Source organism: Zalophus californianus, chromosome 1, assembly GCF_009762305.2.
Source record: "Zalophus californianus isolate mZalCal1 chromosome 1, mZalCal1.pri.v2, whole genome shotgun sequence".
Lineage (NCBI taxonomy): Eukaryota > Metazoa > Chordata > Mammalia > Carnivora > Otariidae > Zalophus > Zalophus californianus.
Window position 1 is genome coordinate 83,805,424 of NC_045595.1, and position 72,089 is coordinate 83,877,512.

The following is a 72,089-nucleotide window of genomic DNA, read 5'->3' on the forward strand; positions in this document are numbered from 1 at the left end:
GCCACATGAAGAAGGTAAAATAGCCCATAAATAGTCACGGAATGACGAAAATGATAACAATATTTCATACTTTGTACTAGGAATTAATGTGGAATAATATTCAATTCAATAGAATAATTCTGGCAGGGTGTTATTCAAGCAAAAGTGAAACAATTTTAATATTTTGGCTTCTGATCTTCCTACTCTATTGAAAGCTCTATGGCTGTTAGAATTCAGATTTTTATTGCCCATGATGCTGGCCCAGTATTAGCGCTCCCGTAATAAGTCAGGATTCCTTTATACGCAACATTCCATGCTCCTTATATAGATCAGAAGTTTTCAATTAAACTCCTATTTAATTTTTCTCTTCCCTTTAGAATACTAAAAGGGATATTGTTTTCTGATTCTTCTTAATTGTTCTCCTTTTTCTGATCCAAATCAATTGAAACATCATAACAGCCTCAAAATTAATTACAAGATTTCCCCTCTGCTTGGATAGATATGTACACATCTCAGAATATGACGGCTGCTTTCATATTACTAATTACTCACAGCATCCTTTGATGGTTGTGTGTCTGCACTGGCCCAGGTGAAACAGCTCACCTTTACTTAGGAGTTGTTTTGTTTTTTTAAAAAGGGGGGGAAAAGGACAATGAAAAGGCGTTGATGATTTGGGTTTTCTGTGACTGAACAGAATCTACCCAGCCTTTTGTCTTACTGGCTCAATTTGTGCTTTTTCTTTTCTTTTCTTTTCTTTTAAATCAGGTTTGCATAAAGAGAAGCCAAACATTTTACTCTAGAGCATAATTTTTGTCTGGAGGGGTAAGTTGAACAGGTTCCATCCAAAATGGGAGATAAGACCTGCCCTTTAATATCCCTAAAATCTATAATAAGGGAAAACTAGAGTCACTAGAAACTTCAAAAACCCCTCCTCATTGTTTTACCTTTTTTCCCAAATGAAGTGCAAAATCCATGAAAAATGAACTTTAAAAAGAAAACATTTTAGAGCATTTGGATCAATTTAGAATTTTGTGTCAATTTGTTTCAATGAGACAGAATGTGGCAATGATATTAACAAAGGAGAAAAAAATATCTTGAGAAGTATGTTACAAACAAAAAAAGTCTTTTTTTTTTTTTTTTTTTTTTTTATTGCCCCTACAGTAAGTGTTGCAGGGCTGTCTCAGAGGGCTGAGCAGTTTGGGCACTGCACAACTCCATTGGAAACCTTCCATAGATAGGTCTGCTCACGCAAGTCCCCCTGGGAGGATGTGTGACATGCCGCTCAGACATTTGTCCAAATGGGAAGTTGTTGTGTGTTTTTTAATGAGGAATTTTAAGATGAGTAAACCAATTAGTTTTTTTTCCCCTCAGAGCGGGAAAACCATTCTTTGTAGCCTCACATTACCTAGTTCTAGGTACTCTGTAAATATTTGTTGAAAAAATAAATGAATGAAAAAAAGCTACCATATCTTTTATTTTCCTCTCTTTAGCCTCTTTTCCCAGTTCTGTAATCACTTTCCAATAAAACATTTGAACATAAAAGGAAGTGAGAGAAAGTAAAAAATTAGAAGACGTGGTGCCAGGTATAACGTGGTATGACCCCATTTTTAAATCTGAATTATCCTTCTCAAGTTTAAGTCCTTTTCTGGGAAGAGGGGAAAAAGAGTCCTTGGCAAACTGGAACACATGGTATTGATTAGTTGTCTATTAATTACGAAGTTAGTTAAACCCCAAAGAATTCCTAAGCCAATCGGAAGGGTTATTTTAGTCTTCAAATAAATCCTTACCCCACTATCACCTTGTGCTCAAACCGGAAGCTCTACAATGTCCTATCAGTTCATTAACGCCTAATTTTCTAATAACTGGAATGTCATTTTCCAATTCAAAATTATAAGACAGAATTTGAACATACATACGCTTTGGAAAAGCAACATTGATTTATATTTATTCTTCCAATAGCTGATATTAGATTACTCCCTAAGAATCTTGCATAAAAAATAGGAGGGAAAGAGATAAGGCAATAGGTACCTGACATGAAGGGATGTTGGAAGAGAAGGAAGAAAAAGATTTTTAAAAATGAATCTGGAACATTAAAAATAGCCTTTGTTTGCAGACTTTCTATTTTGCCTGCATTCATCTCTGTATCACAGAAAGAACTCAAACCTGAAAGAAGGCCATACACACACCAAGAAAAAAAATAAAATAAACTTAATTAGAAATGAACCATTGGTATTCTATTTCTGCCAAGTGTTTGGGTGGTTTCCCATAGTACACAGCTGTATCATTGCTATGAAATTGCTAAGTGTAGAAGGAACCCACCATTATCTATCCCACAATAATACACTCCTTTACAATTCTCCCCAAAATGGGCACAAATATCCTTTGGGTGTGATGACCTTCCAGTTTATCAATCAGACCTATAAACACATTCTTCAGCCCTCCAAATCAACATTTGTGCTCACTCCCGAAACTTACTGATCAGCCAAGGGAAAGAATTAATTAAAACTAGCCCAATAGATGCACATCATTCTTAATTGTCAATTAGCAATATGGTTCATAAGCCTGGGATAGAAAATCTATTTGTAACCACTGATGGCTGAGTTATAAAACTTTGTTGTTGTTGTCATCTTGAACTTAAATTTTGGAAAAGGACTGAGAAAGACAACAAAACAAAGGATAATTTAAAACTTTCACCTCCTTAAAAGGACTTTTTAGTGTTGCATCCATATATTTAAAATGACTATGTTTAAAAAAATTTTTAAATAATAAAATGACTATGTTATGGTTCATGCTACAAATAACAGGGGTTCAACAGCCAGAACCACTGATTATTCCTCTGAGCCATGCAATCTTAAGAACCTATCATTTGAATACATCCCCAAATAACAGAACCTCTTGGTTCCTTCTATTTCAAGTGTGATCTATGAACTAGCAGATCTGCACCACCTAGAAGCTTTTTAAAAATGCAGATTCTTGGCACCTGGGTGGCTCAGTCATTAAGCGTCTGCCTTCGGCTTGGGTCATGATCCCAGGGTCCTGGGATTGAGCCCCGCATCAGGCTCCCTGCTCAGCGAGGAAACTGCTTCTCCCTCTCCCACTTCCCCTGCTTGTGTTCCCTCTCTCACTGTCTCTCTCTGTCAAATAAATAAACAAAATTTTTAAAAAAAATGCAGATTCTTCAGGCCACACCCTGTTGGACAATCTAGATTTTGTCAAGAAGGATGAAGAAAAACAGGGATGATGCCGTACTTCCTGAAAGAGAACCGGCCAGTAACAGTAAGTTTTCCTCTGTTGAGTGTCTACCATGTGCCAAGCACTCTAGTAGACGTGTTAATTTTTTAAAAAATTCTATTTATTTGGAGGAAATTGCCACATTCCATTTTTTTTGCCTGTTTGAACTCTACTGGATTGCCTACTGTGTTCCTTTGATGAGAATGGGGCATTTAAGCCCTTCTGTGGGGTACCCGGCATGCCTGCTCCTTCAGCTTTGTCCCGATCACTAAGGCCCATTTTCCACATGTTTATATAATTTCTTATCCATAACGCTCTCCACTTCTAGTGCTAGTCATGTGCAATGTGCTGAGAGAAGTGCACACTACAAAATGGTACTTGTAATATCAAGCACTTTCCAAAGAGTATGATATTTGCATTAGGTCATTAAATATATTCCCTCCTGTCAGAGAATGCTTTTGTTCTCTGCTCTCCTCTAACTTGGTTCATCTCTCACAAGTGAAAATATCCTTATCTCCACTAACCCATTCTTACATAATCTTCAACTTGCATCAGTTATTATTCTTATGGGAGAATAATATCACTCTACATGAACAGAGAAAAATCCCAAGCAAAATATATTACAAATGTATTTGTCTATAGGAGTGTTCCTTTTAAACATGTTGGGTTCAAGCCTTAGAATTCTTTCATTGTTTATAGGCACAAAACTAGGATTCCTTCTAGAATCTGGATGCTCAAAACTGCAAATTAAAAGGCGTGCTCTGAGTGTAGCTGGATATCTTCCACCATGCTACTTTAAAGAATATATTCAAGAGAAGGTGAAGGCAGGTGGTACATTTTTAACTGGCAGCTGAACATTTGCTTGGCTTAAAGCCAAATGAAATAACATAATCCTAACTGACTGGTACACTTCTCCTTGATCCCTTTAAATTCCTCTTTCTCAAATTCTTCATGACATTTAAATACCCTTAGAATTAATCAATATTATAAAACAATGAGATGGTTATAAATGAAGACAGCTAGTAGCAATAACCATTATAAAATGGTTATTTTTTCCTGAGTATTTAGAATGTTCTTTGACTTTATGTGGATTATCAATTCCCACAAAAACTCTGTAAGAGATGTAATCTTACTCCCATTGAATAGATGAAGAAAGTAAGGCTGAGAGGAGTGAAGTGACTTGCCCATGTTCCCAGAGGTAATCAGAGGGAAGACAAGATTCAAGTTCGAGTGTGTTTGTTTTGTTCCATAGCCCATGTTCTCCTCACTGTAGTCCCCGAAAATCATGTTGCCTAGATTCCCTTACCTTTTTCCTTTCCTTGTGTCTTTAAGGGAAGGCTACCTAAAACTTTCCCAGGTTCTCTTGCTGGGAAGAAATGCCAACAAGAATGCTACTGGGAAGTGACTATTTTCAACTCCGCCGTTGGAAGAACGGTGCCCACGTGGCTAGGGCTCAATCAATGTTAAGTAATAACAGTTCAAACCCAGTAATGATGAAGCAGGAAGCGCCTCCCTCTTTATACTTTTAATGACTTCATAGGGTTCTTTCTTGTTAATTGTTTAATCACAAATTTCAGTTATTGCTATTTACATGCTCTTTTTCAACTTTTGAATACAGACTTATTTCTATTTTGCCAAGCTTTCAGAAACACCAAATTAGAAACAAGCCTATTGTCTTCCACACAATTTCTGCACTGTGAAGAATGAAAACGCCACCCGCGTGCCAGCGTGCCTAATAGGGGAAAAGAAAGAAAGGAAAAGAATCGATTGTAAGTTGCCTAAGGAATGCCACCTTTAGATCCAGTGCGCCCACGGTCGAGAGTCACTCTTTCCATAATGGAAAACACCCCTCATACCATCTTCAGGATGCTCACGGACAAATCAAAAAGGCTTAGCTTTATACAGGTAGAAAATCCAGCAGAAGTAAAGGGGTCATTGACTGAAAGTAAAACTGACCAGCTTTTGTCTTGGGATGAGTGAGTGACTTGCTCTTTATAGGAATAAACAGATTTATTCTCTCAGTCTCAATCAGTAAAATTAGAGATTAAAAAAAATAAAAATTTCACCTTGCCCTAGAGAATTAAGAGAAAGATACGTACATGAAGTTTGAGCTTGGCGTTGTCCCTTTTTCATGATAAACCACCTGTACAAGCAACGGTACACTAAGCATTAGGCTGCCCCTATGCCCTCAGACATTTGGACGCAAAGTTTACCTCCAACATCACTGAGTACTTGAACCATCATCTATACTGAGACATGTATGTCCTTCTCACAAAACCTTTCTAATGTTTTGTGAAATTCATACACTAAGCTGACAAATCAAACTTCGCTATTGTTACAACCAACCCTGAAAATTAGCAATGACATTTGGACTTGTGACAAAGAAAGCCTTAAAAGAAAACTTGGGAAAATCCAACAGAAAGCCTTGACTGTGTATTGGCCAAGGTGATTCCATTTGTTTCTGAGGATGCCTCTGTGCTCTTAAAGTTAGCCACATGTGAAGAGTAAAGGGATTACAGGTCAGTAAAAAGAGAAAAGATATGAATCAGAGTCATGCCATTGGTCAGGCCCCCTGACAGATTTTATGTGGCTTATACAGTGCCTCTTAAAATTTGTGTGTGGGTTTTTTTTTTGGTCCATATTTAAAAGATGGAAAATGTTAAATAAAATCCAGATTCTTAGGTTTCCTTTCAATAACAGAAGATCTGGGCACCCGAGTGGCTCAGTCATTAAGCATCTGCCTTTGGCTCAGGTCTTGATCCCAGGATCCTGGGATCCAGCCCCGCATCAGGCTCTGTGCTCGGCAGGAACCCTTCTTCTCCCTCTCCCACTCCCCCTGTTTGGGATCCTGCTCTCTCTGTCAACTAAATAAATAAAATCTTTATTTAAAAAATAAAAATAAATAAATAAATAACAAGATCTGGAAATGTAAGCACATTGCTTCCACAGGACAGTAAGTGGCTGGGCTGAGAAATGGTTGCCCCTGTCCCCCCTTTCATAGATAAGGCCTGTGTTCAGTTTGCCACGAGTCCCTTGTTACTGACACGCAACCTGGTTGATTCATTTGCATGATCTGTCTGATTCCTGTAAGCATTTAAGCATTTATAACCTTTGTTGTAAACACTGGTGAGGGAATACAAGTAGTGTGTATCTGAGGGCTTTTCTACCTAAAGATTTTAGGGTATTTACTTGTATATGCAAAAACAGTGATAAACTAAAAAGCTCCCATCTTCAGAATTAAATGACATGGTTTTCATTTCACTTCTACCCTTAATTAGCTGAGTGCTCTACAACAAATTATTTTAACCTCTTGGACTTGGATTTCTTCATTAGTAAAATAAAGGTATTGTATTAAGTTACTTATAGGATCCCTTGCATGTTGAGAAGGCTGTCTTCTGTGGCTAAACCATAGGTGCCAGGGAGTCAACCTGATATATAAGTTACCTGTTAGCAGGCGAGTGAGGGTGCTTGTGCAAAAACATCCTAATGACACCCCTGTATGTGGTGAAGGGAAAGTGAAATTTTAATTTCCTCTGAATAGTAAAATTCTAAGGGAAAAGAATAGAGAGGTCGTAGTTCCTTTCTAATACCACAGAAAAATGAGAGAATTAATTCAATCTTACTCAAAAGAGAATTTAATATAAAAATAATAATAATTTTGTATAAAAGAGATCCACCTGTTCTGGGTTGAATTGTGCCCCCCTACCTCTGGAAAAAAAAAAAGTGTAATAATTTCAGCCCCGGAATCTCAGAATATGACCTTTTTTGAAAATGGAGTGTTTACAGAGGTAGTCAAGTTAACGTGAGGTAATTAACGGTGGGCCTTAATCCAATATGACTTATACAAAGGGGGAATTTGGCCAAGACACAGAAACACATGTACAGATGTAAAGAAACAGGGAGAAGACTATCTGCAAACCAAAGAACGTCCAAAGCTACTTACTAGAAGCTAAGAGAGAGTCATGGAACAAATTCTCTCTCACAGCCCTCAGAAGTACTCAACCCTGCCTTGGTCTTGGACTTCCAGCTTCCTAAACTGTGAGACAATACATATCTGTTGTTTAAGCCCCCCAGTTTGTGGTACTTTGTTACAGCAGCCCTAGCAAACTAATATATCATCTTACATCCATTTGCCCCCAGCTGGCTGGAGGCACAGCCTTGTTCCTGGGGACAAAAGGACCCAGGGAAGAAAGAAAGTAAAGAAGAAATGCTAATAGAAATGGTAATAATATCCTTGTGACCTCTGCAGGGACAAAATGCAGATCACCTTGGCTCTTTGATTCTTAATCTCCACGTTATAAATAGGGGTCAGTGTGCTAGTTCTTAACTGACTTTTCTGAATCTTAAAACCGCTTCCTAAACTGGATCCAAGACCAGTTACATAATGTATAGGATCCAGTGCAAAATAAAAATTCAGGGTCTCTTGTGAGAAAATTATTAAGAATTTCAAGATGGTGACAGCAGAGCATAAACTATACAGGCTGGACTGGGACTACACAGGCTGCATACCCATGAAGTGCAGCCCTTATGGGTCCCACCAGATGTTTGAGAAGGCCACTGATGTCTTCACTCCCCTTTCTTCGCTGGGTAACTCTGCAGTGTATCTTGTCTCTTTGTGGAGCATTTTTGACTTGTTCACAGTGAGTCGAGCCCAAATTTTCTAGAAACTTCTCATCATCTCTTTCCATAAGTACATTTATTTGCCAAATGTGCTAAATCCATTCAATGTCCCAGCTACTATGCTGGCTCTTGAAAAGTCACATGGACCTTGTCTGAAATCATGTATAATTTAGTGGCAGAAATAACTACAACCTAAGGAAGTATGTAATAAGTGAGAAAAAGGAGATACAAGCATTGCTCTCTAGTCATTCAAAGAAAAAGACTTTACTTCTAGGTAGGTTGCTTTTAGAAAAGGCAACATTGGGAGGACCCATACAAGAATAAATTGGGTTTTGCTAGGCACTTATGAAGACAATCCAGGTAGAAGAGCTAGTATATGCAAAAGCAGAGAGACGGGATCCAAAGAAATTTATTTGAAGAATATGGGCACTTTGGTATAAGGTGGAAACAGAAGGAGCTATTTGGGGGTGAGCTTGGGGAAATGGGTTGGGAGTAGATCAGGAGGACTTCCTCTATTTAGGAGGCTAATGGTGCAGGAGAGCCGACTTAATTATGTTGAATAGCCAAAAGTAAGCACTAAGTTGAGATTAATTGAGCTTCAAATTAATTTTATGTTTGACAATAGATGGTACCATCCTTGCAGATGTATGTAAATCTATCTTACTAAATATCATTGGGCACTAGTAACTATTTTATTCCCATGGGGGAAAAAATCTTTATAGAAAATCTTGGGCCCACACAAGCAGAGGCCCTCTTTGGGTCCTTCTGATAAGCTGGTACCAACATTTATACTGGGACATATCATATGGATTGCAATTATTTGTCTTCAAGTACACCTTCCCCACCAGACAATGAGTTCCTCCAATTCAGCAACTGCATCTTATAATTCTTTCTATTCTGGCATCTGTCATAATGCCTCATATATGGTGAGTGTTTAGTAAATATTTGTCAGATGACTAAACACAGATTGCCGCTAAATGTGGTTGCCTCCATCTAAATACCACCCTCCTGGTGCGCCGGGGTGGCTCAGTCAGTTGGGCATCTGCCTTAGACTCGGGTCATGATCCCGGAGTCCTAAGAATGGGCTCCCTGCTCAGCAGGGGGTCTGCTTCTCCCTTTGCCTTTCTCCCCCGCTTATACTCTCTCTCTCCTCAAATAAATAAAATCTTAAAAAAAAATCTTCCCTCCTATCTACTCATAAATGAGGGGTATTAAATAAGAACTTGGAGTGAAAAAAGACTCTCATCCAGTCCTATTTGTGAACAAGGGCTAATTGTTCTACTTTCAAGTAGACCCTGTTCTCCATACCTATTTTGCTTTGCTTTCCAGTCTGGTTTCATCATCCCTCAGTGTCCTTGATCTCATGGTACCTGGTTGCTGAGTTACGTGGTACCGTTGTTTTCTTACATTTGGCAATGGACTAACTGTCTCCTGGCAGAGCCACCCCTCCTGAGATAAAGATGAGAAACTTCAGGTGTGTTTAGCTAGATCAATGGCAGCCAAAGTGTGAGTATAACATCCGCTTCCTGTGCAAAATGGCTCCCTGGTGGTCAGTTCAAAGACTCAACATTGGAAAGCAGTAAGGTAACATGTGGCAAGGGCAATCCAATCCTTATCCTGCCACCTCAGGAGTTTCTCTGCTGGTTAACTCTATAAAGTACTTTTAATGTGTCCTCATGCCATCCTCTCTTATTTGTGGTTTATGTGTTTGTTTGTTTCTAAGAGAGTATTTGATGGTGATTTCACGACTCACTTCAGAGTGTGGAGGTGAGAAGAAAATTCCTCTGCTAGATGGCTTCTGTTGTTTGGTTGTTGAAGGGAAGACCCTATGACATAAAGGCTACTAACTGTTTATATTGATAAAAAAAAAAAAAAAAAAAACAACCTGCCTGCAACACAGGCTGGTAGGTGGGGAGGTTTTAGACGGCATCATGATGTGAAATACTATGTGAGACACTTACCATGACGTCCCAGGACCCAGTGGTGTTCCCACAGCTGCATCCTCGGCCACAAAGCACTTTACAGGGAACAATTTTAAATCACTTTGATTTTAAAACAATTTGAAATCACAGCGAACCTCAGAACAGAGTTTTTATCATTTTTTTAAATGTGTATGGTGTAGCCCATGAGTTTTAGCAGTAGCGAGAATAAAAGACGCACTCACCTTTGTAAAGATTGTGAGGCAGACTAAACTGGAGTGAAGAGGGAAGTCTTGGGCTCACTGGATCTGGATCCTAGCAAGGGGTTCACTTTCCAGACTTCAGTTTCACCAACAATAAAATAAGATGATAAAAATGACTACCTCACAGGCAGCTCAACAAAACAGCATTCTTTGTTTTTGTTTTCAAGATTTTATTCATTTATTTGACAGAGAGAGACACAGCGAGAGAGGGAACACAAGCAGGGGGAGTGGGAGAGGGAGAAGCAGGCTCCCCGCTGAGCAGGGAGCCCGATGCGGGGCTCGATCCCAGGACCCTGGGATCCTGACCTGAGCCGAAGGCAGACTCTTAACGACTGAGCCACCAGGTGCCCTGACAAAACAGCATTCTTAATAAATTAGTTGATGCTGTAGCACCTATTAATTACTTGAATTATTATCATAATTTGCACTGGTTGTGGAGCCAGGATCTTAAGTGGTTTGAATCCTATTTCGCTAAACATCTAATCATCTAGCCTCAGGCAGAACTTCTCTTTGCCTCAGTTTCCACAACTATAAAATTGGCTACTGTGTCCTCATAGGACCAGTGTGAATATGAGATATCTATGTAAAATATTCAGCAGAGTGTCTGGTATGTAGTAAGCACTTAATAAATGTAAATTGCAATTTTTATTATTCCATTGTTGCTAAGATTATGCAAAATGCAGCATCCATTTTCTCTGGGAAAAAGAAAATAGCCCACTGTAGCCATTTTTGAAGATCATTCTGAGGACCAAGAAACAAAGAGCTGACAATTAGATGATATGTAAGGTGCAAAACTTTAAAAAGAAGTTACATTCTTGGGTGCCTGGGTGGCTCAGTTGGTTAAGCAACTGCCTTCGGCTCAGGTCATGATCCTGGAGTCCCAGGATCGAATCCCGCATCGGGCTCCCTGCTCAGCAGGGAGTCTGCTTCTCCCTCTGACCTTCTTCCCTCTCATGCTCTCTCTCTACCATATTCTCTCTCTCAATAAATAAAAATCTTCAAAAAAAAAAAAAAGAAGTTACATTCTTTTTTCAAAAAAATCAACTATTTCTTTTGAGATAACAGTACAGATAGTACAGAGTTGTCATATACCCCCTCCCCCACTTTCACATTTTACACAACCATGGTACAATGATCAAAAGTAGGAAATTAACATTGGTACTATGCCATTAACTGAATGACAGATTTTATTCACATTTCACCAGTTTCCCATTAATGTCCTTTTTCCGTTCCAAGCTCAAATCCAAGACTTCACATTGTATTTAGTTGTTGCATCTCTCCCAATCTGTGACAGTTTCTCAGTTTATTGCTCTCTTCCATGACCTTGACCTTTCAAAAAATTCTGGTCAGATAATTTGTAGACTGTCTCTGAATTGGGATTTGTCTGATGTTTTCTCATATTAACTGAGATGATAAAATTTGGGGAAGAATACCAGAGGTGAGGGGCCTTCTCAGTGCATCTTATATGGAGGTACATGATATCAATATGTTTTGTTATTGGTGATATTAACCGTGATGACTTGGTTAAGATAGTTTTCTGTCAGGTTTCTCCATTGTGGGTTACCATTTTCCCTTTCCCTACTCCATTAATGAGAAGTGAGTCACTATGTCCATGCCTCCACCAAGAGGGAGAAGAAATAAGCTCCACTTTTTGGAGGGAGATATATCCAAGAATTCATGGACGTATGATTACAACCAGCACAGCAATTAATAAATACTTTGGTGACATAATCTGTGGTGAGGCAAAAGTTTCTCCTTAAACTTTTGCCCACTAATTTTAGCATTCATCAGTATATCTTGCCTGCAGCAATTTTTACTACAATGTTCTTGTGGTAATTTTCTCTTTCCCTCATCTTGTCTATATTTATTAATTGGAATTTTTCTGTAAGGAAGAAGTGGCTTATCTTACTTATATAAGCATGGACTCACCAATATGTATTTTATTGTTTGGGCTATAAACCCATACTATATTTATTTTTGTTTTTCAAATTATTGTAGCTTTGACCATTGGGAGATCTTTAAGTTTGCTGATTCCTGTATCCTTTTGACTTTTTTTCCTCACTTCCTTACTTCTTGAAACCATAAGATGCTCTGGTCTCATCTTATATTTTCCCTACCTCCGGTCTTTCTTTATGGAGATCTTTTACTGGAGAATGGTATTTAGAAACCAAGTTCTGGGTGCTAAGTACATTGCTTGCTACTAGAGTATCCCTGCCACTAGGCCCTCTCAGGGAATCTATGTATGCATACCAACCAATGAATAAACACACACACACACGTTTATGTATCTACACTTACGTTTGTATCTAACTGTAAACATGTTAAAATAAACATTTTAATAAACAATTTTAATAAATTAAAATTAAAACATGTTTACTAGTAAACAATTTAATATTTTAAAAAAATAAAAATTAACATTTTAATAATTAAAATAAACATTTTAATATGATATCTCTGAATCTCATCTACAACCACAGGGTTCTTTCTAGCCTTCCCCCTGCTTATCCGTAAACTTCTTTCTCTGGCAATGAGAAATCTGGCATTTGTTTTCTACAACGTATATGTTTATTTGCTCAATCCTCATATACATGTCGCATAGTTTCAGAATTGGGGCTGACCCATACCCTTGTGAGAAACCAGTTTATCAACTAGAGTAAATAGTTTGTGCACAGTTTTGGTCTTTAGCCTGAAAGCATCTAGCTTAAATGTGGTTTTCCAAAGCCACATAGGTCAGCTCCTTTCTTCCTCACCACTTTTAATAATTATATCATACACTTGTTCGTCGCAGTCTGTATTCCTTCTTGGCTCTCACTGTCATCCTGGTTTTTTTTTTAATTTGCATAAGTAAAATTCATCCTCTGCGATGTACAGTTCTATGCATTTTGACAAATGCATAGACTCACACACCTACCATCACAATACCATTCAGAACATCACTCCCCCAAATTCCCTCATGCTCTCCTTTGTAGCCAACCCCTCCCCTACTCCCCCACTGCTGATCTGCTTTCCATTTCTATCATTTTGCCTTTTCCAGAATGTCATGTAAATGGAATCATACAACGTATGGACTTCTGTATCTGGCTTCTTTAATTTAAGAATATGTGTTTAAAATTCATTCGTGTTGTTGCATAAATCAGTAGTTCATTTCTTTCCAGTGCTGAGTAGTATTCCACTTTATAGATACACTACAGCTTATTTATCCATTCTTCTGTTGAAGGACATCTGGGCTGTTTCCAGTTTTTAGCAATGATATATAAAGCTGTTATAAACGTGCACGTACATGTTTCAGCGTGATGGTAAGTTTTCAGTTCACTTGGTTAAATACCTAAAGTAGGATTGGTAACTTATATGCCAAGTGCATACTTAACATTATAAGAAAGTGCCGAACTGTTTTCCAAAGTAACTATACCATTTCACATTCCACTGGAACTAGAGTTCCAGTCGCTCTGCATCAGCATTTGGAATCGCCAGTTTTGCTGCTTTTAGCTATTTTAATGTTATGGTGTCTTATTGTGATCCTTATTTGCATTTCTCTAAAACTACTGATGTTGAACATAGTATCATATGCGTATTTGCCTCCTCTATGTCCTCTTTGGTAAAGGGTCACTTCGGATCTTTGTGTTTTTTTAAAAATGGGTTGTTTGTTTTTGTATTGTAGAGTTTCTAGACTTCTTTATCATTCTGGATACTAGTGTCCTATGAGAGATGTAGTTCGCAAATATTTTACTTCAGTCTATGGCCTTTTTCTCATTCTCTTAACAATGTCCTTCACAAAGTAAGAACTTACTATTTTGATAAACTACAGTTTATCATTTTTCCCCCTTTTTTTTTAGTCTGTACTTCTGATTGCATAACTGAGAACCTTGCAAATCCAAGGTCACATTAATTTTCTTCCAGACGCTTTATAGTGTTGTATCTTACATTTAAGTCAATGATCCATTTTGTGTTATTTTTGCATAATGTTTGAGGTATGTGTCAAACTTCCTTTTTTTTTGCATGTGGATCTCGGGCTTTTTCCTCACCATTTGTGGAAAAGACCATCTTCTCTCCATTAAATTGCCTTTGAGTATTTGTCCGAAAGTTGGTTGACTCTACTTATGTGAGTCTATCTCTAAACTTCATATTTAGTTCCCTGGTCTACGTGTTTGTCTTTTTGCCAGTAACACACCGTCTGTGTCCTATCTGAGTCTGGTTCTGGTAATTGCCTTGATGATGACTCACCTTTGCATATGTCTCACGATTTTTGAAAGTTGCTTACCTAGTAAATACTGAGGTAAGTATGTTTTGTGCTTGGAGACGGGCATACCTTTCCTTCTGCTCGGCCTCTGGTGTCTGAGGTTTGTGTGCCTATTCGGGAGTTGGCTGGGTACAAGATTTGTTATTGCTATGGTTATGCTCATCGTACCTCAAACTTCAAATTCACCTAGGGACACCTTCTCTTCAGGCTGGGGCTGGCTTGCCAAAGGTTATTTCCTTGGTGTCCACTTCCTTCCTGGATCTGGGTCTGCTCGTTGTGTAGCCCTCCAGGGAGAATCTGGCTCTTGCAGCTGTCCCAGGTTTATTAGAGTTATCGTTGCCTGACATTTGTCAACCTGGTGCTGAGGGGTAGAAGACAGACAGCTCTGATGACTGATGCTCTCATTACTCCTCAGCTGCAGGCAGGCCCAGGGTCCCTGGGTCTGGAGGGGTGAGGGTGGTTCACACATTCTCCTGCCCTGCCCCTCCCCCAGCTCTGCTCCTGGCCTTACCTGCATGCCTCACCCCCAGAGGCAGAAGGGTTTTTCTTTTCTCTTGCTTCGGTGGCAATGAGTTTTCCCTAGTACATTAAATTCCCACTTGTTGCTGCCTTACTACAGATAGAGGTACCTTTTTTTTTCTCTAAGGAGGTGGTTCTGGGGCAAGTTTTTGCTGAAGCTTCTGCTCCCTTCTCCCAGGCAACACCCTGAAGGAAGTTTTGAATAGTAGAGCAATGAGAACAATGAGAAGACGATCAGTGACACGATCAAGTTTACCTTTAAAAAGCACAGGGAGAGGGGCACCTGGGTGGCTCAGTCAGTTGGGCATCTGTCTTCAGCTCAGGTCCATGATCCTGGAGTCCCAGAATCGAGTTCCACATCGGGCTCCCTGCCCGGTGGGGAGTCTGCTTCTCCCTCTGACCCTGCCCCCTCTCATGCTCTCTCTCTCTCATTGTCTCGCTCTCAAATAAATAAATAAATAAATAACAATCTTTAAAAAAAAAAAAAGCACAGGGAGACTGGTTTGGAGCAGAGCAGAATGTGAGAAGACCAGTTACAGAGCTCTTGAAATTGTACAATATAGCAGGGTACAAGGAACATCCATTAATATCTTAAGAGCTGGCACCAGAATTCCTCTTAGGGAAGAAACTATCTTTGTTTAGGAAAATCCCTTAACAGGCCGTTTAGGTGTGAAAAGACCCCCAGGCAAGGAGTAAAGAACAAAAGCTCAGCGGAATTCCTCACTGGAATAAAATGAAGTAAATGTGAGCTTGTTTTGCTGAGATTGATGAGAAGGGAGAAAGGAGCTGGAAAGCAGATCAACAGCCTGATTACAGAGCACCTTGCAGGGAGGTGTGATCACTGAAATACCGGGGGGAGGGGGTTATCGAAATTACACGTATGTATAAGGATAGCTAAAATGCTAATATAAAATTATCGTGCTTCTGTGAGGTAGATGCCCTCTATTGCCCTGAATCATCAATAAAGTCAGGCGCATACAGCAAAAGGAATGTTTTAAGGAAGCTTGATGTGGGTGGGGTGTGGGGAGTCTCAGGACCAAGGATAGACGCTGAGTCCCGTGGCTTCACGGATTAAGTTCACTCCAGCAATAGTCCAAGAAGGAGGTCCAGAGAAGCCAGGTTCAAGGAAAGTAAGAACTCCTTGCCTGAGACAAATATGACAACTTAAGTGCCCTAAAGGGAGCACTGGACTTTTTACAAGTCAAAGATCTAGGTGTTTGAGGCAAGGTGATCTCAGCAAACCCTCTGTCCATAGTCAGAAGTTCATTCCCACAGCCAGGAATAGGTTAATGCTCAGGAATCAAGTATATAACTGGGGTGCCTGTTGTGTACATTTTCTCATTTAAAATAATTTTTAAAGAGATATTGATTTGTAATATAATTACTACATTGATAAAGGCACAGCAAACCGAGTGTGTCAAAATAAGTTGCTTTGGTCTTCAACTTATACCATCAAAAGAAAGCAACAGAGTTGAGTTAACTTATTCAAACCACTTAGAATTATTTAAGAATGTCATTATACATCTGCAAAAGAGAAAAGACAGTTGAGGTTCCTATCAGAAAATGTTATTCAGGGAGAAGATAAAATATAGTTTATGAATTATTATATTTAAAATGGAATCAGTCTACTTCAGAAGGAAAATCGGGCATTTTCATGATGACCTGGACGAAAGTAGAGATAGCAAACGAGAAGACTCTCCTCCAGGTAAACGGGGACTGTAGCAACACCTTGAACCACTACTCCAAATATGAGTCCTACAAAGACACTTAAGTCCCACTGTACATAACATATCGCTAGCAAAAGGCAAATTGGGCATGAAATGCCAATTATTTTACACCTGAGACACAAAAGCAAGACATATTACAAACAAGTGTATTTTGGGAGATTCTTTCAAAACAGTTAATCACTAACTTTGGCTCATAGTCTGTTGTATGAACTTCAGTACCAAACAAGAGGCAGTTGGAGTTACTGTCAACAACAGAAGCACTACATAAGAAAGTCAAAATTTTTAAAGAAAACCTCCTGTACATTTATATTGTAGGAATATGTCTTATAAACAAGGGAGAAAATGTCACAAAAACTCCAGGTATTATTCTTGGAAATATTCACATTCACATTGTCTTTTTTTTTTTTTTTTTGTCTCCAAAATATCTCATGCCCTTTACTGAAACTAACACAGAGAAATTATTCTCCTCTGAAGTCCCTTGAATTTGGTCCATAATGGGGATACAACTCTAATATCAATCCAAGTACATTTGAAAGTGAGGGTTTTTTGAGTTAATCCAAATAGGCTTAATACTCTCTTGATTTAGTTCCCCTAGAACCAGACTCTGATGTAAGGAGTTGAGTGCAAGTAGACTATTTGGAACATGATCCCAGAAAACTCTAGTAAGTGTAGGGGGAAGTGAGACCAAAAAAAAAAAAAAAAGAGAGAGAGAGAGAGAGAGAGAGACAGGGGTGCCTGGGTGGCTCAGTCGGTTAAGGTCTGGCTCTTGATTTTGGCTCAGATCATGATTTCCACGGTGTGGAGCCTGCTCAAGATTCTCTCCCTCCTTCTCCTGCTGCCCCTCGCCCCCCTCAAAAAAACCAAAAGAGAGATAGAAGTCAGTAAAATGTGCACTTCAAGGAGATAATCACTGTGGACGACTGAGAATGCTCCTGGGGATCTGTGGAAAACTAGTCTGGAATATACCTCAGACTTATCCCAACTGAGGGGCCTCAGGAGTCAGACACTATCTGCTAACTCCTTGTTGTGTACCTGTTGAGAGCTGCTTCTAGGGACATGAAGTCTCCAATTTGCCCTGTGTCTGGGCCACCCATCCTCCAGGGACCAGAGGAAGGGCCCTCCAGAGAGAGCTCAAAGTGCTTACATAAGCAGCTTTGGGATCTTGTAGAGGGAAATACGGTGAGGATGTGTGTAGGGCACCCACAGCATTTGTAATGGCACTCAGCATTGCTCACAAATTAACAAATCAGAGAACCATAGAATGAAAGAGCTGTCAAAACAGTCAGGGATTGGGTCCTTTCTACAGGTGCTTCTGATACCTTGTACCTGTTACTGGTCTCTGCACTTCTGCAGTAAGCACTGAAGTTTTTTCAGGAAGGGAGAAAAGGAAAAACCCTAAGCGTGTTGTTGGTGTTCCCAGCAAATTCATGCAGTCGTGCATTAGGAAATGAGAAAAGAGGGTGGACAGATAGTGACCTGTGATACAAAGGGCAGTCCTTGGCCCCAGGGACTCAGGCCATGACTCAGTGTCTCATGGGAAGAAAATGAAGAGCGTCAGGAGACAATGAATACCTATTTGCTGCTTATATGAGAAACTGGGCCACCATGAGAACGGGAGCCTTCTTGGCTTTTCTGGCAAGAGCACAGTGTGATCCCGAGGCCGTGAGGACCACTGAAAACCTAGCCCAACTTGGACAAGTCTGAGATCTGAGAGCTGGGACACAGCCCCCTCGGTACAAGCATCCATGATTTTTTTGCTAGAGGGGAAGTATCAGCCTCCGTGGGCTTTATCAGGGTATCTCTCCCAAACAGCTCCATTGGTGACATAGCTCTAAGGGACATAGAGTTTAACCTGTGCAAGAAATGTTCATGGACACCTGGGATACTATCAACAGCTCTTGGAAATAAATAGAAAAGTCTCGGAGAGGTAGTAAGGTTACACTGGAGCTGGGTAGAGAAATGTCAGTGATGGAGTGAGGAATGGATAAGGCTCAGGTATTGGCTGAGGAATGTACTAAGACTTCCGGATGGACCAGGGTTAGCGGGAAGTTCGTGGATGAGAGAATCAGGACATGAGTGGTGGACCCAGTGCGGCTCTGGAATGGATATGGAGCAAGGATTTATTTCTTCAGCAAATGTTGATTGAGCTTTTAGTACTTGTCAGGCACTATTCCATGTACTGGAGATACATTGCACCAGATAGAAATTTCCTATTTTTATGTGGAGTTTAAAGTTTAACGCAGTGGTGGTGTTATGTGTGCATGATACTAGACAGTTTTTGCTACCTTTTTAAAGACATCTTTTTATTATCAAATAATAATTATCTTTTAAATTTCTTCTCTTTGGATCAGGAAGTATGGATATGGCATATAGAAGTGCCCCAGGATGAAAACAGCTATGTCAGAATTTAATATGCACAATGTCTTGAATAGTGTAAGCTTTTTTCGGTAATTCTGTTCCTCTTGCAAGTGATTGGCTAAGGCAATGGCATGTGATACAACCCTGGCCAATGAGACTCTAAGGGATATCGGCTAAGGAGCTTTTAAAAGGGATGCCTAGGGGCTCAGTTTGTTAAGTGCCTGCCTTCGGCTCAGGTCATGACCCCAGGGTCCCGGGATCGAGTCCTGCATCGGGCTCCTTGCTCAGCAAGGAGTCTGCTTCTCCCTCTGCCTGCTACTCCCTCTGCTTGTGCTCTCTCTCTCTCTCTCTGACCAATAAATAAAATCTTAAAAAAAAAAAAAAGGAGCCCCTGGGGAAAAAAAAGTTTTCCTCATTGACCAAGAAGACACTTAAGGAGAAATTGCCTCTTATCTGTCTCTCTTCATGGTTGTGTAAGGATGTAGCATCTAAGACCACAGAGACCATCTTGTTTCCTTGAAGAAACAAACCTGGGGGGTGGGGGAATGCCAGCCCATTGAAGGTAGGGGAATGGACAGATAGAAAGAACCTGGGTCATTAGTACCATCTCTGGGCCACTGATTTAATAAATCCTGGAAATGTCTGTTTCCAATGCTCCTGTTTTCAAGCCTACAAATTCTTCTCATTATTGAATCCACTTTTAATAGCATATTCTGTTACTTGCAGCCAAAAGCATGCTATCTGATGGACTCAGTAAGTTTACCAAAGCATCAATCATGAATACCATTTAAACATTGGTACCAAATGTTCAAAACTGCCTGGGTTGCATCGCTGACAACAAAAGTGTTGTTTCTGGACCTAAAGTCAATACACTTATTCCAAAGCGTTCTGTAGACTGACTTTACTTGCTTTGTTCTCATTGCTCTTGAAATAAAGCCCTTAATTTTTGCTCTATACAGCTAAAAAGTATATATTGGATATGCTAAATATACCAATTGATATACTTTTAGTAATGCAGAAGAATAAAAGTAACTCAAGCCCAAATATTATAGTAAAGAGTTATCAGAATTCCTTAGAAATTTCTGAGGAATTTGCCCTTGGTTAATATTTGTTTAGCATCCAAGACACTTTATCCTTCATCATATACTTTAAAGGTGCAGAGAATACCCTCTCCATGGATCTGCCATGCCTCTCCTTCAGCACCCCTCCCTCTGAATGGCTAGCCACTTACTCCATGAAAAAAATTATCTGCCACAGTCACTTAATGTAGGAAGCAACATGAGACAGTAAGAAAACTTCCAATTATACTCTGACCTAACCTCTCTTACGATGTCTTTATATTCCCATAAATCAAAGCAGGTAAACCCTTAACACCGCCTTTGAAAAGTTATATATATATATATAAAAAAAAGAAAAAGGAGCGAAATAACCAGTTTTCCTCACAGTCAGATTTTACTGTTACATTGTGAAGACCTTTCAAGATTTTTCCAATATAAGCTATGTCAGGAGAAATCTCAAAAATATATCATACGATCTGAATTGTGGATGACAAATGGCCTGGGTTTCCCATCATTCCAATGTTGTCAATTTGGCCTTCCTCCTCATTGACTCAGGACAGACAGTGGGACTCCAGACTCAGGCCTGCATTAAGTATCACATCCAGTAAATGAATTTATTTCTTTTACCAATATCATTGCATCAGGGAGACTTGGGGGGAACACTGGCTTGGGAGAACGTTCCTGGTAGATGCAGACAGTTCTATTTCCTTCCTGTAGTCCCAATAAAGATGGGGGGAGGTGAGGGGGAAGAAAGAAAAGAAAATCAGAGTGATGAAGATAGGAAGGGTGCAACTTGATCTCAGTTTTGTCATTCCCGTCCATGTTTCACACAAATTCACCACATGGTGAAATCCAAAGCTTGCTCAGAAGAGTGGGACAGTGTGGAGCCACAGAGTCCTCCCCCTCCACCTGCACGCCTTTTTCAGAACCACAAAGTTCACAGGTGATACGAAGGGAGGTGTCTCTGATACTAGCTGCCAACCCCCCGATGCAATTTATTCCCTTCCTGAAAGCTTCCATCCTCAGATGTGGCAATCACACCTCCTCACCTTCCTCCTCCAAGAGCTTTGTTAACTTTCCTGATTTGTTTTTCCCCGCTTCAATAATCCAAAGCCTGCTACTGCCTAGTACCTCGCGGAAGAACAGATGCAGTTGGGTGCACCTGGGGACAGCTGCGGTCTGGACTCCGGGCCCCCATCAATTATCACCCCCCCTTACACTCACCCTCCCCTCCATCACGTTGCCACCTGTGCTTCATGTGTTCCTGAGATTCCCTGGGAAAAAAATGCAGTGAGTGGCATTCGGGAGGCTCTCCGATTCCCACATAGTGTGTAGCCTTCCCTTCTTCTAGCCCTCTTTTTCAATGTGCTAATTGTAAATTCAGCTACAAAGAAATGCCTCCAGAAAGCACAGGCTTCAAGCTCAACCCAGACAAAGGTGTAGCGATTGCCAGAACTCAAATACTATCGGCTTTCAGTCTGAGGCTCAGGCTTTGAAATTACTGCAGGCTCCCAATTCCCCTTGTCTTCAAGGACAGAACCGGGCCCAAGCAGGCGGCACCCACTGTGAGTCTGAGGGCCACCCAGCAGCGTGAGGGTTTTCACTGTATTACAATTATTAAAACACCTGTGCTAAATAACCTGATCCAGTCTGAAGTGTTCCTGAATCTCCCAAATCACTCATTTCTTAACTAGGCTGGCTTATTGATTGCATTTAGGTTGGCACTAGAAAATCGAGGTCAAGCCAGGTTCAAAATCTCTTGAAGTCCTCTCTCACCTGCATTCCGAGGCATGCTACATCTGCGTTGAAACTTCTCATTCCCGTATTCTCCTGCAATCCTGGTGAAAACCAACCCAGATTTCAATGGCACTAAAAAAGGCAACCACGGACAGCCTGAAGAAAGCAGCTCAGGGATGAAAAGGTGCCGTTTCTTTGGATTAAGAGTGGAGTGGAAGGAGTTTTTCCTACCAACATGAGATGATTTGGGGAATGAGAATTCCGGGGTGAACCCTGCAGAAATGACAGAGATGCAGTTTCAAGGGAATGAATTCCCTCCTGCTTCTCAAGATGTACTGAGTGTCCGTGTCATATGCCTAAGCTATTTTAAAGCAGCTGGTCACTTACATTGAAAATCACACAGATGGATGAAAAGTTCTCACAGGATTAAGAAATGTCTTTAAAATAATCACGGCCACATGTGCTCTGTGGCCATCAGCAAGGCTAGGACTTTGGCCTCTTTGTCCATGAGCCCACGGACTCTAACTGTTCGAGGAGACTTCTGGCGCTAGCAGTGTTTCTGCTTCCTTCAAATGCAATTTCTTCTTTGGCCAGGGCTTCTTTCCTAAACGGTAGGGCTCAGTTCAGGTATTGGCAAGTGTTTCAGGAAATGATGGAAAGAAGCCCTACACAGGTTCAAAGAAAACTCAATTCTTATATAATCTCAGAAACATAGTATGGAAAGACCCTGGGTTCCGCTCATTCCAGGGCTCTGCAGGAACGCTAGTATGGTTCTGAGGCCAGCCTGTAGCTGTGCCCACACTTGAACTTCTCAGGCACCCCTCGACTTCTTGTCAAACTAGACCAAGCCAGACTGAGTCCATAAAAGCAGCCCTTGACTCGTCGCCATACCAACGTAACCTAGGAAGATACAAGCGGATGTCATTAATGCTTTGACAATCTCTCGCACAACGTCTAACATTTCATCAGCGTTTACTATGTTCGGGGAACTATGCTAAGGTATTTTATATGATATATCCTATTTATTCCTCACAGCAAGCTGGTATGGAAGGCACTATTGATGTCCCCATTCTATAAATGAAGAAGCTGAAATATAGGGTGTGTGAGTAACTTGCTCAAGGCCACAGAGCTGGTAAATATTGGAACCAGAAAAGGACCCACACTTCCTAATTCCAAAGCCTATACTCTTAACTGCTACACAATGTATCCAAAAGCAAAATAGTCACTATGCACACACATGCACACACACAAAACCTGTTTAACCTCATAAATAATATTAGAAGTGTAAAAGTAACAGTGGGACACCCTTTTCTTTTTCAAAATATTTACAATGATAATATCTGGTCAGGGGTGGGGGAGGTAGGGAAAGTGCTGTGGGACACAATTAGGTACCAACTACCTGGAAGGTAATTTGGCAATGATGTCAAATGTCCGGGGATTTCACCTACTATTCCAATTGGTAAATTTATTCCCAAGTCTTTATCCTAAGGAAATAATTTAGACAAGTGTGAAAAGATGAATGCTCAGTGATTTCTCATAGCATCATTGGCAATAAAATGGGAACTAGCCACGGTGTCCCATCACAGGGAGTTGGCTGCACAAGCTGTGGTATATCCATATAGTGGAACACTGGCAGTTATCCAAAATTGTGATTCCAATGTGTATCAAGGGATATGGAAATACGGTTAAGGTATATTATTGAACAAAAAGATAAAAAGTTGTAGACACCATATAATCTCATTTGGGCAAAAATTAACACACCTGCTTGGACTTTTGATGAAAAGCATTTCTTATTCCCATTATTTTAACTCTGATTATCTTTGGTGAGTGGAATTGTGTGCAAGTGTCTTTCGCTTATTTTTGTCTCTGGACCAATAATGTATTATTTGTATAATCAAAACATTTTGAAAAGCTATTGATAATTGTGATAACAGGATTAAATTGATTTTATAGATCAGCAAATCTCAACCACATTGTATAGGCAGATGTGAAATAACTTATGAAAGGTCAGCATTTTCTTATGACAAGCAATACTGAACTAAAATTAGCAAAAACTTTGTGAATTCAAATTATCTCTTTAATCATGCCTCTTTTACCCCCTTGGGTTCCAACATACTGTTTTGAGTAGAGGTGGGTAGGAGGGGGCGGGATTGCCACTAACCTGGAGAATTGCATGCCGTCCACAGCTCATGTTATCCGTATCCAGTAGACAGCCATCTCCAACCTACAAATTGATAGGGTTGGGGGATGATGCATAGCGACAATGTGTGGCCTTGGTAAGGGTGGGATCAAAGTCTAGCTAATGTCTGCGTGTGAATGACTGTTCATCATGTGGCCTCTGCAGGGGGAAAAAAGAAAAAGGTTGAGAACAAAAGCCACAGACTAATCAGACTATTCCCAAAGTCTAATATTCAAAGTCCTTACATGCCAAACTACTTCAATCCTTAACATTTCAAATTATACTCACAAGTTAGAAGGTTCTGAATGTAACTCTTTCCTCCCTTTTGCCTCTTTCTTCATCCATTCTTATGAGGCTCTCCCGAGATGACACCACAATGCTCCCAGGGCCGAGGATGTGGGTCCAAGCTTTTGGTGTATCAACCAGTGTGGGCTCTGTTCCATGGACACATGTCGAACTCCTGCCATTCTTCTCAAAACATATGCACAGTTTGGCCAAAGGAGCCCAAAAGAAATTACGTAGCTGAATCTTTTGCCAGTGTGGCAAAAATCAAAGCACATGGTCTATGAAAGATAGGTCGTTGACAGTCTTCTGGACTGCAGAAACAAGAGTATGTAGTGTTAAATCATCCTGCAACCAGCACACTTGCTATTTGTTTATCGCTTCATCCAACAAATGTGTGAACTGATAGTCAAAGGCACACTCTTTGACAAGAACAAATATGCAGAAAATATAAGAGCCCAAATGAGTAATTGTTTCCACCACTTACAATAGGATTAAGCATTTGTCAGATAAGGAAAATACCACAGCTCAATTGGGAGCATGGGTGACATTTCAAATATAAAATATTTGGAATGCGTGTCCATATCTGATAAACATCACAATCTATTTCCATGTTATTATATCAATTTTGTCTCTATAGAAATCTCAAAGCTTCTGTTTTTAAACACTATGCAGATATAAATATTTACATTTGTTTGTGATACATGTGTGTACTGTGCATGTATTTGAGTGTATATACACATCACATATCATCCGTATCATAATGTGCTATAATTCACACTAAAGTTAAGCCTGCCTGAAGTGATTTTGCATACCAAACCATATTTTATCACTTCAATAAAAATATTTAGTGAGCACTTTGTATGTGCAAGGTTTTGTGCTAAGTGCTAGCTAGGGACACAAAAGTGAAAAATAAATTCAATATGTATGCTTTCAAGGAGCTTATGATTTGTCAGGTAGTTGGAAAGACGAGGAAACAAACAACTATTAGGTAAACTTAGCCAAGTGATAATGATAGAGATGCAAACAAAGTGTCATGGGTATTTCAAAAATTGTATATAAATACAGAAGTAAAGTTCAGCCATTGTCAAGCGTTTTCCATAAAAAGCCAGAGAGTAAACAAATTCGGCTTCATGGGCTATACAGTCAATGTCACCACTGCTGAAACCTGACATTATAGACAAAAGAATCCATAGACAATTTGTCAATCAATGGGCATGGCTGCCTTCCCATAAGACTCTCTGTATGGACACTGGGATTTGAATTTCATATAACTTTAACATACTGCAAAATATTCTTTTTCTTTTTATTGCTCTTTTCAACCATTTAAAAACGTAGCAACCATCCTTAGCTCACAAGCAGTCCAGAAACAGGAGGTAGGCTAGATTTGGCTTGAGGGCCAGGGTTTGCTAACTCCTGATATAGACATAGACCTCGCTGAAGAGCTCAAGATCACAACCAACTGGGGTGTGAAAAGAAAGAACTTGGGGGAAAAGCTTCATGGAGTAAAGGGCTGTGATATGTACCATGAAGACAGGAACCGTTTAGAAGAGATGGCAGTAGGAAGGGAAAGGTAAGGAATGGGAGAAGAAAAGCAATTCACGGTAACTAGAATGCCTTGCTAAGGAGTTTGAGTAGGTCCTGAGGAAGCAGGGAAATATTTCAAATAAGGGCAAAAGGATTGCAGCTGCTACTCAGATAGCGGAAGGTGGGAGGTTTGGTGAAAAAAGGGATGGAACTACTGCAGTCATCCAGCTGAGTGATCACAAAGCCTTGACCTTCCAAAGGGGTCATGGGACCAGGGAGGGGAGGAGGGATTCGGGATTCAGTGACGAAGCCAGCAAGATCTGGTGGCGGTTGCCTATATGTGTGAGATAAGCGCAGGAAGAAAGCTAACTCCATGGTCAAGGTCTGGGGAAGGTGGAAAAGCTGATGCTGTGACAGAAGGACTAGTTGCAGGGAGATTTTAGGAAGGATGATGAAGCTCAAGGCAAGTGAGGCAGGACGGGCAAGCACACAAAGGAGTCCATATTCTACTGGTTTCTGGAAATGGTCTCCACAGACAGCCTATCTTCTCTAAGCGGCAGGCCATTGCTATTATATCATGAATAGTTGCAATGATTTCAAATCAGTGTTCAGCATTACCTGCCAGCAAGATATTTTTGGATACTATCAAAATCTGGGCTCAGAGGGTTGTCATTTACCTTATAGTCCTTGGCAGAGAACAGGTTAAGAGCCACTGCTATCACCTACTTCCAAACACAAAAGCTGAATGTCTCATGTTAGCAAAAACACCTGAATAACTGAAGGTTGAACTGTGTTCCCACCTTACCTCTGTAACTGCCTGTTAGCTATAAATTTGGACCTCAGAAGGAATTTTAGACTTCAGATACAGTTTGGGAATTGTTAGCATACAGAACCAGGCCATTCAATAGAACATTCTACAGTGAGGAAATTGTGCTACATCTTGCTGTCCAATACGGCAGCCGTGAACCCATGTGGTTAGTGAATACTTGAAATGTGGCTACTTGTGAATACTTGAAGTGTGACTGAGGAACTGAATTTTAAATTTATTTCATTTAAATTTAAGGAACCTCCAGAAACCAATATTGTACTGTATGTTAACTAAGTAAAATTTAAATTAAAAATATATAAAATAAAATGAAAAAAATATAAGGAAGCATATGTAGCCCACGGTTACCCTATTGGCCAGTGCAGATATAGATGACAATTGGAGCTGAGGGAGTGGGTGAGTAGGAACAGCATATCCAGAATATCAGAAATAAGGGACATTTTAGAGTGGGAGGAGGCAGAAGGTGGGTAGAGATTAGCTAAAGGAAAGCTAAGGAGGAAAAACCTTTGAGGAAGAGTGGTCAACAGTTTCAGCAGAGAACATGTAACAAACATGAGGAGATGCACAGACAAAAACATCTCCATGGACGGTAGATATAAGGTGACCATGGGGACCTTTGATACCTACAGGAGCGTGAGAGAGGCAGAATCAAACTCAGTGGGTTTGGGAATGAACTGGTGACTAAAATTAACATAATAACAGTAATAACAGCAACAGCCATGGCATCATGCACCAGAACTACTTCGGAAAGAAAATAAATAAAAAGACAACCTTTTCAAAATCATGTGTGGCTTAACTCAGTTATTGGAAAGACCAGACTGGGAAGGACATTGAAATGACTGTCTTCCCTGACTTCTAGGATGCCTTCAATTATAAGGTGCACCATCAATATAGTAACAGCTTTCTGTGCAGGGGGGAAGAGGGAGCCACCACTTAATATACACACATCAATTCTTTTTTTTTTTTTAAGATTTTATTTATTTATTTCAGAGAGAGACAACGTGAGAGAAGGAACACAAGCAGGGGGAGTGGGAGAGGGAGAAACAGGCTTCCTGTGGATCAGGGAGCCTGATGTGGGACTCAATCCCAGGACCCTGGGACCATGACCTGAGCCGAAGGCTCAGTCAGCTTAACTGGCTGAGCCACCCAGGCACCGCCCCACACCAATTGTAATAGCCAGGCTTTCTAGACTCAAGGGAACATAGTATATAACACACAAAGGTAAAAGGTCTTCCTTAAAAACGCAATGGCTTTCCTTCTCCACTGGAGAAGGAAACCTTAGCTTTGTGGAGAGGTTCCAATCAGTACCGTCACAGATTCTCAGAGAATTCTGGCTATGCATTCTTGCACAAATGGTAACTAGAGAAAAGAATGTGTGACAGTTGCCCCAGGAGGTAAGAACATTAGGACAAGGAGCAGGGCATGAGAAGAGGGTAGGTTGACTTAGGTTCCAGAGAGAATGGAGACATGGCGTCACTCTGCCATCACTGGCCACAGTTACAGACATGGGACGAACAAAGGAATCAGACTCTGAGCATATGCGCTCAAACTCTGAGCACCCAAGCTCTTTCTTGTGAAAGAGCACATATGCTCAGGTTAGCTCCGGGTTCAGGTGAGGCTGCTCTGGAGTTCCGGTGCCAAACCAAGGCTCTTCATGTGAGGCACTGCCAACATCGTCAGACAATCTGAGGAACACAGACCACTCTCATCTCTCCCACTCCCACTCCTGCCATTTCTGGGCTTCTGGTTAAAAAAGGAGACTTTTCCTTTACTTTCCTTGGGGCAATTTACAGGACCATGGCATCCAGCTCACATCTTCAGGCCTTATATGCACACTGAGAAATATTTACTTTTATTAAAGAACATAGAATCATGGAACTAGAAAAGACATCAAAAGACCAGTCCCAATCAGCGATCTGTCTTCAGACAAGTATTTGTTTATCGTGCCCCCAAAAGATGATTATTTATATCCTTCTTGCAAATCTTTAGGGACAGAGATGAGACGCTCTGCCTTGTTTGTTTGCTGCAGCATTATATCCAGATGTTGCTCATCCAGAACAGAAACCTGTATATTCCTGGCAAAATGCATCAACCTCCATGCTGGAGTCTTTGTTCAAATGCATACTGTATTTGAATAAACACGTCTGGGTCACTAAGTTCCTCCCAACAAATGTTTTAACATCTTCCCATTTCTTTCTTCCATTTGTTCAATTCATTTCAAAAATAATAATCATTGTTCTTTGCCCTTTTGTCCAGTTTGTTACTCTGTCTTGTATTTTTTTTTTAATTAGGGAAATTTAGTGCAACATGTTATGCCTCTGATTCTAAATGTCGACAGTAAAGCTCTCCAAACTCATGATTTCTGTGGCAAATATAACCCAGTCTCACTGCCGAGTCACAGAGGCACAAGCATTAACATTTTATGCTATATGACAAAATACTGCACTTTTGGAAAGGGCCGGGATTAATGTTACTATGACAACTCCAAATTTCTGACTTTTATGCATGTAAAATTTCAAGGATACAGTTGCATTATAACACAAGGTTGTTTATAAAATCTCGCCTGAGCACTAACATATTTATTACAAGTCCTCACTGAGACCAATAGAAAGTGTCACACCCCCCCATAGCAATACACATCAGTGAAATAGATGGTAGTGTATATGTGGTTGCAAAATATTATGAAATCGATTAAAATCTTATTTCTTTCATAGCTGCTATACTTATAAACATACATACAGTATGCAGCCCTGGATATAAATACAAATAAAACATAAAGAGAAAACATATAAAACCTCATAAATATACAGTATCCTGCCTTATCAATATTCATTTATGCATATCTCTGCACTCACGCATTAATAAAAGCACATATATTGGATTTGAATGTGTGAGGGATGGGTAGGGAAGCTGTAATCAAGATATTCAAGCTCTCCTCTTCATGGAGAAGTATTACATTATCTCTCTCAGCCTATTATGTTTTCTGAAATTTCCAAATGTATGTTTTGGCCTCTTCAACTTTAGTCTTTTGCATTTAAGTAATGAGAAAGTTAAGTGCAATAAATGGATCACTCAAGGGCATTACAAAGAATGTTTTGATCTATTTAGAGCCTTTAACTTCAGAGCAAAGGCCTGGTTTAGTGTGACCTTAGTGAATTCAAACTGTTTTGTTTCACTAACAAGTGAAGCATATATTTCAATAGAATTAATGTATGACTAGCTTCTCAAAGAGACTCCATTTCAGGCTGGGTTGCGAAGGGCGGGGGGGCACCTGATTTCAAAACTCCCACAGATGTATTTCTAAGAAAGCATCTCAGTATAATGCCAACTGATGAAAATTTGAGAAGTATATGGCCTTGCAGCTCTATTTTATTTGTGTTAGTTAGCAATTAGTGGTACAAATATAGTTTTCTTCAAAAATTCAAAGCGCCAGGATTCTTTGCAAGAGACCTGGACTTTTTCTCAACAAATTCCAACATGTTCCCCACAGGATTCAGGGGGACAGGGCCCTGCTCTGTATTCTTATTTGGTTAACTGTTAGTATTGAGGTCCAAATCAAACTCTGAGCTGAGATTCTTTCCTGTTTCGTGGGCCCTCACCTCCCATAGACGTCTTCCTTTTCAATGGCTTCGGTCCTTCCTTCGGCAGCTATGAATAATGCGCCAACATCCTTACTAAAGGCCAATTGTTTTATGGAGCTGGGATGGATAATTAGTAAATTAATTCATTAAAGTTACCCTCCCATTATTGAACCAATTATCTGTATAAGCAAGATGTCCTTAGTTTATAAAAGACATTTGTGCCCATGAGTGAATAATTGTGAACCTGTTCTTTTTCCTTTTCTTGACCGAGTTTAGAAAGACATTTTACATGGAGTTCCTTTATGTCCTTACTAAAACAGCTGACAAAATATAACAGGGCCAGAGGCAGCCTAGGGCACAAGGAGCCATGGGGTTCGACACAAGACTTATAATCAAGCTTTAGAAACAGAGCCTTTGATTTAGTAATAGCTCACATTTATTGAGTTCTTACAGAGAGCAAGGTGCTATTTGAAATACTCTGCATTTGCATGTTTTCATCCTCACAATAACGTCCTAAGAGTGAAACAGCAATTGAACAGAAGGCTAAGTGACTTGCTCAAGTTCATGCAACCAGAAAGTAGTGCAGCCAGGATTTGAACCCCAGGCAGCCAGGCTCCAGACCACACTCATCTGTTTTTCTTTTCTTTCTTTCTTTCTTTCTTTCTTTTTTAACGTTTATTTATTTATTTGAGAGTGAGAGAGAGAGAGCATAAGTGTGAGGGGCAGAAAGAGAGGGAGAGAGACTCTTAAGTAGACTCTGTGCTGAGTGTGGAACCTGACCTGGGGCTCGATCTCATGACCCTGAGATCACAACCTGAGCTGAAACCAAGACTTGGTCACTTAACCAACTGCACACCCTTCGACTGCTTTTCTTGACTTAAGTTTTTTCAGATCTCTTGAGATCCAGGTTTAAAAGGCATAGAGTTTTGGACTTTCTTGAGGCACCCCTATGACCATCCTCCATTTGAGGATGGGAGAGGTATTCCATATAAGTAAAAGCTTCAAAGCATTTCCTCTCACTTTAAACAACTTCGCCTCTTACGTGTCTGATATTTTAAACTACACGCTTGCCCTTTAGTCAGTGGGAGAAGAGAGAACCAAACTTCAGCTTTGATGGTAAGAGTTTCTCTTTATAATTGTATAAGCTTTTTTTTCTTATGATTAAATTCTAACCTGTGATTGTGGAGAGTTTGTAAAACACTGAAACAATCCTTCTTAATAGTTACGCCTTGTTAATGATCAATCCTGGTAATAATGCTATGGTAATTAGCACTTCAACATATTTTATCTGTCTTTTCTATGCACACTTTCATATTTTAGATAACATTGTATATAGTAATTACTAATAATATTTAATACTTGTGCATAATCACTAATATGCTAAGAACTATTCTAAGTTTCATATACATCTTGCTTATTTCATTTTTATCATAAGCCTCATGCCAGTAATGTTATTTATTACCAGGGCAATGGCTTTATGGTATTTTATTTGTGTAATATCTACTGTGTTTAGAATTAAAAACTTGTTTTTTCCTCTTTTTTTTACTATTGTATGTAATACTGAAATGAACATCTTCATGTGTTTCAGATTCTTCTAACATGGATAAGGCAGATTGCTAGACATGGAATTAGTAGGTCAATGGGCTGACCCTTTATAAGGCTGTTTCTGGTAGTTTTTGCCAAATTGCTTCCTAGAATCTACTATACAATTCTTGCTGGAAGCCTGAAACACTTAGTGAGGCAACTGTTATTTGGGGAGGTTAAGTTAAGGGATATGCCAACCCTCTTCTCAAGTTAAATCATCAGAAAGCTCCAAGTTTAAAAAAAGAAAAAAAAAAAGAAAGTTCCATGCTTGAAACTCATTAATGTGACTTCTCAGAATGGTCTTCCCAAAGTCACATGTCAAGAGTATGGCCTTGACTTCCATGGAGAACAATTAGGACTTACTCCAGGTGAGCAAAATCACTGTTTAAAGCATTGTCTACAGTGTTAGTCATCATCCCTTAAATAGGAGCAAACAGCTTTTGTCCTGTTTGATTAACAGTCACACATTCATCTTTTTTCATTTTTTCATTTTTCATACAAATTCCATTTGTACCTAGACAGTCTGGAAACCTAAAACCTAAGTAAATATCCTACAGTAGCCTACAAAATGAAATATAAACTTTTCATTGGCAAAATATTCTGCCCACCATTTTGTCCCAGTGTAGTGTTCCAATCACATCTCCTATTATTGCTATAAGCAAACTCTCTGTCCTAGACAATTTCAAGTCCCACTTTTTTGATGACACATCAGGTGTCTTTAGCATCCTCATTACAGGCACAGTACCATTATCTAAACACCTTATTTAGACTTTTACATGTTACCCTATTTTCTTTACTTGCCTTTTTAAGTCCAACTTGGTGACTAGGTCATAAGCCCCGAGAGCCTCTCTCATGTTTGCATCCTGTAGGAATTCTTAGAGGAGAGGGTCTCATGTCTTAGGTTTATTTAGTAACATGTATAGGGTCTGTTGGGCATTCCCCAGGGAAATACAGTGAGGCAAGAAGAGTCCATTATTACCCCCTTATAACCCTTAAGAACTTGAAATCCCTTTACATCATAATCACTTCTAATAAAGGCATAGTCACTTAAGCTAGGAAGTCATTCTCCTGTAACATAGAAACATAAACTGCTAAACAGGTCCTACTTTCATTGTTAGGACTACAGATTAGTATAAGATCTCTGCTCTAGAATTTACTGAGTGGTTAGCAAAAAACAAATGTTGACTCAGTACTTATCGTATGTACCTAACCTCTCTCCGAGAGAAGAGGACATCACTGAAAACCCCCTTTCAGTTTGGTTAGGGTTTAGAAATTTCTTTCCATAACCCTGCAACCAAGGAACCTTTCTGAGCAGCATTACTTTGACTACTCTAAGTGCGTTTTGTAGAAACATCTCTGGAGAGTGCTTATGTTCTATGGAAAGCCAGTATTTTTCAATATGGAAGCTCAACAAACTAGCTTGTACCCTTTTGTGTCCCCTAATCATTTCCTCTCAAGTTTCCAGAGTTACTTGAGAAATATTCACTTTGTGAACCTCCTTTTGTAAAGTAACAGTTTGACCTGTACGCCTCAGTCAAGAGCAGAGTCATAAAATGTGGCTAAACAAGGCACTTGAGGAAAAATAATCAGGGTCAGTGTACAAGTCAGCCTAGCAAAGGGATGAATTCACTGAGTGAAATCACCAGGTAATGAGTAGGTTGGAGGCAATTGAATTTTCTCCTGGAGAAATCTTAAACTCTTGGGAGGGCGCGGGAAGGAAAACAGACTTGTTGATCCAAGAGACTCTTTAAGTCTCTCGTGTCTCAAGTATGGAAATGTCCAAAACTAACCATTGAGATAAGAGAGGCATCTTCAAAACAGGCAGCGACAACTTCCCCTAACGCCATCAAAAACCTGCAACAGAGAAAATGCAGAAACCGTCATTCAGATCCCAGAGACCGGGAAGTAGCTAATGGAGCCATATATTCATCATATTGATTGGGCCATTGATTTTTTCCCCCCTTTTCAGCGCCCATTTCTTGGTCTTGTGCCAGAGATGCTTTAAAGAGCTTAAACAAAACTTACACCAAATCTTGCCAAAGGCCCCCAGGGACCCTACAAACTAACTTTCTCTGTTGCTGCAAGTGTAGCTGCCCAGGCGAATCCCCTCCAGAAGAAATTCCTTCTGGATCCAAAAAGCTGCTAAACCTATCTAATGAAGAACCCCAACTGGGAAGGGAGGTAAGCAGAAGCCTAAGAGATAAACCTGGGTGGCTGGGCCGAGAGGACATGAAGAAAGATTTGCTAAGCTGCCCCTGAGCAAACAAAACCTAATACCTTAGTACAAGTGGAAGAATTCTTATCCCAGCATCAAGAGTATGAAAGGAGCATCTTCATTTTCCTAGAACCAGTAATAGAAATTCTGGTATCAGCTACTTAATCTATTAGTGTCCAAACTCTGCTGTGTTTAAGAATCATTCAGCAGATTCCTGGGTCCACTTTTGGTGAGTCTGGCTCAGTAGTGAACAGATCATAACAAGCAGATTCCTAAATGAAAGGGGTCTTTGGATCAAACTTGGAGAAATACTGCAAACAGGTTAACTGCAGAGGAGTTAAATAGTTGAATGATTTAACTTTGCTAAATAGTTGAATGATTAATAATCATCTTGTTATTATTGTCCACTTATTCTATGCACAGGAATCTACAGAGCCTCTTGCCAACCCTTGAGTAACAGAGATGCACAAAGATTGGTATTAATTAGAAACCTTTGGTTGCAAGTAGCAGAAACTGACTTAAGTTAACTCAAGCAAATCAATGCGACTTTATTATGAGGCTATAATGACATCCCATGGAGTTTGATGACCTGAGTTAAGGAACTAGAAATTCATAATACTCTGCCTCTCTCCTATCTGCTAGTTCTCTCTCTCCCCCTGCCTCCATATTCCTTCCCTGCTTCTCAGTTTATAAGGCAGGAAATGGCTGCCTCAAAGTTCCCCAGTTAACACATGAGAGTTCTACACAGAGAGACTAAATTCCAGTTCTAACTTGGCTTGGTTGCTGCCTATAGCACAATTAATATGGATCCAAGGTCACCTAGAGGTCAGAGGCCACATGAAGGGTGAAGACTAATCTTGAGTAGGGAGTGGTAAAGAACTTAAAGTTTTAATTATACTCTTTCTAGGCTCTCACTCTGAACAAAGATGTTTCACAAGAAATCATGCAACATGTAGCCTCATATAGCAAGGAAGCAATGATCCAGAGATTGCTGTTTCTTAGAAGGAAAACAAAACAGATGGACAAGATTTGGTCTTAGCACAGGGTCAGCTCAAGGTATAATTGTCAAATAAATGAAAAGTATCTGATTCCCCTTATCTTCTCTTTCTAAGCCTTTACACTCCACCTGTGTCCCCCTGCTTACTCCATCCTCTTCTGCCAGTAGAGTAGGTATTAATCATTTGTACCCAGTATGCATGGGTTAAATTGATCTGTCTCTTACTTCTTCACGGCAAAAGATGACCAAATGAGACTAAAATCACCCATTTGAATGACAGGACATTCATTTCATTTACCCTGAAGGCATCTCCCCTTCCTGAGGCACTGGGCAAGCGAGTTATTCCTTGTGCTAAGATTTTGGTGCCTCTCACATTTGAGCAATAAACCAAATCAAAATGGACAGAGCATGATCAGGAGTTTTGATCTCAAAAGCAGATGTATTCTCAGATATATTTTTTTGGCACTTCGTGACCTATTTGTCTGTATCAGGAGATTTTTCTGTTTTTAAATATTTAAACAGGGTGAAAGAGTTCATTTCAGCCTCTGCAACGAGCAAACCCCATGGTACTCTTCCATAGGCTTAACAGAATTTTCCTTCTGAAAAATTTCATCCTCCGAAGGCTGAAGGTGGAATTGTATGCGCTTGGGGTGGGAGTAGGTGAGAGGAGTTTGATCACAATTTAGCAAACCTTGACATTCTTTACAAACTCCATCATCTATTGCTTGAGGGGCTTTTCACCTACCCAGGTGTTCTCTGCTGGCAGCTAATTGGTGTGTGTGTGTGTGTGTGTGTGTGTGTGTGTGTGTGTGTGTGTGTGTGTGTTGTTTTTTAATCAAGCCAGACTTCTTTGCTTGAAATTTTATAATTTATTTCTATATTTAATTTGTGCATTTGAAGAAAGAATCACCAAAAGGCATCTGGTCTCTTGAGGCTAAATGTATTTAACAAAGACTCCCATCAGAAATTTGAGCCAACTTCAAATGAGTCTCCCTCTGAGTCCAATGAGCACAAATCTGAGCTTTCAGCTGAGGTGTGGCTCTTCAAGCTTCTAAGATAGGATGAGCTAGTGCCAGGGAAATCTGTTAGGACAAGATGCAGTGATTTGTTCCCACGCTTTTTCTACCCTCTGGGCATTCACACTCAGCAGGGAGGTCACTCTACACTGAGCCACCTTGTGGCATGTGGGAAAACAACAGCCAAAGGCAAAAGTTCTGGGTGACACAAACATTTCTGGGACACTCTTTGGAGAGGTTGTGGTAGTGATCCTGTGGGCCTTCTTAAGGGAATTGGGCAAGAGAGCTTTTTTCGGCCGTTCAATTTGTCTTCTGTAACATAACTCTTCTGGGAGTTGGTATTATTGTAGTGATTAAGAGAGAAAACTTGGGAGAGCCACAAAAACGAATCCCAACCTTACTCCACCAGCTACTTAAAAAGTTATTCAGTCTGGTGTGAGCCTCTGAAAAATGAGAATGATAATGATATCTACCTCATACTTTTGTTGTGAGAATTAAATGAGATAATATACAAGAAGAGGGTGGCATAGTGACTGGCACAAATCTCAAAATTTTTTCAGTGGATAACAGGAAAACAATTGCTATCAGACTTGTTTGGCAAATTCTCACTATTGCTCCTTTGAAATTAGAGCCATGCTTTTCTTGCGTGGCCAAAGATTTGATGACAGAGTTGCCTTTTTAGAGAAGGAAAAGAATCTTTCAGAAAGTGCTGTTAAGTCCGTGTATTCATTTTGTGATTATTAGATTTAATTAGTCAGTAGAAGCTACTTATAAGCTTCTCTGCATTAACAAAGAGGATATCCATTTGATATCAAGGCAGACTTTGAAAACTCCCCTTTCTCTTTGTCTTCCTGCCATATTTTACCAAACTAGCTATCTTGAAGTATTAGGAGATATTAGTCAGAGAAAACAGATCTACTGATGAGTTCCAGGAGCTTAACTTGATGTCCATTCAGATGAAAGTTGAAAGTTTTTGGTGATGTTCATAGGATCATTCTAGATCAAACAGATTGATTGCAGTGGAAGCCCAGCTAACCCAAAACCAATGAATGAAAAGTTCTTTTCCCATTTCCTCTCTGTCTTCTTGCTTTCTCTTTATATTTTAAAAGCAAGTAAATCCTTTTTAAGTCCTGATCTTTTGGATACATCTGAAAGCTTCGCCCAAATTCACAGACCCTTTGCCTCTGCCAAAATACAACAGATAATCTGTTAAAGGGGGAAAAAAATATAGAAAAATACTACCTAAACCCCAAAGACTTTCAATTTTGAGTGATTTCTTTTCTGGGTAGTGTCTCAAAAAGAAAAACATTTTATAGAATTATATAGAGGGCGAAATCTCACATCATTAATAAAAGGCACCAGATACCCAGGGAGATACTTCTCATTCTATTCCTTAGGCTAATTAATTGAAAGAAGCTCTTGAAAGATGGACTCAATGCACTGAAATAGTTACAGTCCCAGGTCATGGGACAAGGCTATGATTTTCCTTATCCATTTGGAATATAATTGAGATGGTGTGGAAACTAGAGTCAGGGAATCAAAAGAATATCCAAGTATAGGGACCGTGACATTTTAAGTCTTAATGACAGAATGTATGTCCTTTGACCTTCTTCCATCATGTTATTCAGTATGAGGTATTAGGAGGAGGGGGAAGCGAGTTGGTTTTCCATCTCTACCAAGAAATTCAATATATTTTGTTGATTGTATTTTATTTTGAGAGGTGCTACATGAGTAGGAATTATGTTTAATATCCCAGGAGCTTATCATTGTGCAGTACTTCACAGTTTGAAAATCCCTTTTAAGTGGGTTGTTTGGTTTAATCTTCACCACAATAAAATATGTTCCACAGATCATTATTAGAATTCAAATTTGATAAATGAGGTTCCAAGAGATTAAGTGACTTGTTCAAGTCCACTCTGCTAGTAAATATTCATGCTGAGTTAAGAAGATGGTGTTGTTGGGAGCTTAAATGGAACACCAAGAAAACTTATGGAACTTTCTCCCCTCTGAATCTTTCAGACACAAAGTATATTCTCTTCTGACTAAAGTGTTGCATACGTGGTACCCACTAACGGTGAGGAAAGAGACCAGAGACCTCTCCTAAGTATTCTGCTAGCCCTGTAATTGGGGTAGTTTCTTGCTGTCTAAATGGAAGAGCAGTGATGATAATAATTAAGTTCAGGCTTCCGTACTTCCTTTCATCTGAATTCTTCAGCCAGACAGGAAGTAACCACCCCCTCTACATAGTATGGATCTCTTTTCAAGTTGGTCCACCTCCATTAACTATCTAGATCTTCGTTTGGGTAAAAGCAAACATCTTATGGAAAACTCAAGAGTTTGCACACACCCCCACCCCCACCCCCACCCCCACCCCCTTAAATGTGTGGTCAAGTCTGCTTTTTACAGAGCAGGATGTCGTAGATTTATAAAACTTTCTGAACAAATGAAGTTGCTGCTCACATAAAAATGAAGTTAAGGACCCATCAAAATCTCTCGTCAGCAACATCTGAGAGTTTAGTGGGGAGAGTCTGGAGGCAGAGCCTGAATAGAAATGTGAACACTCCTTCACTCTGTCCCTGCCTCCTCTCAGCCTTCCACCTGCAATAGACTGTATTCATATCTCCCAGAGGAAATATGCTATTACTGATAATATGATCACTGAAACACTGGGAGTGGTTAGATACAGAGCTCTGGCAGTGGGTTAATAAAAGGCCTAATGAAGAACAAAAAATCCTGCCAGTCGTTGTAAAAAAATATTGCCCCCGGGAAATTATAAATCAGACACCATGGTGTGAAGTTTAAAAATATATATATTGCATTGGCTCACTGATAAATGCAGGAGTGGGCAGACGGGTGACGAAACAAATATGTCACTGGATGCCCTTGAAGTTTCAGTCCACCTCAGCATGATGCAGTTAAATGCCTCAGCAGTGCAAAGCCAAAACCACATTTACTCAGCCTTGTCAGATCACTCTGCACCGGGCGGCAGAAACAGGATGCCTGGTCCACAAATTAGTTATAATTCCCAGAGCCTCGCTCGCGTTTTCTCTTTTTATTTCTCTCTCTCCCTCTCTCTCTCTCTCTTTTTATTTGTTTGTTTGCCTGATTCCACAGCATTAATCTCAATAGACTCCTAAATGCTGCTTCTGAATAGAGACCTGTATTTAGGGTTTTCTTAATATATCCACACTGAGTTTGTCTGGAAAGAACCCAGTAGAAAACAGTTTTATGGGTAGCCTCAAGGCAATTCCATCTGACCCATACAGGAACATATCAAGGCAAAGGCCCTAACAGCTTCACCCTACCTTTTAGCTAAACTGTCAGTAATCTAGGAAAGGAGTTGACCTCTCCAACACTAGGAACACTCACACACCTTGAGTCATGAACACGTTGGCTCCCTGACAAATACTCACTGAAGGGCCGCAGTTCATCTTCTTGGCTTTGCCCCTTCATGGAGTCCCTCTTGCCTGTGACCTCTCTTTTTAGCCCACTGCCCTCCAACAGGCCAGTTCTTCTCCAAGGGATCACTTCTGCCTGCTTTTCAGCTGGTTGACTGTGTGCCAACTGTTGAATCCCCACTGCAGATAGGCATGTGTCCAGGGCACTTGGGGAAAGGTGACCAAACAGTGCAGTAGGGTCAAGGCCAAGGAGAACCCCTCGTTCTCTCCCCCACCCCACCCTCACCAATGAAGCCTGCTTTATGTTCTACCTGCTGGAGCTGGTGTCACTCAATGTGCCACTGAAAGAAATGGGGAGAAGCTGAGATGTTTCCAGAACTCCTTTCCATTTTTTAAGAACTCCAGAAAGGCAATTCCTGAAATGTAAGGAAGCTCTGTTAGAGAAATTCCATCTCTTTTAGGGAAATTCAACAGCAAACCTCCAATAGATTGTACGGGGAGACATCTTTACTTATCACGAGCATCAGGACCTTTATCTTGAATTCTCCTTACATCGTCCTAGAGAACTCTAAAACATCAGCACCAGCATATTACCCTGGTATCAGAGGGTCTCTTGGCCCCAGACGTGGATTCATCTTTCTTTTCTTTACTGAAGTGAGGTGAGACTATGTAGACCAAACTTTACCAAGGATTCAGGGATGGGAGAAATGAGAAAAGAGATAGTAAAAGGAATATACAATTTAGTAATCTGATTCACACATTAAAACTTTATAAAGCTGTCTGATGGAGCATTGATTTCCATATGCCAGAGCAAATTTCTGAGAGAATTTTCATGGGTGCACAGTGCCACAAAATGCAAAAGAACAAAATGCAGTGAGATTTTCATATTATATATAATATATATAGTAAATTACACTTTATTTTATTTATTCTCCTTCTTCTTCTTATCCATAAATAGTCCTCTCTTTGAATAGACTACACTGGCTTTTTTGGTATCCTTATTTGGTAAAATAAAAACTTGGTCATTCTGTGCTGCTCTCCCACTTTCTAAATTTTACTGGTCCCCCAAATCCAAAGACCTGGTACCCACCACAACAAAGGGGTGACTTCCTACCTTGTTCCCAGTATGCCCTGACATGACAGAGGCTACCTTCTCCCATCACCATGGAACCAGTCACCTCAAACATATCCAGAGATCCTTAAGTAATGCCCAAGACAAGAAGGTTTCCCCTGAAAATAAAGGAGTTCCCTTTTACTCCAACCTCAAAGTGCCAACTTCATATTTTTATTCTGAGGATATTTCTTTTTATTTTGAACTTTAGAGAAAATTGGTTTCTGGAGGGTGCTGTAGTGCTACTAAGAGGACATCTACCACGTGGAGACTGAAACAAGACCACTGGCTCCCCAGTGTTCACACTGCCACCTTCATAAGCCAAGCCAAAGATCCCTTTTCCCTTCCTTGTACACTTAAAAATTGTATTGTATATATTTGGTTATGCTATTATCAGAGGGAGCTTTGCAATGTTGCCAAATGTGTGGCCACCAGACTTATTTGTAGAATAAAGTCCTTGACAGAATCTAGTTATATAGTAATTGTAGTTTATGAAATCCAGCTTATAATTGGTGTTACTCAGTGCCAACTGCAAAACCCAACCAAGTTAGGTTAACTAATTCTTAATTCAGTAGGTTATGTATATATAGCTCTTGGTCACGTGCAAAAGTAAAGACTATGAAATGGCATGCTGTGCACCCTTAATTTGGAAGTATTAAAGAAATGATTTGTGTCCAAAGGAGGTCCTTAAGGGACAACCATGGAGCTACAAACCATTCTTTAAGAATTAGCACTTTGGGAACCCTAAGCTACCAGGTGAATAAGCCATACTCTCCAGAATGCTGGCTTAATTCTTTCTGGGTTTGTTTTCTTTTGTTATTCCTGACCTTTTAGTTAAGGTTTTTTTTTACATGTTCCTGCTCTGCTGAGAGATCTTAAAGAAGAGCCTTAAGTCTACATGTGAATGAGGAATACTCCAAGATAAAATAGGAAGAACCTCAAGTTCACATCTGAATGTGGAATTAGAGAAGAGAAGGAGCAGAAGCCTCTGTGCAGATAAGTTTTCCCCGGGAAAAAGGAATCTTAGAAATAGAGAGAAAAGCCTATAGCCAAAACCACCTCTCTCTCACTTGGAGGTTCTTCATCTTGGGCAATTTTAGAGAACTGGGGTCCTATTTGACTAAAGATCCACTAAATGCTGTTAGGTAGTCAATAAAGATAAGGGCAAAAAATAAATCTTTGAAATTGGTCCATGAAGCATGTTGGTGATCTTAACAAAAGCAATTGCAGTGGAGTGGCAGGGGCAGAAGCCATTGTGGATCTGTTGAAGAGTGGACCCAGTGAAAATGTAGGAGTACCATTTGCAGACCAATTTCGGGAAGCTGAACTATGGGAAAGTGTGGAGAAATGGGGTGGTAGCTGGAGGGCTTACAGGGTAAAAAAGTGTAAAGAGGGGAAATAATACAGCATGTTTGTATAAGGGGAAAGATCATTTAGGAAGAGAAAGATTGATGATATGAGAGAGATTGAGAGAGAGAGAATAGCCAAATGAGCAAAGACCTTAATAAATTCAGATACAATGAGATAGGGAGGGTGTATGGAAGTACCAACATTTGGAAGGAGAAACTATATGTACTTCATTTTAATAGTAAGAGAGAAGATGCTAGGTGCTGTTGTAGATTGGTTTGGATCACCAATTCTGATGATGGAAAAAATGACAAGAGTTCTCATCTTATGGTTTCTATTTTCATAATGACTCTAGGTTATTAGCTGAAATGAGGGGGAAAGAAGTGAAAGCAGAAGAGATTTTTTTAATGGTGCTTAATTTTTTTTAATGTAGGATCGTTGAGTAGTGTTGAGGAGGCTTTTGAGGTCTGATTTTTTTCCCCCTCAGCTATGCTGTACTTTTCCATGTGCAAATATGGAGAAAAGTGGACCAAAGTTGGAATTCTACAAAGTTCAAGAATATTTGCAAGGGAGAAATTACAATAATGTGTCATGAAATCTCAGCTAGAAATGAAGGGAGTAATAGCAGAAATGAGTTGAATGATTATGAACAAATGATTATGATTCAAATGAATGTCATGAAGTAGGAAGTACCAGAATAATGGGAAGCTGTGGTCAAAGACGTATATGCATTTGAGATTTTGAAGTGGGTGGAGAGGAAAAGATCACTTCAAACAGAAAGAAAGGAACTGAAAAGCCAAATTCCCTGGAATGATGAAAGGAGCATCGAAGGTATTGAAGATGCTGAGGTCAAAATTTAATAAAAGAGAAGTGGTTGGAGGAAATCTATAAACAATGGTCATGAGAAGAAGATGATGGTCTGTGTAGAAAGGCAGAGCCTCCAAGATGCAGGGGTTGTGTAGGAGGGAGGAGAATACTGGTCTAACAGCAGTATGGTGCAGAGGAGGATAATTAAGTCTCCTTCCAGTCCTGGCAAGGGAAAAAAGACCTCTCCAAAAGAGAGGGCTGCTAAGCAGTGAGGTCTTCGGAGGACAGTCAGATTTCAGTTCAAGTTGTGAGTGGACATTTATCAGAGAGTTTGACTCTCAACGGCTGTTTACCTCCCAAGAGGAGAGTGTCAGGATTTGAAAATGAAGGGCAAGTGGAGGGCTAAGCCAGTTGTCCAGTGATGAGAGTTCAAAGACTAGAGAATGAGAAGAGTATGAGCCGAACTGAGAGGCTTGATGGAACTATTCTCAGGTACTGCTTTTTCTGCACACATCACCACAATTAGGAGCACTGTTGAGTGTCTGCAATGTACGGGGTCTGCATTTTACATGCATCATCTCATTTAAACTGCTGACAGTTTATGAGCAAGTGGCCTCATTTCCCATTTTACAAAGGATGAAATTAGGATTTAGGTCATGTAACTTGCTTGAAAGTATACAGCTTCTGAACAACAGAGCTTAACCACTCTTCTACATTGCCTGTCATTTAGTAACAGGTGTGGGACTGAAGGAGTTGATCATCTTCAAAAGTTTCGTAAATCAAGCCACAGCTGTAATTCACTAAAGGAGTTCAATATTTCTGGGCATACTATTCTGAATTCTTTGTCAAGGCAGAAATAACTCCACCCCCCCCCCCGATGGAATAATCTGTTTGGCCAATCCCAACTTTCTTGAAGCAAGATTAATTTTTTATTAAGTGGTGTAGTTACATAGTACTTTAGATCAGAAATAATCAAAACATTTTACAGACAATAAGATGTCTCTCTGACTTAAAAAAAAGTAAAATGACCCAATAAGGTCAGTGGCAAAAGCAAGAATTCCACCAGGGCATTATGACACTGCTCACTATAAAACACTGCAATTCCTTACTCATTAGCAAAGCTTTATTTTCCATGGGATGTATTTCAAATGAGGATATGCTATAAGTAGAAAACAATACATACGGGTTCATTAGTCTTGCTCTTTTAAAGATAAATGCTGTATGTGGGATAAATGCTGTGAGCAAGAAATTATAAGCAGGTTCCCATATGCTAGATATCTATTTCCACAGCTCCTATCATCATGGTTTCTGGGCACTTTGACAGATAGACGAGGCTAATTCAGGCAACGCAGTACATTCTGAAGAGTAGGTGAAAATCCTCTTTCTCCTTAGCTCCCTGTCTCAAAAAACAATAATTCATTGGAAAATAAAAAGGAGGAAAGACTTTCTGGAATGGAAGGAAACCTAAGGGGAAAGCCATGCAGGAGGCACAAGTTTCAATCCTTTGGTTACAAGTAATAAAGGCGACAGTATGACCCTTTGACCAGGTGTTTGGAAACCTATCTTAAGTAAATAACCCTAAGTGGGGAAAATGTTGTATGCTAATCATCATAGCATTAGATAGGGAAAAAATTCAAAAGCAAAGAAGAAAGAGTTTTTCAAAGGTAGTATTTTAAAATAATTTATGGTGTATGTTTACCTGGATATTATGTAACTGTTTAAATCATATTTATAAGAACCATAAAATTATTTGGGAAAATTCTTATAATGTTAAATGGCAAAAGTGGTAATACGTTAAACGTAATATGTGAAATGTTAAATAGTTTAAGAGTGTGATTATAGCTGTGAAAAAGAAAAATATAAAGCATAGGGAAAAGATTGGGCTTAGGTGTTGAGACAAGCGGTAATTTCTTTTTATTCTTTTAACTTTCCTGTATTTTTCAAATTTCTATTAAAAAAATGTCTCATTTTGAACTACAAATGATAATGCCATGATCTGGAGGTCTGAGAGCTAGAAATTATACCAATAATAATCACATGTTCAAAATCACTCAGTATGGGTTTCCAAGAAGTATATCATTCTGGCTAACCCTGTATTTTAATCAGATTTTCCTGATTTTACATTTCTTACAGCACATTAAAGTGTGGACCGTCAAAGGATTTTGACAAGCCCACCCACCCAAGTAACCCATCCACAATCAAGATACGGCACATGTCTGTTATTCCAAAAAGTTTCCTTATGCCTATTCCCAGCCACATCCTCCCAAGCTGCCAGAACAGGCAACCACTGCTGTGTTTTCTCTCACCGATAGATTACTTGTTCTTGTTCCAGAATTTCACATACGTGGAATCATACAGTTTGCACTCATTTGGGTCTGTCTCCTTTTGCTCAGCATAATGGTTTAAGATTAATCCATGTTGCTATATGTATCATAGTTTATTCCGTACACACACACACACACACACACACACACACACACACACACACATATATATATATATATATACCAAACATTTTCATCCATTCATCTGTGATCTGTTGGTGATCATTTGAATTGTTTCCATTGGGGGATATTATGGATAAAGACGTTATAGACATTTCTGTTCAAGCCTTTCTATGAACATGTTTTCATTTCTCTTGGCTAAATACCTACCAGTGGAATTCCTAGGTTATATGGTAAGTATATGTTTAACTTTATAAAAGTTAAGCCACTTTCCACATGGTTTTTCCAAAGTGGTTTTAACCATAAAGGTTCTAGGAGAAAATCTTTTCAACCTTAGAATAGATGAAAAATTCTTAGATAGGACACAAAAAGCACAAACCATAAAAGAAAAATTTATATATATATATAGAATTTCATCAAAGTTTAAAATTACTGTTTTTCTGAAGGCAGCACTAAGGAAACGAAAAGGCAAGCAACAGACTGGGAGAAAATATTTACAATATATATATATGAAAAAGGACTTGCATCTGAATACATAAATAACTTTTACAACTCAATGATAAGAACTCAAACACCCAATAAAAACATGGGCAAAAGATTTGAACAGACATTTCTACAAAGAAGATAAACAGATGGCAAAAAAAAGCACATGAATAAATGTTCAATATCATTAGTCATCAGGGAAATGCAAATTAAAACCATGCTGAGATGCCATTACACTTCTACCAGAATGTCTAAAGTTGCAAGGATTGACAGTACCAAATGTTGGTGAGGCCATGGAGCAGCTAGAACGCTCAAACATTGTGTTTGGTGTTTTTTAATGGGAGGATTCATCTCACTTTAGTTTCTTAAATAAGCAAAGGATTATCCCCTTGAGTCAGGCCTGAGATTTAATTAGTGTTCAGACTTGTTTCTATCTCATTATGCCCTTAGACTTCACTAATCTCCATGGCCGGATGATTGTATCTAGCATAGTTAAAAATATCAAACACTCTCTACATGAGGAAAGAAACAATTATTATTGGCCTAGTAAGTTATTTGAGGATATCATCTCTAAAATGCTACCACTTCATACATTTAATATTTCATTCCAACTTTGTTCTATTCAATTGTCATAAATTATTTTAGACACCATATCTCCTTCTTCCCATCTAAATCTTGTTCTGTATTTGACCAAAAGTAATAAAATTCACACCAGAAACAATTAGCAAATTCCTGGGTTATCTTTCAGTTTACCCAACAACTTCAAGAGTTAAATTTCCCTCTGACTCAAGTCAGGCTATATGAAATGGACTAGAATGTTGACTGTGCTAGGTTGTGGAGTTTGAACGGCGATATTAGGAAGATTCAAATATAGTTTCATTTACTCGAGGCTGTTAATTTTCTATAATGCTCTCAGTCTATGATAAGACATTTCAGTGGTCTCTCTGAAGTGAAAACAGGGTTGCTCCTGAATTTTACTAATTACATTTCCCTGCAAGCCTTGTTTGTTCTATTTTTGTGTTATTCTGATTTTCTAAACCCCAAATCAGATATTTTAGGGGCAGCTGAGAGGAAAATCTGAGAAAGGTTGTTTCTGTGCAAAAATAATGACAATATTTTGATGATCTATGGAAAGAATGAAATAGATATTTTAAATCTGATTTTTCCTACATCCTCAGATCATTCATTTCCTGGAGCTATAGTCATACCAAATGTTCTCATCACACCAGAGCAGAAACGTGTTTTGATGAGGTACTACTGCGACCTCCATGTTTAGACATCACATATATTTAATGGTTTTCTAAATTTTCTGTGGATTCTGCCCTACATCAACTTCCTGTCCCCTTTTCAGTACCAATATTGATGGACTCTACTTCATTGTTCGTTTCTTCCTAAATTTCTTTAAAATGGAGGCATGTACAGATTACATCAGATGGCAGAATTGTTCATGGTACAGCTTGTACTTTTTTGGAGGAAAGTATTTAATTAATTAAGAAAAAATAGTAGCACTCGGCGGGAAAAGCAAAAAATGCAAGATCAAAACTCCAGCTAAAACTCTTTAAGCCATTATGAGTGACCTCTAAACCACAAACAATGCTAAAGTTCTTGGGAAAACTTTGTTTAACTGGCACTTACAATGCATATTAACTCAGAAGCAGAACCCTGCCAAAAATGTAAACCAGTCACTGTTTATAAATGTGAAAAGAAAAGTAGCACATGAGCAAAAGGAAAAACACATCTTTGGTGTCAATGTTTCTGTGAACTTCTCTACGGTTTTTATAGTTGCTTTTGCTGGTTTTTGCAAAGGTGTGATGGGCAGGGGGAAAGGTACACCTGGAGTGAATGGTACAGCTGTTTGTAGTTGCAGTCTGCAACTATGTCAGGTACAACTGTGTTCATTGTTTCTGATTCCTGATTCACAGAGCCCCTTAAGGTAGCTGCAAATGTAGCAAGTTCTCCAAAGTTCCCCAATTCTGACTGCCCATTAAACTCACTAGAGTGTTTGCAAGAAAAACCTCCCAATGCCTAATTCCTTCTCCAGATTCACTAAATAAGAACCTCTGGGCACGGGGCCTGAGCATCAGCGTTCCCTAATGACCGCTGGTGATCTTGATGTACCAGTTAGGTCTGAAAAATTCTGTACTAAAACAAACTTTAGCAGCTGTGTCCAACCGAGTCTTCTAAGATGACAGAGGAGGTAGGAGCAGAATTGAAGGTCATAGAACTATTCACAATTTGTCAAAAGGTCCAAGAGAAATCACACATGAATTCTACAGCATCTGGGTTTTGCAGGGTTTTGGGGGGGTTTTGGTCTCTAATTATATTGGCTAAATCCTGTGTCATGAAAGAAAGATTAATTTATTTGAGGAATAGGCAATGAAGAAATGAATTATGACATAAAGCATTTTTAGTAGACAAATATACTCAAACATGGGCTTCATTTGGGAAAAACTAAAAAGAGGAATTCTAGTAGATAGCGATGGCTTTTGCCTACACTGCTGCCTACACTTCTTTTGGAAACAATGCTTTAATTTTTTATTGGGAAAAGAACCTTCCCCCAGTGTCAGCTGGAGTCTAGTTAAGCTCATCATTTGGTTCTGGGATGAGCATGTGACATAGACCTGGATAATTCCAATATCACATCCCCTCAGCCAGAATGACTGGTTCAGGTCCTTGTGGATGACCCTAGTCAGGCTACTAGAGAGATCTAGTGTCAGCTCTGGGACTTTCTAGAAAGATAAGAAGGAAACCTGAGCTATCAGGACCACCATGAGGGCGAAGTCTGTGTTAACATGAAGGAAAGCAGACTAGCAAAGAAGACAGACAGAACTGGTTGAACTGACATCACTGGATATCTCAGATACAGATGTACATCAGCTCAGCAAGATCCTGGACTTGTCAATTATATCATTGAATAAATGTAATTTTATTACATTCATCTGTTCATTCATTTTGTGAAAGCTAATTTGAATAAAGTTTTTGTTGCCAACAGCAAAGTAAGTCCGATGAATGCAAGATCCTTGTTAGCGAAATTGCCAGGACCATTAAGAAATCTAGAGGTGCTTTGTTATTCTATAGTCAGTTTTTTGTTTCATTAGACAGACTAAAGATTTAATATCCTACCGTCAGAACCTCAAGGAAATTTTGAGTCAATAATTCAATTCATCAGCAAGTATTAAATGAGCTCCCCTCTGGGCCTACCACTCTGCTAGCATGATAGGAAAAGGAAAGTAAGTAGGCAGCCTGATCCCTGCCTTCAATAAGTTCACAGTCTTCTCAGAGAAAGTACATACATTAGAAATAATTCAGGGAGAAAGAAGAACCTACATTTCAGTGGAAAGAAGTGTTAATTAGCATGCCTGAAGTGTTTTCTGTGAGCCAAAGATCATATGAAGTGTGGTAGAAAGATCCTGAGAAATAAAAAGTACCACCACTGCCATCAAGGAGGATATCATCAAGAACATACAACACGGTTTTGCAGAGATGATTTAAGTGCATTATAAAGCTACATGCCATAATTTACTAACAATTTAATAACCTCTGTACTAAGGCCTTAATGAGAAGCATGGTAATTAGTTTACTAATTTACTCTAGGAGCTCAGAGCCTTCTTCTCCCAGGGCTTCCAAGGGCCACCAACTTTAATCTTGGAGGCCAATCTCACCTAAACGTTGGATCTCTAGGATTTGGGGTTTTGTCCAAACTCAACCACAGAGTCCCATGACTTCTTCACTGAAACATGTTATTCTCTAAAAATCAAAACAAACAACCTCAAGTTTCCCAGCTCTCCATCATTTTCCAACCTGTCATCATCCCTCAACTCCTTTCCGTTCTCCAGATCTCCATAATTCTCTAACTGTCCGCCACCTTGCCAGCTTTGCAAACTGTTTTCAGCCCAGTTTCCAGAGTTATCCAAGTGTAGTGTAAATAGAGTTCTTGTAGTAAAGGGAGAGGAGGAGATGAAATGATGGACAAAGGAGAGCAGAAATTGGATTCGTGTCGATAAAGAGCTTTATTTTTTTTCCTTTTTCCTCTGTTTTTCTTCTTTCTTTCAACCTCCAAATCCAGACTCCTTTGGAAAGAAACCACTATTGAGTAAAGAGTTGCTTTTGCACTCCAAAAGAGGAGTTTGCTAACCCAAATGATACTCCAACATATGTGTGTCTGTATCCATGTGTATGTGTATACATGTATGTGTGTGTTATGTCTTGAGGGTTAAGATTTCAGAGCTTTTGAAGAGTGAGGAGGCCAGGGGAGTTTGAGAGTGAAATTCACCAAATAAGTACCCTTGTTTACTTTATGTACTCATCATTTCTTCAGAGAGGGTGGGTGACAGATTAGATCAGTACTGCAAACATTCACACACCCAAAACACAAAGAATAACTCAGTGATGGAATCAGAAAAAAATCCAAGAATTAAAGGTTCTCTAGTATCTATTCTGGTACCTTACTACCTTAATTTTCCCATTGAATTCTTACTAATCTCCTTGTTAGTGCATGGAGAGCATGAGGCATTGAAATGGAAATTACATGATTTGACTACATAGAGCTCTTATTTTTAAATAAAAAGTTGACATTTAATTGAGTGATAGAATAATAATGTTAAAATATTAGCCAGCATGATCCCATCCACACACCCCAAGTGGTCTCTTACCATGTCTTTTGTTTACACACTGTTCAGTCACCTAGGCTATTTCTATATAATTGTTTCAGAGAAAGGATATGACACCAAGAAAACAAAGAAATCGTTACTTCCCAGCTCTTTGATTCAAAAGCCTAAACAGTGAGGTAGAGGAGAGGAAAGAGTCATGATCTAGCAAAAGATATAGGATAAGATATCATGACAAAGTACACAGCTTGCCCTAGGTCCCCATGGCCAATTTAGAAAACAACATTCCCTGAATGTTATGAAGGTAGGAGCAAAGGATATGCAATCCTAGCACAGACTTCAACATCCTCCTAAAAGAGTGTCACTGTCCATGCTGCTAGGTTAAGCCCAAGGCAGGGGACAAAATCCCTGAGAAGTTTGTAGAATCTAGGTTAAGCCAAAGGAGACAAAACCCAAGAGAAAAAGTGACTGCTGTGTACATTTGAGCAGGTAGAACATCAGAATTTCCCACTCTGCAGTGTGGCAGACGAGAAGTAAGATGACTGGCTTTGGTCACTGTGGCTCAGAAGTGGGAAGAGGAGAACCAGCGGACCGGAAGTGACTGTGCGTACCGGAAGTAGGCATGTCTTCGGTGACCCAAGTAAACTAACAGCGGAGGTCCAGATGAGACAATGAATGCCACAGCCACTGTGGACAGAGATCACTGAGGATCATATAACACAATGGATATCTTCAAAGGTGCCTATATGGGCAAATGACATTGAGGACCAGATTTTCCTGCTCCCATCCCCGCCCATGCAGTCACCCATAATGTAAAATCTGTAACATTAAATAATTTATAAAGGCAGATGGAATATCTGTTAAGCTCTATAAAAAAACTGACATATTTAAGTAATCAAAACCCACTATCCAGCTGAATAATAATGTTCAAGTAACTGTTTCTAATGCAAAAACTTCCCTTTCATATTGATGATCACAAAATTCTGTGACTGATCTCTTTCTAAAATGAAGCTGATCAAAATTTTACAGCTGACAAATATGATCAACAGTCACCACATAACCTTAAAGTAATAAAAGCTGAAACAGTTGCACTTCACCCTCTTGAAAACAGACATGACTGAAATATTTGTAAGCCAACAGGCACCAAAGGCATCGCTTCAAACAATGCTCAATAATAGCACCATTTTCCTGGTTCCCAGAGTGGTGAGTGGGTGGCTTAAGACTAGAGCAAAGTAAACCTCTGAGCTTTTATGCTGGGAGTAAATTAAAAAGTATTTATAATGTCACTCATTCGATGCCTCCACACTCATGTGCCATTTACATCATATCATGGTATGCTGCTTTTAAATGCCTTGTTCATTTCTAGGGTCTATGCTTTGTGCCATCAACAAAAGCTAATTGAGGACAAAGATTACGTCAAATCCAATGGATACCTCTTAATTTTATTAGATCTTTCTCCTGTATTTCACATTGCTGCTCATTCAGTCTTCTTAAATTTCTTCTTGCACTTTGCTCCTTGACTTGAAACATTTGATCATTCAATAAATAGTGACTGACCATCTACTATGTGGTAGGTACTGCCCTAGGCCCTGGGAATACCTCTACAAGGAAGAAAGACAAGATTCTGGCTCTTATTGTGTCAACATTCTGGTGTATACAAAAAAGGCAATAAAAAAAGAAATATATGAATTAAATAAGTTCAGATTGTGACAAGTGTTTGCTTGTTTTTTGTGTTTTTTTCTTTTTTTTCTGGCGGGGGGGAACAGATGCTTTTTATTGGTCTAAGCAGCGTAACTAGTGATAGGCTTGGGCAGAGCTCCCCTCTGTCCTGGCTCCCAGCTTCCCCCCCCCCGGGAGTTGGTGACTCACCCCCAGAGGAGAAGAGTGTTCTGGGCAGGGGTGGTAGACAGAGCCAGGATAAAAAACCCAGAATTGGGATCTGAAAAGGGATCAGGGTGAAGTAGAAAACATAGGGTCACCAGATTATCCAAACAAAAAGTCCATCAGGGCAGAAGAGAGGATGCTTTCCCCACATGGGCCCCTCTGCCCTTGCCAGGAATGGGAGGGAGCAGGAAGCTTCTGCTAGAGATTTCCTACTGTGCCCTTCGTGCCATCAGCATCTCCCGGGTGCTGTCCTCCGCTTCCTTCACACTCTGCTCCAGGTAGGATTTCTTCTGTTCTAATTCTTTAATTTTTTCTTCTGCTATTTTCTGTTTCTCTAACAGTTGATTGTGAATTACCTCCTTGGACTGAAGAATAAACATTCTTCCTACACCTTCATACATGTGAGTCTCATCTACCAAAGTCATGATCTCTGTATCTATAAGATGTGCATGCTTTTTCATTCTGTTTAGCTGTTCAATCTGTATGTCTGCAAGCTTCACCTTCTGTTGAGTGTCAATAACTTTGGTTTGAAGCTCTGTGAAGGCCTTCTTCAGCTCCTGATCCACGGGAAGTGTTTTTATTTAGGGTTATCAGGAAAAATTTCTCTGAAGAGGTGACTTATATATGCTGAGACTTGAGTGATTAGAATGAATCAGGCTTGCATAGATACAGAGGAAAAGAAAATAGCAGGTACAAAGTCTCAGAGATAGGATTAATCATACCTCATGGCAAGAAGACCAGGGTGTCTTCAGCTGAGTGTCCAGAAGAGAAGTCGTAGAAGGTTCTAGAGAGGCAAGCAGGGGCCGGCTCTCTTGGCCCTTGTTGGTCTTGTCAACACTCTCCCTGCTTCTTCTCTTCTTTTCCTAATCATTCCATCTTAATCTCCTTCATAAGCTTTTCCTGTTCTGCCTTGCTCTCAAATAGTGGTATCCCCCAGATTTCAGTCTTGCCTCTATTCTTTCCCTTCTAGGCTTTTCCTAGGTTATCACCAACCATTTGATGAGAACCACAAAATCATCATGTCCAGTTGTAGACTGTATTGATCGTGATTCTTAAGTCTCAGTGACGGCCACCAAACCATATCAGTGCCAACCTATTAGACTTGTCTAAGTTGCATATCTGTATAACCCATAGCCAGGTAAGCAGGGGTAGTAAAGTTAACATATATGGTAATTATATCTAGGATCAACATATAAGAGTTGTATACAGCACATTCTAACAACTTTAGGAATAATATCGTCTATAGGGAAGCTAATCATGAAAAAAGAAATTTCCTAATATGAAGCTGTTATACCTCTATGGCACTTCTCCCAAGGCAACATGCACATTGTCCCTCTTCTCTCTTAACTTCCCTCATGCTTCCAGGGACAAAGAGAACATCCATCCCTACAAGGTATCTAGTGGATTATTCTGGGCATACATGCTGTAGTTAAGATAATATGCCTTTATACCCCTTCTCCAAAGGAACATGCAAGTTGGATCCAGATAGATGGAATAATGTCATATTGGAATATTTCTATGACGTTCAATAGTCCTGTAATAATTATAAGTTATTTGGAAAGGCTCCTCCTGGTCATTTCTACTTATTACATAGAAACCAAAAGAGCAAGTCTTGCACTATTTGCTATCTTAGACCTCCATTGCTTTGACACTTGAACTCCCCTGAGTTTTAGGTTCATATATCCAACCTCCTTCTTAGTCTATCCACTTTGATACAGCCAGGAAATGCAAACTCAACAGATCCAACACTGACCCATCACTCTCTTTCAAAAACCTATCCCTATACTCCTCCTATATTTCTGATTCATCTTAATGCTGTGATTGTGTTTTCAGTCATCCATGCCTGAACCTAAGGGTCAATTTAGACTCCTCTCTCTCTCTCTCTCTCTCGTCCTCCACATCCAATCAATTGGCAGTCCCATTTTTATATCTCTTAACTATCTCCCCAAATCCATTCCCTTCTCCACACTTTCATAACTTCTATTTAAGTTAGGTCCCATCACCTTTGGCTAGACCATTATGAGAGCCTCCTAACCAGCCTCTCTACTTCCAGTTTTATTATCTCTGAATTCCATCTAGACACTAATGTCATTGAAATCCACTATCTGTGCACACCATTCCCTTGCTGAAACCCCTCCAAAGATTTCCCATTTCCAACAAAATGCCTCTACTAAATGCACAAGGCTCTCCATGGCTTCTTTCTATTCATTTATGTAGCAGAATCCCACTATAACTTTGTCTTACCCTTTATTTTTTTCCAACAACAGATTTCTTGCATTTCCTCATGCCTTGTGTTGTTTGCTGTCTCCTTGGAATTATTCTTGACATTTCTATTCTTTTCATACCACCAAATCCAATCCAGCAGGAACTCCTATCAACTCTACCTTCAGAATTTATTTGGAATCTTACCACTTTACAGCATCTTTCCTGCAATCAATCTGTTTCTGAAATTTACTGTCTGTCACCCAGATTACTGTGATAGCCTCCTAATTGTGTCCCTGCTTCCACCCTTGTTCCCTGCAGTCTATTCTCCCACAATAAGCCATGGTGATAATTTTCAATGTCAGTCACATCATATCTTTTATCCAATCTTTTCCCATTTTCCTTAGGTATAATCCAGATTCTTTACAATGGTTCATAATGTCTTATATGGTCTGCTACCTTGAACTGATTACTTCTCAGACCTCATCTCCTTTCACTCTCCCCTTTGCTTACTCTTCTCCAGCCACATGGCCTCCCTACCCTTCATGACCATGCCAAGCATGCCCTGCCTCATGGCTGTCACATCTTCCTTAAAAGCTCTTCTCCATACCCACATGGCTTAGTCTATAACTTCCTTCAGGGCCCTCATGAAAGAGTCCTTCTGTGACAACCCTACATAAACTTCCATCTCTTTCTATGGTCCATATTCTGCTTCATTCCCTCCTGATGACCTTTATATCTCTTATCAATACCACTCTATATTTAAGTAAGTTTTTGAAAAATTATTTGTCTCCCCCACAAGAATATAAGCTCAGTGATGGCAGAGATTATTTTCTGCCAAGTTCATCTTCATTCTTCTGAATCTATAATGGTATCTAGTACATAATAGCTGCTCAGCAAATGTTCCCTGAATGAGTGAAAGAAACTCTGTGTCCCACATAAGCTATTTTTCTGCCTGGTGTATTCCACTTTTTCTCTTCTGCTTTCCTTATGTTCATTTTCCTCAGTATAGATGCCATCCCCTCCATAAAGCTTTTCCAGAAACTCTAGTTTGGGCTAGTTGTTCCTCCTCTCTATAACCATAACACTGAATGTGTTATCATCCAGCAATTATTTTTCTATTAAAATGACATAAATCAATGCCTTCCTCTTACAGTAGACTTCAATATCCATAACAAGAGGGAATATGTCTTCATGCAACATATTCAATAAGCATGTATGAAGCATATAGTGCTAGGCTGGAAACATACAACATTGAACAGATAGGCAAGCCCTCGTAGTCATGAGACTTGTAGTCAAATGTCTTACTCAATGATGCACTCCCAACATTTCACTGGCTTGGCACATCTTGGATGACTAATGAATGCCTCTATTTAGAACTTTTATCTTATATCTTACCTTTGGAAAGGGGTCTCTTCTCATATTACCTCTTTATCTTTCATCAGAATAAAGGGTACAAAATTTGAAGATGCTAACTTCGGTTTTCCTTTGTAGTTCAAAACCCTGCTCCAATTCCAAAAGTCGAAGGCATTCATGCATTTTTTCCAGGAACAGGAGGACCAAAAGACCCCAAAGTCAATAAAGAAGTAAATTGAGCTTCTAATCTGTTTACTTTTCAGCAACTTTATTGATATACAATTGACATACACTAAAATGTACCCATTTTAAGTGTACATTTTGATGAGTTTTGGCTTATTTATTAACCCATGCAACTATGAAGAGAGGTAACTTTTCCTTCACCTCAGAAAGTTCTCTTGCCTCCTTCCCGGCCAACCACACCAACACCCCTTGCCCAAGGGAACTACTGTACTGACTTCTGTTTGTTTAAATATGATTGGTCTTCTCTGGTTTCACATAAAGGGAATCATTCAGTAGGTAATATCTTGGATCTGAACTACTTTTAATGTTTTTGAGATTCATCTATAGTGTTGCTTGGTAGAATGTATTTTGTTCCCTTTGGTTGCTGAGTAGTATTCCATTGTATCTATATACCACAATTTGTTTGTCCATTCATCAGTGGATGGATATTTGGGTTATTTCCAATTTGGGACAACTATGAATAAAGCTGCCACGAATGTCTGCATATGAGTCTTTGATAGATAACATTTTTATTTCTTTTGGACAAATACTTAGAAGTGGAAATGTTGGGTCATATGATAAGTGTCAGTTTAATTTAATGAGAGACTGCCAAACTGTTTTCCAATCTGACCGAACCATTTTTCATTCCCACCAGCAAAGTATTAGAATTCCAGTTGCTTTGCATCCTAGCCAGTACTTCTTATTGCCATTCTCTTTTATTTATGTTAATCTATTTCTTATAGTTTTCAGAGCAGACTAGTATCTTCATAACTAGTGCCAAGTTAGGGAACACTCAAGCCTTATAGAATAACAAGAACCAATCCGCAGATGTATTCTCATAGGCAACTTGCTGAAGCCTGATATTAGTTAAGGCTGGTACAAAGAAAGTAACCAAGATTTTCTGAGCCCCAAAAGCTGAAAGGGGGCAAAAAAAAACCCTAAGAAGACTTTGAGGTTCAGAAGGATACAGAAGATAAGAATGCAACCAGAGATCATGGTTGAGCCACAAGCTTTAGTAGGGGAAATACAGGATTAGTTTCCTGCAAGGTGCTGGTCACAACATTTTCATCAACCAATCAGTACATAACCTCATTTTTATGTATGTTTCTGCTTAAGAACATCTTCTTTAATATATACTGTTGAATCCTAAAGATTGAACTCATGGCCAACAGCACTAGAACTCATGCCTGAATAAAGCTTATCTAACACAAAATTTTCTTCATAAGGGACATCATAGCCTTCTTGCTCTTGGGAAAGTTAGACAGCACTTCAGTGCTTAAGCTGTGTTTGGGTGCCATTTTAAATAGCAAAATCACCAACATTGCCAAAAAAAAAAAATGTGGCACCAAACAGACCATGAAAAGACTACTTGTTTACAGTATGAGAACTGAACAAGAAGACAGAATGTTGCCCTGCTCAACCTTAGCTGGGAAGGTGCACGTCCGGTGACAAGAAATTGCATGTCCACAAATGACTGTGAACACGCCACAAGGACTGAGTTTGAGGTTACAGATAAATTTTAGCAAGTAGGCAAATTTGCAAATATAGAATCCGCAAATAATGAGGATCAACTATGTGTGTGTTAGTGTGTGCATGTACCATAGATAGTATGCTCCGTGAAGATATGAATATTGCTGATATCGCTGATAGACCTGCAGAAAGAAAATTAGCTCTCTGTGGATACTCAATTCACATTGAATAATCAGTCATTTTTGGTCCAACATTAGTAGATCAAAGGTATTTAACCAAGACCCTGTTTCTCTGCAGAGGTGTTTGTAAATTATAATCATTTAACCTCAGACATTCTCTAGATTAGCTGAAGTGCTTTACACAGGTGATGCTTAACTTTCTGAAATAACAATTTCATCCAAAATACTAATATCCCACAGTTCAGAATCAGTCACTTTATCATTATACATCAATTTACCAGGCTTAGAAACCTTATTGCTTCGGGTTGGGTCTTTGTGGCCCTTCCTTAAGGAACCTCAGAATCAGGTCTTTGTGAGATCATACTTAATTAGCACCCCAATTTTCCCTTTCACTACCTAGCCCTCCCCTTTCTAGAAGGAGCCAATATAGTACTATACTCTTCTATATTTTAAATAAATCTATGTTGTCACCTATACCAAATGTAGACTGCTTTTTCTATAGTTTTAATTTTTTTTTCTTATTGCCTCAGGGAAGATGTATAATAACTGGCCATTCATTCCCTTATTTTTTTTTTTATTTTTTTAATTATTTATTTTTTTGAGAGAGAGAGAGCATGCACAAGTAGAGGGGAGGAGCAAAGGGAGAGGAAGAAGCAGACTCCCTTTTTAGCAGGGAGCCTGACACAGGGTTCCATCCCAGGACCCTGGGATCATGACCTGAGCCAAAGGCAGGCACTTAACCGACTGAACCACCCGGGCACCCCCACTTCACTTATTTTTAAAAATTATTTAGGAATTGAGGATTGAATGATGATATGTCCTTGATCACCATCATGCTCTGTGCAAGAATCTGTCATATACCTAAATGCCACCCAGCCAGCTCTCTGCTGGTCTAAGAGTCTTGACTCATATTTCCCAAACTTTGAGTCATCTTCGTTTCTTTTCTACTATCTTCTTTCTTCTTCTGGCGATCTTTCTTGGCTCAAAAACCTAGAACTGAATGCAATAAATATCTGACCTACTGCAGGTGAAACCAACAATAGCAACGACAAATTCTTGGGATTTGAGATAGAGAAAGTTTACATTTTCCTAACTATAAAATTAGTGAATTTTATTGTCCCAATGTATTTGACAAAGTTTTTAAGCTTATAAGAAAGAGAATAACATTATAAAAATCACCTCTGATCCTAGCAACCAAAGATCATCCTTTTTACAATGTTCTGAATGTTCTCCTACGCATCTTGTTTCAGACTGACAATTTGTGTATTTCTTGCCTTTTCCACTGTCCCATAGTTTAAATTACTTATAAATATAATATTCTTTTATAATGACATCATAATTTAATCAATCATTCCTGTGCTGTTAGACAAATAAATTCCTTGCAATTAAATATCATTGCAAAAGATTAGCTTGCTTTCCCAAGTGAAGCCTTAGTCATTTCTGCCGTGGTTGAAAATGGCCTGTTATTTCTGATTGGAATACACAGTGTTAAATTTATTCTTGGAGAATATAATACTCTGTTTTTTTGCTTCCACTTGTGTTTACCAAGGTCACTTCAAATTTATTCCTACTAAAGGTGTGAATTTAGCAATGGAACTTTAAGTTGCTTTATTATAAATAAGTGACATTTGAGCAGAAAATATATAGAAGGACATCGCTGCTATAAACAAAACAAACAAAAAATATTCTTTTAAAAATAAAGAATGTTAGAATAATGCCAAAAATGAGCATGGAGCTTATATATGCTAGACTTCAAATTAGGCAGTAAAGATAACAGTGCAGTGTATTTAGGGCAGCCCGTTTCACAATAGATTATATATTTTATATCATGCATGATAACTAAAAGAAATTTGAGCTCTTATTACTCAGAGCTCATGAAACAAGATCTACTTTTTCAAATGTAAACATTTACTCACTAATTTTAATCATGGCAACCATTCTCACCCCTTAATATTTATTGAGCCCCTCCCCAACACTCACCTCAAGGAACATGGCGATGTACCAGCTTGCTTTGTATTTGCTGCAAATAACAATTAAAAAGTCAAGAGAATTTTTATTTTGAAGAAAATTGTTAACCCACTGCTAAGAGGTAAAATGTGCTCTCTTTATCTCATTAAGGTCAAGAAATCAATAGAACCTCAAGTATGGTCACCTAAGAGTATAGAATGTATTATAAAGCTTATGTGGTAAGAACAGGAGTAGAAGAACCAAGTAGCCGCTTGGCTCAGGCAGCGTCTCTCTGTCTCTCTGTCTCTGTCTGTCTCTCTCTCCACTGTTGGGTATGGATGGAGTAAGAGAAAGAATGTGTTCTGGGAAACAGTTTATGACAAAGGACTGTGATACAAACATAAGAAATAGGCCTCATGAGACCCCAGACCAAAGGAGGATGTTGAAAAATACCTAAATGTGGGTGATTTTCCACGGAAATAAATCCCGCCCACCATTCCTCAGAATACGCATGCGGTCAGATTGCACTACCCTGTCTCCTTGAAGTGAGGTGTAGTGATGCCACTCGCATGGGCCAGTGAAACAGAAGGATGTACGAGCCTCATCACTTCCAGGCGGCAGCTTGAAGAACATTGCACAAGTTCTCCATGGCTCCTCTCTGTTTCCGCTGTGATCCTGGATTCACATTTTGAGATGTTGCCTCCATCCACCTGGGTTCACGAGTGACTATAATGAGGAGAGTCGCATTGCTAATTTGTTTGGGAAATGTGGCATGCACACGAAATAAATTTTTGTTGTTTTAAGCCACGGAGATTTTGGAGTTTTTACTAGGGCATAGCCCTAATTTATCCTGACCGATAACCAGCCCTGTGAAAGAAATCTCTAGCAACAAAACATAAATTGTTTCTTGTTCTCAGAATAACTTCATCTGCAAAGGACCAAGTAGAACTGTGGTCTGCTCTGGGGTCTTGTGACTTATTTGAAATGTGCCCCTGGCAGGCACAGAAGACTTGTAGAACATTCCTTATTCTGAGGTAAAATCCCCTTCTTAATTCATTTTCTTTTTTCCTCTTTTCATATTCATTCACTCCACAAACATTTATTTGTTACCTAATATGAGCAAAGTGAGCTAGAGATTATCTTCAGAGATGACAGGAACCTGGTACTTGAAGACTTTATCACCTAAGGCAGGGGATAAACTATTTCCAAACATTAGCATATAAAGTAGGAAGTGAACTTTGCTCCCGTAACTCAATACTTTGAAACAATTATTTAATTTGCTGCATACCTTTCAGAATTTCAATGCACATAAGAATAGTTTTCCTTTTACAGAAATGGAAATGGATTCTACGTGGTTGTCTGGAACCTGAGTTTTTCTGCCACTTCTGGAGCTTTTTTCCATATGAATACACCTAGATCAACCTCATTATTTTTTTAACAGCTGTTTTGTGTTACATTTAGAAATATCTTAGTTATGTAACCAAGCTTTCTAGGGTACATGTCTTTTAAAAGTATTTATTTATTTATAAAATCATCTTATTTATAAAATACATTTAACTACAAAAGTGACATATGTTGATTCAAACTGAATGGAAGGATATTAAGGAAAAGAAAAACCCATCTCAGATCCTAATTCAAAGGTGCTTAAGGTAAAAAAAAAAAAAAAGGCTTATTTTATCTTTTATCTCTATATTAATTTGTTTCTTATTTAACTGAAATGTCCATGGATCTTACTCTGAATATATAAGCTCTGCTTCTTCCTTATGCTTTGTTTCATCTATCATCATATTCAGATGGCACAGCTGTTCCAATGTACATTTTTCCAGACACACATCCAGAAAAAAAGAGTTTACACTCCCAGCATCTCACAAACAAGTGCCAAGACTGACTCTGACTTGACCAGCTTGTAACTCATAATGTCCCTGACACATTAGTGTGGCTGGTGGAATTGGATGGGCCATTTGACCAGGCTTGGGCACTATGCTCCTATCTGCAGTCACAGTGATAAATAACCTGCCCAAAACATATGACTTGAGTGAGAGAGAAGGGTGTGACTTTATAAAAAGGAGGAACAATAAGAGTTCTTAGCCAAGAAATAAACACTACAGCCCCTGCCTACCTCTCTGGAGCCCTGGTAACTCTGCCTACATGGTATCACTCTTAGCAATCACTCCTGTATTCTTTTATAAATTTCCTATGCGTACACAAGACATACACAAATGGGACCACATTACATTTTTTTTGCTATCCTATATTTCATTAATAACCCATTCTAGGCTTTCCAGATTAGTCCAAAGAAATCTACTTCATGCCTTTCAGTGGCTATATAATAGTCCATTACAAGTATGTACTGTAATTCATTTAAATAACCTCTGATTTAGGGATATTTGGTTTTTTTCAGGGTAGTCAGTACAAATATTGTCCCATTGAACATATTCGTACATAAATTTAGATGCATCTGTTCAAGTTTATCTCTACATTAAAATCCTAGATAAAAAATTACTAGGTCAAAGAGGATGTGCATTTAAAATGTGAGTAGATATGTTCAAAAATACAAATAAAATTAGTGGTTGAACGTGTTTGCACTCCTTTCTAGTGTATGAGAATGCTTGAGTCTCATTATACCCTTGCAGTTTTGCTCAAATGATGACTAAAAAGCAGTGTTTTTATTTTATTTTGTATGTCACGGGCCACATGAATGCCATTACTTGTGAATTGTCAGTTTCCATGCTTATTTTTCTTCTGGGTATAAAATTTCTCTTACTGAGTTCTTCATATATTAAGAAGATTAGCACCTACTCTGCTCTGTTAAAACATTTTTTGGGGACTTTTGACTCTTTATTTTTTATGGTATTTTTTGTTGTATCAAACTTTTAAAATTTTTATGCATTTAAATGTGTCAGTCTCTTTCCCTTGCAATTTCTGGGTTTTGTAGGTTACTTAAAAATCACTTCGAATGTACACAAAACTCACTGGGTTTTCCTCTATTCCTCTAATGCCACTTTTTCATTGAAGTCATTGATCAGTCTGAAATTATTGTTAGTCTTGGTATGTGGAAGTCATTAATCATCTGTTTCTTTCTTCTTCCAGATACATGGTAGATGGCACATACCCAACTATAGCAGGTTGGGGCCATGTAACTAGTTCTGCGTAATCATTTGTAAATGGAAGTTGACACAGATCACCCTGGTCAGGCTATTTAATTGCCAGTGCAAGGCCTTACTTTTCCCTCTGATACATCATTGGCCAAGTTTGAGGTAGTGGCTTTCCACCAACTTGGGCCTTTTGAATTAACACAATCCACAGAGGTCCCCCCCCCGACAACCATAAGTGAAAAATAAACTTTTGTGGCACTGAGCCACTAACACTTGGTCACTTTTTAACTGCAGCATAACCAACCCTACCCCAACTGACACAAGAGATCAAGTACTGTTCTGGAATATTTTAAAAATAAACACTCATTTGTCCTGAATGTCCTACCTTTTCTCTTGGGTGCAGTTTTATAGCATATGGTATCAGAGCCTCTCCCACATCACCTCCCTGTTAGTATCTGTTTGTCCTTGGCCCAACTTCCAGCTCCTACCATTAGCAACTCTTTGCTGAGGGTGTCCTCCCATTAATGGAACTCACTCTACCATGTGTCCAACAGGTTGGAAGTTACTGGAATTCATGCCTCCAGGAGCAACTCTCAAGCAATATCTCAGGAATGTTGGAGTATAAATAAATGCTGTCACTCCCTTACTCCTTAGGTGGGATAACTCTAAAGTAGAATAACTTACATGAGCTTCCAGAGCTTCTCTAGTGGGAATTATGCTTCATAACACTGTGCTCAGTATTTATCTGATTACAACTTTGGCAACCCAGGGTGTTCACACTCAAAGGAAATATAGAGGAGGTAACATGACAGCAGTTATCAGAACTTAACGTGAACCATGACCTGGAAACTTTCAAGTATCAGTAGACAGAATCATTTCCAAAATGGTAACAAGCCAGTCAACTATCCCATATTTATTTGCATTTAGTGTTTATATTTAACCTTTTTTGTTGTTAAATCTATTCAAATTATATTTGAAATTTTCTTTCAACAAAGATCTCTCAATTTTAAACTGAATGGTTGAATTTTAGTTAAAGGTATATTTATATAAATTAAGAACAGCTAGTATATGGGTGGCCAGAAAGGCACAGATATCATTCAAAGATAATATGGTAATTCTTGAGGTATTATTAACTGAATTAAATCTTTAAATATATTTTTATTGGTGATAAAGTTCAAATAAGAAGAAATTTTTTTTTGAATGAAAGATAATGTAATGGTATCCAAAGGATTGAATATTTAGTTACCTCAATTAATTCAAAGCTCATCTAATGTCTCCCATGAGAAGGGCATTTCAGGAATGCAGAAGTCTAAGTTGTGAAATTGATACCTTTCCACCATGAGTTAATCAGCATCCTCAGAGTTGAACAGGTGTCAGATGAGAAAGTTCAGGCTTTGCTGACCCAGGGCGGCAGGAAACCAACAAACTGAAGTCCCTATAATATATTACCAGATGGCAAATCAACAATCAAAACACTATTTCAAGTGATAGTTTTTAATATTTTGTCATAAGCCAATAGTGCTCTGTCTTAGAGAAAAGGAGTTTTGAGAAAGTCAGAGAGAAAAATCCACGTGAGCAGTTTACATGAGATTACGGCTGTAGGAGGAATTTTTCCACTACTCGCAGAGCCAGGAAAAAAAATCTTTGGTTTTTGTTTTTTGCAGAATTTGCAAAAACAATAACTTTAAATCAGCCCTCCCGATCTACCACAGGCTCTGGGTAATTATCCCCAATAGGTTCCTTTTAGTGAGTCACTTTCTATTTTTTTCTTCAAAAGTAGTTTCTTTTTGACATTTTTATGCAGTCTTTCTGTTTGCTAAAATAACAGAAGTCTCCTATTACAAAAACATCAACAACTGTCAGGGATTTTGTTTCTCCAGAGCTCAGCTCTCAAGCCTCCTGACACAGGGGCTAACATGGCAATCTGAGTTGTGAATTTCATACAGATCCCTCTTTTTCTTTAGCAAATTAATGAACTGAAATTGAGACGGGCCTACCGTTCTGTTTAATTGTTAAATACCTATGCTGCATACCTGAAGTGTTTGGGAGTTCCCTAGAAGATTTTACTTTTCTATTCTGATCTTAAAGAACCCAGTGTGAGGGAAAAAAAAAAAAAAATCAAGTAATGAGAAAAATCTGCTTCTGGCCAGGATGGAGAAAAAAGAACCGATTTACTCTTTCACCAGAAATAACCAAAAATTAGACAAAAATATATGAAGCAATGGTTTTTAAGCCATTGGATCATCAGGTAATGAAGGATATTGATCCTTGAAATGTGAGAAACATGTGAAGTGAAGCCTATGTTGCTCCACCTACTACCTTACTGAAGTTTCCTGGGCATATCCAGAGAGGGAGCACCAAGATTAGAGCTGACACCTTGATTTGAGGAGATTGAGGTGAGAGTCTGAGGAGACAGACAGTAAAGAGGTGCACAGAGAGAGCACCACAGATATCTACAGAGTATCCCCCCTTAAATACTCAGCTGAATACAGATCAGTGTGTATATGTGAGGAAACTACCTGAGGCCAAAGAAAGAATCACCCCAGACAATTAGAGGTACCAGTGCCCAGTGAACACCTAGGGGTAAGAACAATGCCTGTGCCCATCAGGCAGATTGGAAACCTCAAGATTTACAGGGCATTGAATATAGCACTCAGAAGGATCTTTCCTCAGTTAATTATCTACTGATAATTATCAGTAGATAATTAACCCATGACTAAACCCTACACTGGTTCTGCCTTGCAATTATTAAAAGCAAAACCAGAAAGGACCAAACTGTTTCTAAGTAACTTAACTCTGTCTTAGAACAAAGCTCAAGGGTATTTCTAAGAACACAAATATATCAGCATCCCACAAGATAAAATTTACAATGTCTGGTACCCAATCAAAGGGTCCAGGGAAGTGACACCACCAGGATGGCAAAATAGGTTGTTCCTGACTCTTCTCCCTTCACAAGAAGAACTATTCAAGAACAAGACACCCCTGAGAGAATATTAGAACATGGGGGTGAGGCACAAGCACCCTCCTGCACCACAGAGACCAAGGCAGATTGCATTAGAAGGGACAAGAGAAGCAGCTACATGTTGACAGAATTGTCCCTCCCCCAAGACAGTGCAGCACCATGCAGAGGTCTCTCCCAAGCCTCCAGTTTCTCCGGCGGAAACAGAGAACCCAGAGGGGGACAACCACCACCCCGCCCCCAGCATTGGGGTTACTTTGTAGGAGCTCCTGCCATGACCTTGCATCAGGGAGATTGCAAGAAAATCTGTGGGGCTTAATCTCTGGGAATCTGACTGTGATGGAGAAGGTGGGAAGGGGCTTGCCACAGCTAGCACATGGAACTTGGCAGACAGAGTTCATACCTACAGTGCCCAAATAGTAATCCCAACCAGTAGCTTTGCTCATCTGCTGAATGAAATCAGGGGTACACTCTGACCAAGGAACTTGGCTGAGTGTAGATCTGCCTGATTCACATCCTCAAATGGGAAGTTTTTCCTGTTGTAGAGCCTGGTTGGCCCACACTCAGACAAGGTGCTGAGTCACAGCTCCACCAGCTATGGAGAGTGTCATCCAGGCCTATCTGACCAGAAGGGCTGGTGATAACTCCTGGAAGCAATGAAACCCAGTGGAGCTTCAGCCAAAAGATGGATGGTAAGAGCTGATCACTCACAGAGCAAAGCCAGTACTGGGCATAGAGTGGTCCTGTGTTACTCATTGGCAGAGGGATTAATTCATAGCCAAGGCTGAGGGTAGCTCTAGCCCCTTCCAACTAGAGAGACTGTTTGGGAAACTGAGAGAAACCCAGGTGGCCTGTCCTCTTACGATCTAGGCAAAGGGGCTAAGACATAGCCTCACTGACTGTGGATAGTGTCTTTCAGCCTTATCTGAATGGAAGAGTTGGCAACATCTCCGAGAGGCTGTGCTGACCCAGCAACACTTGAGCCTAGAAGAGGGCAGGCAAGCTGATAGTTTACAGAACAAAGCCAGTGGCCCTCTCCAGCCAGGAAACTTGGGTGCAGGTCAGTTAAGACATAACATGCTTTATTGATTTTAGAGATGCTTCTCCTGCTGTGCCCAGGCAGGAAACTTAATTCGTAGCCCTGCTCATTACTAATATAGCCTTCAGCCTGTCCAGCCAGAGAATCTAACCAAAGCACATAGAAAGCTGCATAGCCAATTCAACAGCCTTACATATGGTGGCACTTGAACAGAGAGTACAGCCCATTGCTTCCCCTGCCTGCAGAGCAAGCCAGGAGCCTCACCTAACCAGAGAATTCAGTGTACACTGTAACCTTATTTGGATTCCAAACAATGAGCCATACAGGCCCTGGGTCCTGTCCTGTCGCCATACCAGGGCAAAAAAAGCTAAGTCATAGTCCTGACTACTACTAAATATAGTACCAAGTCCTAACCATCTAGTAAGTCCTGACTACTACTAAATATAGTACCAAGTCCTAACCATCTAGTAACCTCAGACAACTGCAGAGCTCATCATCCAGACTCACCTGAATAATGGAACAAAGCCAAAGTCCTACCCAACCGTTCTCAGCCAGTGGCACATCCTCCCATCTTCTACCTCAGAGCTCGAACAGTAGCCTCACCCAAAATTAGACCATAATAGTAGGCCCCATCTGCCCAAGGACATTACCAGCAAACACACCCAGAAACCCAAACTGAGCTGACTGGTAAAAAACTGTCTCTGCCAGAACAAACCTGTAAGGTCTGGAAGAGGAGCCCAATTACATAAATGTGCAAATACCAACATAAGGAATTAAAGATCACTAAAAATCATGTAAAGGAAACACCACCAAAGGAAACTAGTAATGCTCCAATAACTGATTCTACAAAAATGGAGATTTATGAAATGTCAATCAAGGAATTCAGAATAATCTCTTAAGGAAGTTTAATGACCTACAAGAAAACACAGACAACTAAATGAACTTAGGAAAACAATGCATGAACAAAATGAGAAGTTTGACCAGGAAATAGCAACCATCAAAGAAATAAAAAAAAACAAAACAGAAATCCTGGAGTTGAAAAATACAATAGCTGAACTAAAGAGTTCAACAGAGTTTCAAAAGTAGAGTCAATCATGCAGAAGAAAGAATCAGAGACCTGGAGGATAAGCCATTAAAAATTACCCAAATAGAGGAGCACACACACCAAAAAAAGATGAAAAAGAGTGAAGAAAGCCTACAGAAATTATAGGATGCAATGAAAAGAAACAATATTTGCATTATGAAAATTCCAGAATGAGAAGAGAAAGAGAAGAGGACAGAAAGTATATTTAAAGTACTAATGGTTGAAAACATCCTGATTCTGGAGAATATTATGGACATCCAGATCCATGAGACCCAAAGGATCCCTAATAGGTTGAAACTAACTAGGGCTACACTGAGGCATGCTATAATTAAATTGTCCGAAGTTAAAGACAAAGAAAGAACTTTAAGAGCAGCAAGAGAAAAGAGAGAAGTTATGTGCAATCCCCATAAAATTATAGGCAGATTTCTCAACAGAAACAACAAACTTTTCAAGCCAGGAAAGAATGAGATGACATTTTCAAAATACTTTTTTCTTTCAAAGAGAAAAAGTTTCCAGATACACAAACAAACAGGAAAATATGATCCATAATGAGGATATAAATCAATCAATGGAATCTGATTAAGAATTAACCACAGATGTTAGAGTTAGCAAAGAAGGACATTAAAATGGCTATTATAACTGTATTCCATATGTTCTAAAAGTTAAGCAAAAACATGGAAGTATAAGAAAGATTGATGTCAAACTTCTAGTGATGAAAATTACAATGTGTGAGATGAAAAATACACTTTCTAGAATTAACAGTAGATTAGAGATTGCAGAAGAAAAGATTAGTGAATTTGAAGGTATAGTAATAGAAACAATCCAAAATCAAACATAAAGAGAGAACTTTTAAAAATTGGATGGAGTATTGATGAAGTGTGGGACAGCCTCAAGAAGTCTAGTATATGAATAATTGGAGTCATAATGGGAATGGGGTAAAAAATTTTGAAGAAATTATGGATGAAAAATTTCCAAATTTGTGGGTGCCTAGGGGGCTCAGTTGGTTAAGTGTCTGCCTTCGGCTCAGGTCATGATCCCAGAGTCCTGGGATCAAGTCCCATATCGGGCTCCCAGCTCTGCAGGGAACCTGCTTCTCACTCTCCCTTTGCCTGTTGCTCTCCCTGCTTGTGTGCTCTTTCTCTTTCTCTTTCTCTCTGTCAAATAAATAAATAAAATATTTTTTAAAATTTTCCAAATTCGCTAAAAACTATAAACACACATATCCAAGAAGCTAAAGAAACAAAGAAAATGATACCAAGGCACAGCATAACCAAATAGAACAAAACCAGTGATAAACAGAAAACCTTAAAAGCAATCAGAGAAAAAGATATGTACAGAGGAACAAAGGAAAGAATAACAGTAGATTTTGTTGCAAACAATAGAAGAGAAAAAAAACAGAGCAGAGTATTGAAAAGAAAAATATCTGTCATTCTAGAATTCTATACCTTTTGTAAAGGTCTTTCAAAGATAAAAACAAAATAAAGCTTTTTTCAAACATATGAAAGCTGAAAGAATTCATAAATTTCTTTGAGAAGATGAGCAAAATTGATAGATTTCTAGACTAATCAGGAAAAGAGAAAATATAAATGGTTGATATCAGAAACGAGAGAGGTGATATCACTACAGACTTTACAAATATCAAAATACAAAGGGAATATTAAAGACAACTTTATACCAATAAACTCTACAACTGAATGGTAATTGACAAATTCTTTGAAAGATACAGACCACCAAAGTTCACTTAAGAAAAAACTAGGTAACATAAATAGCCCTCCATTTATTAAAGAAATTTAATTTGTAATTTAAAAACTTTCCACAAAGAAATTCCAAGGCCTACATGGCTTCATTGGATAGTTCTATCAAAGGTTTAAGGAAGAAGTAATATCAATTCTACACAAATACTTTCACATAATTGAAAAGGAGAAATACTCCCCAACTCATTCTATGAAGACTGAAGTGCCCTGATATCAAAAACAGATGGAGATATTACAAGAGAAAATACTGCAGACCAATACTCCTCATGATCACAGGTTAAAAACTTCTTACCAGAATTTGAGCAAATTAAATCCAACATTATATAAAAAGATAATATATCATGACCAAGTATGGCAGGTTATGCGAGGTTGGTTTAACAATAGAAAATTATCAATGTATTTCATAATAACAAAACAAACAAGAGAAAGAAAAATTATATGGCCATCTCAATATTCAGAAGAAAGCATCTGATAAATTTCAACATATATTCCTGATAAAAACTCTCAGAAAACTAGGAAAAGAAGGGAACTTTCTCAATTTTATGAAGGGCATCTACAAAAATACAGCTAAAAAACTTCAAATATAGCTTTAATAAGATTAGAAACAAAGCACCACTTCTCTTCAGTATTGTATTGGAATTTCTAGTCAGTGCAATAAAGCAAGAAAAATAAATAAAATGCATCCAGATTGGAAAGGAGGAAATAAAACTGTCTTTATTCACAAAGAACATAACTGTTTATGTATAAACTCCATTGGAATCTATAAAAAACAACTAGAACTGTTGAGTTTAGGAAATGTTTCAGGAAAAAAATATCAATATATAAAAATCAATTGTATTTTTAAATATCAGCCATAACAATCAGAAATTGAAATTTAGAAAATAATGCCATCAAAAAATATAAAATAATTAGGGATAAATCTGACAAAAGAAAGATGTGTGCACTGAAAACTATAAAACATTACTGAGAATAATTAAAGAAGGTCTAACTAAGTGGAGAGAGATACGCATTCACTGAAGACTCAATAATGTTAAGAAATCCATTTTCTCCAAAGTGATCCACAAATTTAAAACAATTCCAATTAAAATCCCAACAGGCTTTCTTATAAGAAATTGACTCATTCTGAAATTAATAAAAGAATTCAAAGGACCTAGAATAGCCAAAACAATGCGGGAAAAGATGAACAAATTTAGAGAATTAACACTTATTATGAAGCTACAATATTTAAAATAGTTTGGTATTGGTATAAAAATAGACAAATAGAGGAAAAGAACAGAATAGAGTCCAGATACAGACCCACACTATATACAGATAAATGATTTTGACGAGGTTTCAAAAGCAATTGAGTAGAAAGATTAGTCTGTTCAACAAATGGTGCTGGAATAATTGAATATATATATATATCCAATTTTATATATATATATCATGGATATGTACACATATCTATGTATATATGTATGATCCATTTTTCATAACATAAAATTAACTAAGCATGGATCATAGACCTAAATGTAAAATTTAAACCTATAAAACCTCCAGGAGCAAACTTTTTTGGCTTTGGATTAGATAAGGTTTTCTTAGCTATGACGCCAAAAGCACAATCTGTAAAAGAAATATTGACAAATTGAACATCGTCAAAATTAAAATCTTCTGCTTTTTGAAATAGACTGTTACCAAAATGAAAAGACAAGCTACAGACTTAGAAAATATATTTGCAAATCACATATCTGATTAAGAACTTATCTGCAAAATACACACTTAAAAAAAAAGTCTTAAAACTCAATAATAAAACAAATAGTGGGGAAATGATTTGAAAAGACACTTCACCAAAGAAGATATAAATGGCACATAAACACATAAAAGATCAACAGTATTAAATTAAAACAACAATAAGGTAACAGACCTATTAGAATGGCTAAAATTATTTTAAAAAAAAGATTGACCATATCTGGTGTTACCAAAGATTCAGACCAACTGGAACACTCAACACTACTGTTGGGAATGAATGTAAAATAGTTCAACTCCTATGGAAAACCATTTGATAGTTTTCTTAAAAAGTGAAACAGACGTAAATATAATCCAGGCCATCCACTTCCAGATATTTACCCAAGAAAATTAAAGTGTTTACTAAGACAAAGACTTGCACACAAACTTTCACAGTACATTTGCCTGTACTAGCCCAAAACTGGAAACAGCACAAATGTTCAGCACAGAAAAATGGATAAACAAACAATACAATTGGAATACTACCCAGCAATGAAAATGAATGAACGATTGATACAAGCAACCAATGGGTGAATCTCAAAATAATTATGCTGAGTGAAAGAAGCCAAATCCTATCCCCCCTACCAAAGGTACATACTGTTCAGCTCTATTCACAAAAATTTCCCCAAAATGCAAACTAACCTATGGGGACAGAAAACAGATGAGTGGTCGGTTGGGGAAGGCCAACCACTGGAAGACCTTGAGCAGAGTCAGGAGGAGGAGACTACAAAGGAGTTTGAGGAAACTTTTGATGTGATGGGCATTTCCATTATCTTGATTATGTTGACAGCTTCATGTGTGCAACCATATGTCAAAACTCACCAGATTGTACACTGTAAATATGCACTACTTATTTTATAACAATTGTTCCTCAACAAAGCTGATTTTAAAAATTTAAACATGAAATAAGTAAACTTAATCTTTCCTTTTATATGGGAATTCAGAAGCCCTTTTTTTTGAAGATTTTATTTATTTATTTGAGAGAGAGAGTGCAAGAAAGAGAGCCCAGGGTTGGGGCGTGGGCAGAGAGGGAGACAGGGAGAAGCAGACTCCCTGCTGAGTGGGGAGCCCGATGTGGGGCT

The 72,089-nt window shown here is 38.9% G+C and overlaps 1 protein-coding gene and 1 long non-coding RNA gene across 2 annotated transcripts; both read right to left on the bottom strand.

Moving 5' to 3' along the window:
• Positions 1 to 22,470: 22,470 nt before the first annotated feature.
• LOC113916238 lies at positions 22,471 to 39,364 on the bottom strand. The gene is made up of 5 exons (XR_003517886.1): positions 39,269 to 39,364; positions 33,418 to 33,481; positions 24,116 to 24,423; positions 23,810 to 23,986; positions 22,471 to 22,548 (listed from the first exon to the last, which is right to left on the bottom strand). It is a non-coding gene; the product is annotated as an uncharacterized LOC113916238 (long non-coding RNA).
• A 12,554-nt stretch (positions 39,365 to 51,918) lies between these two features.
• LOC113917836 (prefoldin subunit 1-like) lies at positions 51,919 to 52,509 on the bottom strand. The gene has a single exon (XM_035722097.1). The coding sequence runs from the start codon at positions 52,395 to 52,397 to the stop codon at positions 52,146 to 52,148; it is 252 nt and encodes an 83-aa protein (XP_035577990.1). The 5' UTR covers positions 52,398 to 52,509; the 3' UTR covers positions 51,919 to 52,145.
• Positions 52,510 to 72,089: the final 19,580 nt, after the last annotated feature.

Bases quoted from the DNA above. Each gene is read 5' to 3' on its own strand.
- LOC113917836 (XM_035722097.1), bottom strand. From the start codon at position 52,397: ATGAAAAAGCATGCACATCTTATAGATACAGAGATCATGACTTTGGTA.